General features: G+C 40.6%; 1 protein-coding gene and 2 long non-coding RNA genes across 17 annotated transcripts; 1 reads left to right on the top strand and 2 right to left on the bottom strand.

The window, feature by feature from the left end:
- Positions 1–9567: 9567 nt before the first annotated feature.
- On the bottom strand, positions 9568–38671 carry LOC111272308 (uncharacterized). Of its 12 annotated transcripts, none has more exons than XR_002687450.2 (5): positions 27003–27085; positions 26000–26035; positions 25252–25418; positions 17362–24809; positions 9568–10502 (listed from the first exon to the last, which is right to left on the bottom strand). It is a non-coding gene; the product is annotated as an uncharacterized LOC111272308 (long non-coding RNA). The 12 variants fall into 12 exon arrangements; XR_015315693.1 differs by lacking the exon at positions 27003–27085 and adding an exon at positions 26714–26985; XR_015315691.1 differs by lacking the exon at positions 27003–27085 and adding an exon at positions 26363–26701 and having other exon boundaries at positions 25252–25797.
- Positions 15874–47086, top strand: LOC111272309 (uncharacterized). 2 transcript variants are annotated; one of them, XR_015315697.1, is made up of 5 exons: positions 15874–16851; positions 17100–17265; positions 21015–24918; positions 25365–25822; positions 47072–47086. It is a non-coding gene; the product is annotated as an uncharacterized LOC111272309 (long non-coding RNA). The 2 variants fall into 2 exon arrangements; XR_002687454.2 differs by lacking the exon at positions 47072–47086 and adding an exon at positions 27035–28042.
- On the bottom strand, positions 42220–55633 carry LOC111272307 (type I phosphatidylinositol 4,5-bisphosphate 4-phosphatase-B). 3 transcript variants are annotated; one of them, XM_022853696.2, is made up of 8 exons: positions 53451–55633; positions 49461–49692; positions 48871–48992; positions 48283–48360; positions 47140–47397; positions 46530–46637; positions 46197–46295; positions 42220–45602 (listed from the first exon to the last, which is right to left on the bottom strand). In XM_022853696.2, exons 2-8 carry the CDS (start codon positions 49561–49563, stop codon positions 45519–45521), a joined length of 852 nt encoding a protein of 283 aa, XP_022709431.1. In that variant the 5' UTR covers positions 49564–49692; positions 53451–55633; the 3' UTR covers positions 42220–45518. The 3 variants fall into 3 exon arrangements, with proteins under 3 accessions (XP_022709431.1, XP_022709433.1, XP_022709432.1); XM_022853698.2 differs by having other exon boundaries at positions 53716–55633; XM_022853697.2 differs by having other exon boundaries at positions 54602–55632.
- Positions 55634–65815: the final 10182 nt, after the last annotated feature.

Here is a 65815-nt window from a genome sequence, read left to right as displayed (position 1 = left end):
GTGTATTTTAACGGGCGTTTAGTCTGGATGCAATAAAGGTCAGCTTGAATTCCAGACGGTACCGTGGTTCATTTCTGCACGAATGAGTGTCTGTGTATTGAAGCCGTCGAATTGGTCTAGGGTCTCTAGCAGCTGCCTACTGGCGATGGAATATATTCACATTACTTGATTCGATTGAACAGCTATTGTCTGATAGTTTTATAACATCTACAATATATATAGTCTTGATGACACTCGTTTCTGCGGCAGCCGATCCACGATGACCAGACAGGTCTCTGAATCTCGGCTAACGAAATTTGAATCCTCAGAGAGGCGGCAGTTCGTCGAAAAGCTGAGGATAATGACAGCGTCGATAGTCGTAGCGGCTCGATCTCAAAAGAAGCCCACCGGAGCCTCGAGTAATCTATCGCTTAGTGTTCATTGACACTTCATTGATGCGATGGGCCCATGGATACTCTTCTCGATGGTGGTGTTATAAACTAATAAATGTGCGCTGTTGAAGAATAGCGGCAGAAAACCCACTTTCGGGAAGCGTGTGCTCGACCAAGACACGCTAGAAAGCTTGACCTATCTATTGAACTGTCAGTGTTTCGATGGCGTTTCGTTCTGAAAGATATTAACACATGAGGTTCCCAACTGAAGTCAATAGACCTGTATATATTATAGATGTGAAAGAGTGCCGACTACGAAAGTGGCACAACAGGTTATCTCATTGAAGATAATAACGATGTTTAACTGGCAAGTTACAGAGACGTTCAGCATATAGGAAGGTCCTAAGCAGTTTTACTGTACAACCTGCAGTGGATTTCTTAAAGTAACCATATACTCACTTAGAAGAGCTATGTAAAAAGCATTTACGCTCGCGTAGTTCACAGTCCGCCAGTTCAAGCTTTAAAAAAGCCACGCTGATTGTTTATACTGCTGCACAGATCTGAGCTACTTAGAAGATAACTGTCAGCGTAATCGCACAGAAGAGTCTCCTGTCTAAAAAGCGGTCTGCCTAATGTGCACTGATGTTAGATAACCTTGCCGCTTCAATTAACGACGGTCAGCTGCAGTTCCCAATGCTTAAAATACCATGTTGCAATTAGGTTAGGTAGTTGCTGCAGAGAGGTTTCCGTCTGATGTAGGAAAACAGCTCAATGTTTATGAAGTGATTGTTCTATATAAATGTCTCTCCTTATCTAAGATTCAGCCGCAAATTTTCGAAAATGACCAATCTATTTACCTACTGCTCTACCCGCAGAGGAAGAAGCGGAAGTATCTTTTGGTTGGCTCCTTCGCTACAATTCTACTTGGTTCAACCCATGTACATGAGCGTAACTTGGTCTACGGCATTGTTAAGCTTTGTTACGCCGCTGTATCGCCTCTGTTGATCGAGTCTATAGCGACTCAAGCTTGAAAGGGTTGATCGGTAAATGAGCGACACATCCGATTGTACTAAATCATGACTGTATTGTTTATATGCAACATGACACACATAAGTTGGTCACCGTGTGCAGTTTCACTCTGTGCTCCTCCCAATGAGCTTGTTCTTTCTTTATGGTACTGCTAGTAACACTTGGCTATAACAGTAGCACATAAGGTGTCGGGACTATACATATCTATTGACCCCCTCAGATGTCTTATTCACCTTACTTCCTCATGAGGAATATAAATTTTGCTACGAATTATAGGGCGAATCGATTTCTCTGTATTCAAAGATCACAGAATAATACGTGTGCCATTGCTCCTGAAGCTTCATAGGCCGAATAAAAACGGTTTTATGTATTTCTTTCAACCAAAAACGCAATCCTCTATTTTGCTTGTAACAGCACAACCAGATGCTAAGAAATTGTGGTCAAAGTATTGACAACATATTTTATTCAGAGTGCCACAACCTCAAGTAATTATCCGCCTTTTTTTGTACACTAGCTCACAACAAAGAATTCAAAATATAGTTGAAGTCGGAAACAGCTAAAAGTCTGCGTCTGGCTCCGTAAACGCGATCTATGCATTGACTGCACATGTCATCTATCATGCGTGATCCTCTCCTATCTTATATATGGATAGGTCACCATGGAAGCAAACCGGTTCCGCATAGATAACTGGTAAAACTTAAGGTGTGACGGCACATATTACCCTTGTTCAATCGGCAAAAGTCAGCTCAGACAACAAAGATGTCACTTTCCTATCCTATATCTATATTTTATTCAAGCTGCCCAATAACGCATACTGTTCCATCGCTTCATTCAAATCCATCATATTTCACAATCTCATCTTGCTGGGTTAGGTTAGCGTTCTTTCTGTGCAAGATCAGCTCTGCTTTCTTTGAATTTCAACCCTTACATCGACTTGAAGGCGCGTACACCCTCAAGAGACAAATCTCATCCTAACCCTTCACGAATGAAGATCAATATCATGACTCTCCATTCGCTGCCAGCTTGAGTACGGTTATCATATCTTATCATAATCGTCATATGCATGGGGGAAACTAGAGTGCTCAGTATCGTTAAAGCTCTTAGCTGTATGAAGCATATGCAATCAATACTTCTGATTTATTGCTTAGATCATATCGTAAGATCGTTACGCGTATGCCAACATATGACAATGTCACCATGGAGCTTTGTACGCAGACAGGCGTGTAGACCCAAAATCTCTTGATAGTGTTTTGAAATCTAGACCTAAAAGATAAACGAACAAGGAAGACCACTTCTACTTCAAGAAACCTTAAGCGGGTATTGAAAAACACAAAGGTGTAATATTTGGATATTCCAAAGGAAAGTAACGGGTATGTATAGAAATTAAATATATACATTAACATTGTCTATGTCTCTGGAAGTCAGTTCCTTCCTTCATTTGAAGCGCAGTGCGCTTGCACTCATTGTCGTTTTGAGCAGTCACCCTTTCAATAATCAGGCTATATTATATAATAGAAAACTTTTTTGTGGTATGTTATTTCCTCAATTATTTTTCAATTCATTATTTAACTCATCATAACTATTTGTAATCCAATATCTAACCGAAAAATTATTTTTCCTAAACGTCAACGCCGCTTTTATTTGCATGTGTGTTCATTTGTATTGACGCTCCTTCTGTGCAGAAATCTGTGCAAATTCATACTGATCCATGTTAGTCAAAGGTGGAATGCTGACAATCACGAAAAGCCTGAAATTACCTATGTCCTACCAACAATCTATTGAGTGCACACGAAATCCTTTTTCACTTACAGTTGCTCCAACAAAGGGTAAAGGCCATAGGGAGGGAAGCTGGGGTGTCGAGCTACACTGAACAGACAGGCAAACGTGAGAGCATTGCGTGTTGTTCTAGGCCAAGCCGAATGTTTATACCCATTAGGTTTTCAAATAAAGTAACGTATTTAACCCTTTTGACGTTGTATTTGCCTTAGTGGAGTTAATACCACTAGTATTTGTCATGAGATATTTTTTCGGTCATTGTCCTTAATTCGATTCAGTATCTTTTGTCGTCTGGTGTGCAGACAGTCCCGCTGTTGCACCTTAGGCCCTTATCGAAACGAATTTAGCTGTCAGCGTCCAGTGGTTCAGCTCAGTGTGGCAGCTAGGTCGACGATGGTTGAATCTGCTGTGACTATAGCAATAGTAATAATAATAATAATAATAACAACAACAGGAATATTTATGGCTTCCGTCAGGCAACCTTGCGAAAACCGGCACACACCCTCAGCAGCAGCATCTGATTGCAAGACACTCTCTCTTCACCAGTTTTCGAACGGTGAAGCTGTTCGGAAGAATCGCGGCGTCACCATCGAGCTACAAATGGCCAGGGTGTTAGTTGGCCACCACAGTCCAGCCGTCACAAGCTTTGTACTGGAGAGGAAGACCAGCAGGACCGTTGATCGCGGCAGATGAAGAAAAAGGGGTAGCACCAACAGGACCGCCAAATATGCGGTCGCAGCCGCCGGACACGGAATTCAACCGAGCAATGGGAGAGTGCTCGCTGAACATTACGGACCCCGGATGCACGGAACCCCAAACGAAGTTCCGAATCTGTTGCTGACACTATTCGAAACTGCAGTGGTGCGATTTGCCGAGACTTGCACACTCTGTGAAGGTGCGATGTATACGTGTTCTGAAAACGTTGCTTAGGTTAACTAGATGGCGAGTAGAATCCTAAGCTAGAGCATATTTCTCGTCTTTTGCGCATCACCCATTTTCGGAGGGTTAACTTGGAGTTTGATACCCAATGATGGCATTGGGCGAGTGTATTGTAATGCCGTAACTCTCTGGCGAATCGAATCGCTATAGATGTCGAACCATTGGGTTAGAAGGTTCGTAGCTGCTCGTTGAGCAGTGTGTTGTATACAGCAGCAAAGGGGTGCGATGTTACGATTCGCAGCCACCCGTTGGAAAATGAATAAGTAACGCTACGTTGTCATGAAGACGAGAAGAGGTTTTCTCTATTTTCGACCTTCCCTCTGGTATTGAAAAGAAAGCCGACGAGTCATCTGGGAAGCGAATCTGAAGTGAAAGCTGAGAAGATGAGTTGGTTGCTTAGCGTCTGGAGGATGATCTTCAAGATGAAAGTTCATTTATGAGTTACTCCGCTGCGGACTCGCTGGGTGGGCGCGTACACCATATAGCAACAGTAGAATCAGTTTTTAATGTAAATTACTCGAAGTGAGACGCAAAATATACATTGCGATTGTTGTCAGCGGTGCCAGCTGACGAGCCTCGCAAAATCTATACTAACTATATCCTATACGATTATGAAAAAAGTAAGGGTAGGCGCTTCATCCATTTGTTTAAACCTTGGACTACTTATTCAGCACACTATTGCTGGGATTCTCAGAGTTGTTCATTTTCTATAGCGGCTTATTGAATTTAAAAGTCGCTCTTACGATAAAAGGAAAGGTTAAAAAGCTTTATAAAATATATATATATATATTAAAAAAAATTTATAATAAGAGGAAATGACGTCAAACGTCAATTGGGAATAAAACAATAAATACTTTTATAAGGTCAAACTATTATATGTGGACTCGAAATATTTTGATAAATTCCAGCTGGGGTATAGATTTTGGAACAATTAGAACAGAAACAATTGGTGTCAGAAAGGCTTGTATGCTCATTCCTACCATGTTTTCGTCTAATACGTTCTGTGATTTCTATAACCTAAACAATCTGAACTCTAAACATTCCCCAGCTTAAGCAGAGTGATTCTCATTTAAAATAACATAATCTCTATATAATATATAACTATTCAGTGAGCACCGCTAAATTTCCGGGTTATAAAGCCCAATTGAAATCCCTATATATATATATAACGGTATTAATGAGTGCTAGTTTTGATAAATCGTTTGTGCAGCTTAACCGTTCGTAACGTAGATTGCGCCGGTAACATTCTTCACTCATTTCAGCGCACTTTAATATATCTTTATAAAAAATTTGCTACGATAATACTAATGGTACTATTATTTAGAGTTAGCCAGTACTTTTACGTAACATTCGCGGTGACAAAAAAAGTTAGCAAATGGGAAGTCTTTCAACTAGTACCATCAGTACATAAAAGGACCCCCTGGCCTTGTAAATTCCTCTGAATAAAAACTATACACCACAAAACCCAAATGGAGCCTTTTGACTGCCCGGCTGATTTTCTCGATAGCGTCTTTCTACAGGAACTAGTTTCTCTCTGGTACTATAGCGGATCATTGACAGCAATACTCGTATTGACTTGCAGATTGCGCCGTCAATGTCAATCCGTACTTGGACAACGTATGTCTTATGCAGCGTTAAGCTAAGATATGCATTCGTCTCGTCTGTAGCGACAAGACCTAGTTAAATAGGAGTTACTATTGCTTTAGAGCCCCACATCGGTCTTCTTAGGATCAAAGGCCTATATTTGCTGTTTCTCGACAGAGAAAAAGGTCTAGACCATGTGATAGACACTGCCAATCCCGAGCCCAACGCCGTCACATCATCATCGACCAGCTTTTGCTCAATGAAGGGTTGTGCTGAGTTTGAAGACCTGCTGCCTTCGAAGACTGCCTCTTCGCGAGGCGTCAAGTTATCCGATGCGCGTGTGACATTAAATCAAAATCAAGCAAATAAAGCCATAAGCAAATAGGTTCCGATGTACAACAACACAAAACACAATGCTATTCGTACACAATGATTGGCCGGTCAACGATAGCTCGCACGCATTGTCAGAGAACCAAGCACCCGCAGTGTCTAGATCGGACAGCGTGACTGGCTACCTCAGCACGGCTAACGTGCTCATAGATCGTATAAATTTGACGAGCCAAGCTGATCAATCAAATTGCACAGATAAACACCTCTTGCAAAGTGATTGCTGCTGTCCTCCCTGTCGGGTCAAAAGACTTCTCAAAAAGTCTCGGATAAACATATACGTATACCTATGAAAAGAAAAGCCAACCTCCAACGATAACGGGGACGTTATTATGGCATGCACAGGCGCCCTGTAAGGACAATAATCATAGTACTAATAATCATTAAACTGTTGATTTCACTGCCTGTTTAGGTGAAGTTTTTCGACTTGTACTCGACACCCAAAGGTAATAATCGAAGGTCAATGTGTGTCGCGTATTACAAACGAGATAATGAGCGCTATTTTAATGCGGGTAATATGCAAAACGCGGGTTTATTTTATCATTGTGTCATTTTCAACGTAATGTTTTATTTTGTATGCCAAAAGCTTCATGATCCCTAAACATTAAGTTTTAATTTTTTGTCATTAATTCACGAGTTGCGCTTACTTGTTATTTAAATCTAGTTACGCGATTCTATTTCTCGTGTTTTATCAGTATATATTTACAGCTTTTACTTATTCACGCCAAAATAGTCCTAAAACGTCTCGTATTTACGGGTCAGTGGTTTACAGCGCGTGTCAAATTCCAGCCTTATTATATGAAACTGCAGTAAAACCCTAAATCTCGTAATAAATTCTGGCTGGCTTAAACGTGCGTTGATCGAACTGTTAAAATGTTGATATCACTTTGAGCTTACCAAACGCCCGTAACTAATTAAAAGCCACATGTCGTGACAGAACGACAACGGCTTTTCAAAGTCACAAGATATCCGATTGTCCTAGAGGCTGTGCGATAGTATTATGGCCTTCAGAACTAGTACTTCCCAAATGCCTGAGGTTCTTCCGACGCGCGGCCACTACAAAGACGCCTACATGACAACAGTTCACTGTTTTGTGCGGTGCTAGTACTCACAGTAGTCATACCGAGGTCGTTGTGAGCCTCGTAACGTCTACAACGGTATATCGCTGCACGACCTGACGACTAGCCTTGTGAATGAGGCTCGAAAGTGGCCGTGCCGGACCGTCACAAACAACTGAGCGTAGTTAGGACTCACTCGAATTCGTCACGCATCGCCAAGAACCTTCTTGTCATCGAACGTTTGATTCAAAGGGTAGAAGTCTAATATATACTCATCAGCGACTCGTCAGATCTGATTCACGTCAGATGCTCTAAAGGTGTTCGCCCTTTGATTTTTTGAGAAAAGACGAAACACCCTGCGGTCAAGCAAGTACCACACCGAATTTTACAATGGTTTCGAATCCGATGAAAATTGAAGACAATCGCATATGACTGTATGTCCATAAGGGAACGCGTGGCAATCATAGATCCTCGCTTCGAAGCATATGAGCGAGTCTAACAAACTGTAGCCTTTCTAGCAGACACTAGAGTGTCATCTATAAGCTGTTTTTTGATGTGGCTATTTAGAAATTTCGCCGGCGAAAACGGATAGTAATCTTCCAAGACCAAAAAAGCTCAAAAAGTAGAAGCAAAAAAGCTACGTGAATGGCTTCAACAGCATTACAGATAGCCATCATAGTTGCCTTAGCACCTAGCTTTACACTCTACATGTACATACATGCCTATGTACCTCTTTATATGTGCACAACATGCCCTCGGGTCAGGAAAATTGATTACACATAGCCTAGATACTGATAAGTTACTTTAGTGGTAAATCGCTTCTTGACAAAAAATTGAAGAGCTTTCCGAAATGCCCGAACGTTTGTCATAGAAGCCAGCTACCTTAGGTCCACTAATTTCTTGAATTAAAAAGATGTTATTATATACAGAAACATGTATAACACACGTACGCCACGCCAGCATTCACGGCGATTCACTCTAATGATTTCACCTTATTATTGGCAACTTAAATGGCACTATACTCCCGGCGAGAGAAATTATGTCAGATTTAACTCTTCAAGGGAAAAGAAGAAAGAATTAAAAGAACCTCGATATTCATAGAAAAAAAACAAAATGCATGGACGAAATAACAGTGAAATACTGAGACAGAAACAAATAACGAGATTATTACATGTAAATAAAAGAGGAGCAAGGGCAGTTAAACAGCACGAAGGAGCAGTGGCCTGCCGTTGAACACTGAGCATGACTTGATATTGTCCCCTTGCATTCGTACAATACAGTGTCCTCTGTTGCTGTATTTATACCTGGTCGGTGTCTGATAGTCACTTGCACATGTACTGTTGGCCTCAATGATCCTCTAATCTGAGATCGATGCGGATCGAGCATGTCGTCAACTAAGTACTCACTCAGTCACTAAGTGACCCAATGAACCGTTTCCTATAGAGATGTTGCGCAAAAAACCATATGCGGTACTGCAATAACGTTGGTGCTGTTGTTCGTGGTAATAGCGATGCCGAGAGCGGCAACGCTGATGATCGCATAAGTTCAAAGAGGAATTGGCGGTAGTATAAGTTTTGAGCGAAATCGGTCGTTGATGTAGTTCTTCCCATACGAGCGGAGCAAACTTCAAGCCGTCCGGTTGTAGCTCAGTGACCTTTAGAAAAAAAAACAGTGATCCAAGGGCGGCCGCCCACTCAATCATGTTAGATCACCAGGGCGCGCTCGAACGTTAACTACAACCTCTATGTACTTAAGGAGTACCGCGGCAGCGAAAACTATCACTACAAACTATTCAAAGTAAACTCGGCGGACAATGTGCACCAGTGCTGCATTATTTGATAGCTCCAAATGCAACAACAGTATGGTCGATAAGTAATATGTATCGATCTTTAACGACGATTTTCGTGACGGCTAAATACTGAATTTATTCTCACTCTCCCAGTAGTACGTTGTTATGTGCTCTAAGTCCTCAATCTTACATGACACGCAGGCATTGACTTATGCAACCACAACGTCAGTGTAGCGGCACAAATCAGTTTTGTCGGTGCTTTCCGAAGATCCGGCAACAATCTGGCTATAACACTGTGTGTTGGTCTGTGGCTATTCATACAGGAAATATTTAACCATATTTAACGAGGACAAAACAGTTTTACTGTAAAATCTGGCTGCTAACCTCATAGCTTTAGGCTTATGTCTGCGGACGCTGAAGACTTTGGCTCCTTTGGCACAGAGCAACTTGTCTTTAGTGCCTAAATAAAGCAATTATATTGTTAAAAATAAAAGAAATGAACAATAAACTACGAGATGCAGCGTTGCCAAAGCGATCAACACTAATAAAGAAATATTAAAGAATCACTTTAAAATCATGCCATATTGATCGATTTTTTTTATGAACTAACATGAATGTTTATATATGAGTGCGCTTTAACTTTATTTACGGGTATAGAAATGTTTAAATAAATATTTACAATGCACAAAACGATGACGTTTGATGACCTGGTGCTCACTGGCATATGTGCTGTCAAAGGAGTCGTTAATATTTTCCTCAGTATGTCTCGTGCTGCGAATGTTTTGAAGAAGCTGATTCTATGTCTATTTTACATTTTTATAGAAGTTGAGTGAATATAAGTTTCAATATTATGAGTGTTTTGTTTCGTTACGGTAACTAGAAGGGTTGAAGTAATCTAAATAATACTAATAACATAATTACGTTATTTACAAATTTGCAGATACTAGAGCAGATTAATTTACATATGCCTAACTGCATCTTGAACTTTTTCTTGGTACAAGTCTCTGGCGTTACGCCTAGTTTTTTTTCAGAGGTACAAACGTCAACTGAGCGCATAACTTTATCTAAGAAAATCGCATTTAAGTTTCCAATGTCATATACCTAATATGGCAGTATATTTTTTGTTTTCTTAACGATGTCTCTTAGATTTCGCTTCTGAAGCCTTTGGACAGTTAATACACAGCCTATACTGCTGTATCGTGTTTGGCCATGTAGAGGAAATAAAATAATTAGCTTGCTAAACGTAATATACGCGTTACCATATGTCATAATCTTTGTTGACCCAGTGGCAGTGCTCTGGGTCATTGTCGTGTCTGTGGTTAAGTCAACGGATGCGCATTTTTTGCATCAGTTAGTTGCCGAAGCTGAGGTGAGCGACCCCTTCTTTTTTCACTTCATTGTCGTTTTTGGCTTTTGTCATCTTCGGTTTGTTCGACGTTCCGACAGTTTCCCCCGTTCATCCAATGTCTTCGTCTGATTTTTGGTGTCCATCATCTAGTTAGTGGGACACTTATTTTAGCCGGCAGCTTTTTTCTTATCTTTTTCGGAACAGCCTTCTTTTGTTGTTTCCTGCAATAAACATCTGTCCCCGTGTTAACGAAACGTTTTCTGACAGTTAAATAAACTTTATAGATAAACTTTACATTTTTGTGATCCATTTTCGTCATTTTTATCTTGTACTTCGCCATCACCACAAACATCATCAGTTCTCAATATCATAATTGTTATGCGATAATAGTCGCCGTTATTAAAAGAAAGAAGTAATTCGTTGTTATAATAGACGTGTCCTGAAGTAGAATTTATTTAACACAATTTGAAATTAAGAGGTACGATACTACCCGGTTTTACTATACTGCTGCACACTTCGACCTGAACGGTGTAGTCAAAACATTTACCACTTCTACTTCTAGCAGCGCTCCGCCATTAGCTTCGATACCCGTCTGTTTTGATGTGTGCATCGATACTTTTCTGTCAATGAATGTGTTGTCGGGTGGAGTCAACGCCCTCGGGCCTCTGGTCTGAACTAGAGGCAGCGCGGTACTACTCGTCGCAGTGGCAAGCTTTCCACGACGACTTGGACACGCAGCACAGAAGTGACGGAGATGACTTCTGACGGAGACGAAGTCTGCGCCGCTCAGATCCTGCACGCAAAAGGTCGTCCCCCAGCAGTGCTTTACAATTGTAAGTGTTATTGAGTTAGCTACTATCGAGGCGGGTATTGTTACGTTAATCAAACTGACGTCATCGATAAAGGCTCGAACAGGCACGAGTAGGGACACTACGCAAATAGACCGATAAGTGTTGCATTACAAGCAGCCGTACTACCTGAGTATGAGTACCTTAAGAGAAGCTTCAAAATTGCCAGTTTCTTTCAGTTTTCACAACAGCTTCGTTTATGACATTCTTGAGTAAGATTTTTCCGGATTCATTACTACAATGGGATGCTGTTCATTGTTGTTTTCGCTTTGGCAGCTAAGCACCAGGCAACTATTGACGATGACGCCGACAAAAAGTCCGTAGACTGCTTCGCTTTCTCGAGCGTCTGGATTATTTCGTTTCATTGTCGCTACGATATTCTCGGTCGGTGCTTTCGTTTGGCGCTTTCCTTCGGTTCTGGTGTTCAACGAGGAGAAGGGGCCGCTGCACTCGAGGAAAGATGGCACTGCCTCAGCAGTTCGCCGCATTCATGAACGAATTGATACCATTCGGTCTTTAGTCGATGCGCAATAGTTTGGCGAGCCAGCGCCAGAAGACCATAAATGAAAGCCGACAACTTTCGTTTGGCGAGTCCGAGCTAAAGGTGCTTGGTGCCGTTTCAGCCATAGTATCATCTTGCCTTTATCTGCTGGTGTTCCTCATACTACCAGGTCTTTCTTTCTCTAACCGTCCGGTAGAAAAAAAATGAAGAATTTCAGCGGAAGCACCAGGAGCACATTTGCTTGTCGTAAAGGAAAGACAACAGCGATGATGACGGAAATACAAAGCGATACAAGAATGATGTAGGCGCAAAAAACTCATGGAAATATATCGTAGGTTAAACCACAGGGAAGCTAATGAATGCATATTTTTCATACTTTAAGCAAACTTAATTAATCGTTGAAAGATCATTTGCTACATACTGATTCGAATTGGAAGAGAGCTGCTTAGTATGGTTGTAATAGTGAAAAAAAATTCTATACATAAAATCAACGATATCATTTTCAGGAGAATATACAATGCGTTCAAGCAGATAGCTTTTATTCCTGCGTTCAATTTCTCAAACGTAACCTATATGTCTGTATTATCTGTATTTACGTATGTATCTAAAGCATTGGGCAATGTTTATATATTCTCGCTGAAATGCCTCTTAGAGATTTCGTAAGATGGAAACGATTACTTGTCAAAATTAATTTTCGAGTTGAAGCCCTTGCTTTTTCTCGTTTACGTGTCGATTCTCTAGATGCTATCACTTTTTAAATTTGGCTGTATTATGTGGTCTTCGTCGTCGGTGTGCAGATGTGTCATTGGCTACGGATCCAATATGTCTATAGCGTATCGCAGTTAACGTTCGCACTGAGTTATATTTATGACTGTTAGTTCCAATCAACTACAGCTGCATATAAACAGGAAACGCCAGGTTAACCTATATATAATGTTGGCATAGCTACAAAAAATCAAAATCGCCATGTGTGTACGTACATGTGCCTTTGGTACATCACAACATCGATTTGAACGAGGTTTGTCTTCGTGCCTTATCACTATCTGTATTTTGTTATTTTTACTATTATTACATAGCCCAGACATTTTTACAGCAGTTCTAGAACTGCTGCGGATGGCGCTTACTTCGCGGGTCCTGAATCCACGTCCTTTATCGCCACGGCGACGCACGTCCTCCTAGTCATCGTTGCATCAGTCACAGCAACAATCACTACAGAAGACGTAACGATCGTAGCACGCCGCCGCTTAGGGGGTGAACAACCTCTGCTTAGCGGCGGTACTGACCGTGGCAAAGGTGGAAAAGGCGCACCAACACGAGCAGCGTCTTCGTGTTCGTCGAGAAGTGCTGAGAAAGGGATGAAGGGAAAATAGGGAGCAAAGCGACGGGCGAGGTATGTTAGTAGCGGTAACAAAGCAAAGTGAAGCGCACTGCGCTCTCACTTCACTGCGCCGCGGCCGCCACCGCCGCCGCTTGTGATTCTGCTGTTGCTGCTGAAGGCATTCCAACGGGTGACTGCTGTTGCGTCCACCACAGCGACAAGCGTCACGCCGCTTGGTGACTATCCGCTCGCCACTACATGAACCCGCTGCCAGCAGACAAACAGCTAGATAAATAGATAGCTCCCAGATAGACGGAGCGACAGATGCTTGCAGAGGCGGCGCCAGCGGCTGGAGCAAGCATACGACAGCAACAACGACCGGCCACCCGCCCAAATCGCGAGTCCCGATGGCAACGGCACCACTGCGACAGTTCGCTGCTTGGGGCCGCCGCTGCACCATCACCACTAGCACAGCCGTCGTAAGCGGCAGTAGTTGTAATGCAACTAACGTGTTGCTAACGCAGCGCGAGAGAACGACAGCCTCTTCCTACCTACAAGCACAGCGGCGACCGAGACAGTAGCAACTGTGTTGATTTCTCCTCGTCTACTAGTCTAGCTGCTGTTGGTAGAAATGTAGTATTAGCAAAAAGAACATAGAAAGCCAGCAAAAAAGATGCACTGGACAAGGTTGCGGCTGAATTGAGTCTGCTTGAAGTCGCTGAGTCAAATGCAAAGATAAAAACGGGCAGGGAAGTTTTAGTAGAAGGAGGAGATGGTGATAGAACAAGTGAATGAGCGGCCAAGAGAATCAAGGGGTTCAGCAGTAATAAGGGAAATCTGGATTTAAAGGCCCCAGTCCGGTCATCGACACCGCGCATCGTTGACGTCCGTCGGCTGTCTCTCTTTCTATGCGTGTGTCTGCATGTGTGTGTGTGTGTGTCGATGCGTGGTTGTTTCTGAAGTCGTACACTGAAGGCAAAAAGGAGAACGAAGGTGAACGGCAAAGCCGAAAACATGCATTGGCACATTCCCATTGCTGCTGATGTTGCTCGCGCTGCCGACGGCGCGATCTGCTAAACTAATGTTGGTGTTCGTAACGTTCAGGGAAGAAATTTTTAAAAGGCGCAATATACTCCGACCAAAACTATTAAAAGAAATCTTTTTCTAAGAATTTTAGATCTAAAAACGCTAGAACCTTCCAGCATGGAAATTATATCCACCTACGTTGTGTGGTAAATTTGAAAATGTATATTTTATGTGGCAAGCAATGAGATTAAGTAAGAGTCTACTAATGTGTCTTACATTAATATAGAAGAACTGACGTAATAAGTTGTGCCGAAAATAAGTACGTTTGGGCGTTTGACACCAGGCGATTAAATAGATCAGCCATCTCTCGTGGATAACTTGTTTTTTTTTTGTAAATCTGATAATAATCTGGTAACGAAATGTATTAGGACATAGAAAGGTGGTTGTACGTAGGTATATACATCAAGTAATTAGTTTGCAATTTATTATGCTTTCATATATACAAGAAACGTCATTTGCAGAGGTGCAGACGCAAATAGGAGCCTTTGGATGAAATTTCCGTCGTGCAGTCGAGACAAAACTGCATCTAAAGTTTACCCATCATTTGTAAACCATGAAATTTTTAATTAAAGTGATCCCATTATTTTATTATTGAGGTTCACGCAGAGTCAAAACTGGTGTTCATTTGCAGCTCTATCGGTCATCTCAATTGCTATCTGAATTTAAAGCAATAAAGGCATATTGCATGATACAAGTGCATCATATTGGTAAGAATAGATCTGTCAGGACGAGTTTGGTGATATATCTATAAGGATTCAGGTTAAGTAGATATTCCGTATAGAATACGATATACTTCTACAAACAGTGGATGGTTGCTCTTAGATACTGCATTAATACTGGCTCTTTGTTTGGAGAATAATATTTTGTGCTGGAAACATCCGTTACTCAAACGAACTTCACGAACGACGTTGTGTAAGGCGGCGTATGGCGAGCTTTCATCTGAGTTTTGCGAAAAACACATTGAGCCGTGTGAAATTTGTCTCAGCTCACATTGCCATATCGTGTTCGATAAAGAGACAGTCGTATCGTAACGCTTGTCCGTTAAAACCTGGCTCATTTAACGCTGTGGAAAGCCATAAGCAAAACAGGTATAGTGACAAAAGAAAAGCGAGATCGCAGTTTCGCATTATTATAGTGCATGAGTGTGTGCCGTGTTTAGTCCGAGGCTCGGAGCGTTTCATTCTCATCCATCTTTAGCCGTTGCATCGATGTCTTCATCTTTTCATTGCTTCTGTACTTCGTAGGGCAGTGATCGTAGTTGCCGCTGCCTCTGTTAAGAGAACGAGTTTAAGGGGAGGCGACGAGTCTCATTAATTCTTTTTGTCAACCGTGGTCAACTGAAAACTGTGGACAGATTTGATGGTGTCTACGCTTTTTCTTCCAAAATTCTTACGTAACGTAACGAATTTGCGTGACGTCAGAGAGGCTGCGCACGGAGCAGCTAAGTATCAACGCTCTCAAGCATTCAACCGCATCTGTATATATATATGTGTATTTTTGCATCCGGCTTCAGAAACAGCATAGAAAAACTAATGCTACTAACAACAACAACAACCACTCGGTTGACCCAGAAACTCCTCCAAAAGAATGAGGCGTAATACAAACAAATGACCATTTGGATTATATAGACGAAAAACGATACGCTCACACACACAAGACTGAAACACAGAACAAAGGCAGACGATACAAACGTGATTCACAGGCTACGTGCGTGCATGGATACGTGAGTGCGAGGGAAAGATGTGCTACCCAAGAAGAAACAATGTGCACTAAGTGGTTTGCACCGGTATGTCCATCGGTGGCCAGAGGGTCGTAATAGAATACGGTCCATCGACCAGCGATAATGATGATGGTTGTATGCCAGGCATGCAATAACGTACCAAGTGCGCGGCCAATGGCAGTATGTGTATATCACTTCGTCGTCTACTATACATTGCGAAGCCATGTATATCAAGTGTACATAGAACTACAGAGTGACAACGATGCATAGAACTTCTATTGCTATTCCATGGAATGCAGTAGTTCTTCATTTTTCGTTTGTTTTTGTTGTTATTTCTATCGTAGTTGATGTTTGATGGAACGGCTACAGCACCCACGAGAAAGGGTTACGAAGACTTAGCAACGTGTAGTGATCAAGTGATACACAAAGGCGAGGCGAGTCGAAGACCTCAGTGGGTGGTGAAATGGTGTTATTGACGCTACCGCTGCTGGCGTCGCCGATGCCTGTAACGACAGCAGCAACAAGTGCTGGCTACTCTGATCTCACTAATGTGATAATAGCGTAAAAAAGAACAAATCGCGTCTTTCAAGAATTACCCGATTGCGGGAACATGTCACAGACCGGTACCATCTTACCAAGGTCTAGACGAAGCTGTTCATTGTACAATAGTGTACCCGGCCATAAGTGCGAACTGCTTGGCTTTGCGTCGTGCAGCATTCTCACAAACGAACGTCGTAGGGCCAATTTTGTCTATGTGCAGGGTTATAGGAGTTTCCGTAATCACTTCAATTGATAGTTTTAATGGTGTATTTATCTAATGCATCTTATATTTATATTATATTATCTACCTAATGAAGAATAATTTTTCGAAGATTCAATTAGGATATGTTATTATCATGGCCACGATCAAGCACGAACGAACGAACGAAGCGTATAATGATGATGATGAGACGAGAAGCGTTACATGCTTATTTTTATCTGAGTGTATCTGCAAAGTGTAATCAGCACGAGACGTGCATAAACATTGTCTCGATTACTGCAAAGCTAATATAAAGTTACTTTAGTAGTATGTTCCGGTGATAAATGTATGATTTCGGTGAGTAAGTTTTACAAGACGACACACCCTTGCCAAACACAATTTAATTGTTGTTGTTTATAGTAAGACTAAGTTTCCTTTTTCCAGTTCGCTAAACTTTTCAAAAAAAGCAGCACGGATCGTATGTATACATACTTTATAGAAATACAATCATAGCTGTTCCAATGAAACAGCTCTAATGGCTTTATGCTTAAAACGACATACAGCAAAGAGAACAGCTGTGCTCTCCGCGCTTCATTTGCTTTCAGATTTTGAGGACGAGAAGTGACGGGGATGGCACTTTGATACATTCTAAACGGCGCACACGAAGACAGTCATAGTTACGAGAATCCCCTAAGAGCACTGCACGAACAGACGCAGATGGTGAGGTTGCATTATAAGCGCAATCCGTGAGCCAAGTTGGTCTCCAAGGGAGTGAGTATCCCGGGAAGCAAACCAGCTGGCTTACCAACGACAAAAATATAAAATTATCATTCGTATTACTACTACAATGATTGTTGGTGGACATACCCAGTATTTTCCACTGGTGCTTCATCGTTTACCATACAGAAACACACAGATAAGTAAATCATTGTGTTCTCGCCGATGATTTTCTTGTTGCTGCTGCTTATGGTTCTGATCCCGGATACATGTGCACTTGAGTAATGTAGCATGGACAGGAACATACACTCGCTGACTTTAGGGGAAGTAAAGGGAGCGGGCAGTCACCGACCGTCACCCCATTCACGACGACGCCGGGTTGCGTGCTTCACATCATCATCACGCTGTTTTGCTGTTGAGAATCGCGCGTTAAGTTGACTGATTCTGTTGTCACACATTTTCCGCTTTCCTCAGTAGCGATTCGGCGCATCCTTTGACCCGTTGTGTTATAGCCGGTAATAGGGAATTTCTAAGAAATAGAAGAAAAGCCGCAGAGCAAACAAGTAGTAGACGGATTCAAGGTCCCAAGATACTTCTTCCAATACTCGTACCACATGAACGTGATTCGTAGTGTTAATGTTACACAGAAAAAAATTGTCTGACTAAGGTGCAAAATATTTTTTTACACGTTAATTCACCTCGGACTAATTTATAAGACGTATAATAGTGATGCTGACTAGATAATAATTTTATGGGTTCGAGTTTAGTTAAGAGCTAGACTTAAATATAGGTAGGTAAAGTTAATTTCAGCTAGATTTGCTGTTTGTGAATAGACCTACCGTTTGAAGACAACGCGTATGCTTTCGATTCAAACCTATCAACGATATTGGCCATCAAAATATGCAATGCTTATGACGTGAACGATATTTCAAAGACAAAAAACCAATAATTTAATTTAGGTTGCAATTGAGGTAAACCTAAAACGAGGTGGACAGACTAATGCACCTGTAAAGTGCGCGGTTACTAGCTTGAACATTAGAGAAAGCCATAATGAGCCCTTCAGTCATAATCGTTACCTGATTGATGGAACGAATATGTTTATTTCTGTTTTGTACCTAACATATAGTGCTTTGCTATCGAGTTGAGCTCACTCCGTTTTATTTTTGCAAATAATATTTATATACGGTAAGGTGGATAAGCAATCAAAAGGCGATAAACTCTTAATCCAAAATAATACGTTTTCTGCTTAGTAACAATTTAGTATCGCATCATCTTACCTCCACCTGCTTCTCAGCTTTCGATCGCAGCAAAGGTACTCACTTTAATAATTTACAGGTTTCCAGCAAATAGGTTCAGTGATGTCTCCAAGAGTCCAAACAACTTTCACTTGGAAATTTAGCTAACTTTTTTATGAAGTTGACTTGTGATCCTTACATGATTCCCACTGTCTCTGCCCCATTGCACGCTACATCAGCAGGCAAATTATTGTAGAAAGCAGCTCTAACCTATTAATCGTATTTTGATGCATTGTTTTACGGCATGCCTCCATTACAGCCATAAGCGAGATAGAAATTCAGCCCTCTCCCCCGTTACATATTCTCTGAATACTCAATTGGTCAAAGGCATTAGGATCCGACAAAAGACGATAGTTGGCTATTATAGCTGCACATCGCTTTCGTTACAGATGTACATGTTTTTTTTTATACTATGTTTTATTTCTGTGGTAAAGTTTTGCAAGTAGTCGCGACATCCCTTCATATCACTGTGCTTTAAAAATAAGCAATGAATATGCAACGCTGACCGTGACGTACGCATCTACTATAACTTCTCACATTGTTAAAATCTGAAACAAAAGGATTGAGTTGAGTGTTCAGGAGGCCGAACGATGAGTTAGAAAATCAGCCGTAGCATTTGGATTAAGACAGCTGACCAGGAGGATGACGAGGTGCCATCAGCTAATTATATAAAAACAAATCGTTGTTGAATTTGTTCATCAACTTTCTTCTAGGATCAGCTACGTAAGATTATACAATTAGGCGTGAGGTATAGTATCGTTAGCACAATTTTATACTTATGTGTTCGCATTCATTTTAGTTGTCTTTTTTGGACCAAGCTATCGACTTTTCCGAATTCCAGCTTCTACAGTCATGTCAATACGTATCCCTTAAATACTGGCGTGTGCCTGTGTGTGTATCGATGCTGTCAGAATAATAACAACTAAGTGATGTAATGGCGCAACGTCTCTCTATTCTAGTTCAGTTGTTATCGCAATCATTCCGCGTCCGGTGTTGATAGCACACAGGTGTTTACTGCCATAATCGTGCAGAACGCTTCGTTACAGAAGGCTCAAATAGATTGCGCCACCCGCCCTTTACAGGGGGCAGTGGCTTCTGACAGGGATCTGCATAGTGTTGAGTAGCAGCGATGTAGAAGGCTCGGCACGTCAATGGGTCTGTTCATCATTAAAGCAAATGCCCTCCCACAGAGGACGTTGGCTTCCGTGGTGACGGTAGCATCGTCAGGTTTACGTTATCTAAGCTAAGCTGTAAGAACTTTGCTTTTGAAGCCTGCTAGCTCAAGGTAACGCAGCCTTGATCCCCAATCCATGGCGTCTAGAACGGTTAACTGAGATACACTCTATGATGGATCACGGCATAATGCACTAATAATAGAAATCTGTTGAAACACGTTCTGCAGATTTATTTGTTTGCAGTTACCTAACGGCTACCGATACTTCTATTATACATTATCCGAAAGAAGCAAAAGAAAACTGTACGTTTTACGTAGAGACGCATACTGCTATGATATACACGTTGTTTTTTTATTATTTACTTCTCCTTATGTCAGCAAATGAAATATTCAGGTCTTAGTTGTGTGACACTATATGTTAATGATATAACTAGGCTATTAGTCCTTACAATCAAATAATTACATTTTATTATTTGTTGTTTTAGATATTTGATATACTTTCAAAGAAAAAAACAAGCTGCAATCGTCCCTTACAGACTGATGTGAGATACATGAAACAGCTGTGCCTACCCTCGGGATATATTATACAATGTCGCATGTAAAAGCAAAAAAAAGATCTGAAAAATATAGTCAGATTCTCGGTAATCACAGTAACCGTTTCTTCCTAACAGTAACATTTGCTTCTAACGTTTGCTAACGTTACTTCTTAATTTGTTGGCTTTGTTATTAGTTAGAGTATTAATAGGGGGTATCGCAAATAAAAAACAACTAACGTTTAGATAATAGATAACACAGTTAGATAATAGAGCAACATTATTTTTATTCGCAACAAAGCAAGAATTAAAATCTGCAAATGAACACCCACAATTCGGTAGCCACAGGAAGTCGGGAATCCACCGCTAGATCGCCTTTTAGAGCTTGGCCTCTTTTTATTTGGACCCCTTGGCTGTTTTAGATATCCGTCTATTTCTCTATAGTTGTGTAGGTGTATATATATATATATATATAGTACACACCAGTAATAGTGGCGGTATCTAGCTGCCGTTTCTACTACACACGGTGGGTAATTTTGGTCGCGGTCAATCTTGTACTGCTGCAACGCTGCTGATGCTGCTTGCTACCGCTGCCTACCCGTGTCTGACACTGGGGAACAGCACGCAGTATGCTCGAACTAACGCTTGAAGCGCCCTAGGTATCGCAGAGTGGCCGCGCCTCGACAGAGACGCCTTCACCGTTGAACGTAAGCAAGTGAACGTGGTTGTTCAACCGAAACAATATCACCGTCATTATCATCCGCAGCAGCCCACAGCTAACTAAACCAACTCCTGCTGCAGCATTGCAGATGAAGTGCTGTTGAAAGAGAGGAAGCCAGGGAGCGGACGGGATGGCTTTCACGAGCGGACGGACACCCAAGGAAAGGAGAAAGGACGGCATATCGGGCAGTTCCCTTCCTCCCTCCGTTCGTTCGTAAGTCCGTCCGACTGACAGGCAGATAGTGTTGGGCCAGAAGCCGGCGCAATGGCGAAGTATAGAGAAAAGCAATGCTTATGGTGGCAGTTGTAGTCGTAGTAGTAACAACAGTGGAGCAATAAGCAAAGTCTCCGACACCAAAAGACCAGGGAGGGTTCAATGACTCGTCGGTCATTGACTTCATGACGACGTCACTTCATCGCCGGTTGGTCCTTGTTGTTCTTGCCATCGTTGTGCCACCAGTGGCTGGAAGTCTGAGGCTTCAACTTCGATTTTGCGACGTTGCCCGAGAAGTCGGGGAAAATGCCGGCGTACCACTGTCGAAAGATGGAGTACCTTCAATGCTGGCATAGCCCAACTGCGTATCACAAAACTCGCACACAGTTGCTTCTGCCGCTGGCGCTGTTTCGACCCATAGCGGCATCGGAATCGGCAGAGGATAGAGGAGATGCCAGCCACTGACAGACCACTTCGTCGACAGCTTCCTGTAACTGATAACCGTCACCGTTTCCTAGTCGTAGCAAATTACCTTCGGCAACAGAATCTCAAATGGGGACATTTTCTCTAGTGAATTTATCCATTATATGACAAACCTTGACTTAAGCCCCACCATACGACGCATTTAGAACTTTCTTTTTAGTGGAATATTTTGAACGGCGCACTATATATATAGGCCTTGATATGCAGAGAATATCAATAATATCTTCTCTAATTATCTCGAAAGCCATGAGGACTATCTGAAGCATATAAATTCGTTTGGCTTTTGGAATGCTATAGAGATGGTGTGTACTTGATCTAGGTTTGTCTTCAAAATATTGGTGTTCCAAGTAGTTTGTTTTGTGAAGTAACATGTTCGTTATATTAGTCTGAGATGAGTAAAAAGCCAGCGTGGTGACCCGAACATTACGAACGGGTAGCTGCAATGAATCATTGGAACAAGATACTAGCACAATCGGGTTAATGCCAGCAGAATACTTGTAATAAGATAACCGAAATCGAATAGAGTCAGTGTAATAAATAGATTAAAAGCCGACACACAGATAAATTTAAACTGGGGTAGTATCAACGAAATCGGTAAATACAGCTGTAAACTACGCATGAAAATGCTCAAAAACAAAATCTAAACTAAATTTATCACGCTAGGCATTATCCATGTTAATGTCAAATGAGTTTTTATTGCGCAATTTTACGGTATTTGATGGATTTTTTTAAAATATTTAACTAATTTATTTTCTATGTGTAATGGGTCGCTCAAAAAAGCTCTGCGTATGCCCAGTCTAACATTATATAACTCATATTGTTATTATTATAGTTTCTATTATGTACGAGTTATATGGTCTCCAATGCCTATAGATACTTACTTCTTAAGCAATTTTGACGAAAACCATTTGACTAGGTGTGTACATTGGTTACGACACGCTGCTAATTGGGTCATTGAACAAAACGGACAATAATGTCTAGAATAAAGAGTCCTTAGTTAGGTAGATAGTGCTGGCTATTACATTTCTGCATTGTTTTGACCAGACCTTTCCTGGCGATAATCTCTTTTCGAAAGTACATATATTTTGATAGATACATGAATAATGTTGTTACCAGAAAAAAACTTGTACGCTGCTGATTGCGCCGTGCGCGAGGCATTCTGTTTTACGTCTTCCGGTTTCAGAGGATATTAAGGTTCCTACGACCTATCACTGAATCTCGAGATACACCATAAACGGCTTGCAAGTAACACCATACTGTGCATACTTATCATACGAGTAGAGTACTCAACTCCATTTGGAGAATTTTTAAAGATTACAAGTTTGCAATTTGATATATGCCGAAATTGTGCTATCCGTTACCTGGCGGTTTCCCGTTCAGCTCACCATTCAGCAATAGGACCTATACACTGCAATATCGATAGTTTGGGATTGCTTAACAAGGTATGTTCCATTAATGCTCGGGGTGTTTTCCGAGCGAAGCTGTACGCGTCTCTGATTTACCGATACCAGAGACAATTCGACAGGGTGTATTTGCCTATCGTGATTGCCAGAAGACCTCAGTATAAGTAAGCATCAAATGAAGATGTTGCTACGTAGAAAAGGGCTGCAAGAGCAGATCAGTTACGGTGATGAAGGCTCGCAAAGGAAACCAGTGTCAAGCTAAATCCCGCAGGTTGTGACATTGCAGCTACAATGTTTTAGATATTAAGTTTCACGTCTAAATGGCTTTGCATGAGGACTGTACTTTCGGGGCAACTGGCTCTTGCAAGGTTCTTTCTGAATCAGAAAAAACAGGGTTAACCTTTTAATGCACTGAAATCAAGCCATTAGGCATGGTTATTAAGCTTCGTCTTTAATCATCACTAACCAACTAAAATCTAGACGTTAGGTAATCATAAATTAGCGGAAAATGGCCTGTACTTTATTATTGTGCTTGAACGTATCTCGAATCGGTCATTCTTCTAGCATTTTGGATTGCAGTATAACGTATTTAGGAGATTACAAGCTAAGAACCCAGCGTAACTAGTTGAACAATAATAGTCAAAGGCGGCTTGTAGTGACTTTTACCTCGAGAACCCCACCGTACAAATGGTTTTCTAAGTCCGTGTGTAATAGTTGATTGAGATATATTGTAGTTCGTCGATATTATGTTATGTCACAATTCCTATATTTCCAACTCTTTCGTCTTCGTCTACAGCATTATGTTGTTAATATTCTTACTGATGCCGTAGCGCTGCTGCCCTTGCAGCAGCGGTTTTTAAACGTAATCAGCTGATGATAGCCTCCTCTACTTCTGTATTACCGTTGTCGTCGTCGTCGTCGTCGTCATCATTATCATTACCAACAACTCACCACTTCTATTGCAGCATTGCTCCAGCACATCTGCCACCGGTTGTTCCGTAGCTCTGGGGTCGGCCGTCGTCTGCTGGGTCGGGTCATTGCCCTTTTTGTTAGTCGTTTCTTCCGCATCTGATTTTCTGGCGTCGCTCCCGCATCAAGCGAACAGCCGAACCGTCGTCAGGGCCCAGGGTTACACATACCAGTACCAGTACGTGTGTTCATCGACCGCCATTTCGCCGCCCGACAGTCGGTGCTGCACCAGCAAAGGCAACAATGCACCGGCAGCTGTGGCAAAGACAACGTCCGACGCCACAGCGTTCGCGCACCTTCACGCGTTAAGGGAGAGAGATCACTGAACCGAGACAGAGAAAAAGAAGGAAGGAAACAAAGAGAAAAGGAAGAAAGAAATGAAGGGGCTTTGATGATGTTTTCGCGAATGGCTGACGACCGATGCTGTGTTGCCTCAACAATATCAAGCTACTACTGGTACAAACTGGTAGAAACCGACAAACCAACGACAACGACAATGACAACGACGACGACTGAAAGAGGTTCAGCACGAACTACGAGGAAGCAAGGTGGATGGAGGATAACGAAATGCCAAAGAGACGGAGGCAGCCATGGTAGAGAAAAACGGACGGGCGGCGGCAGCGGCCGCGCCAGCAGCAGCAACGAGAACAAAAACGAAGAAATGAAAAACGGTGAAAGTGCTTCTGCTCTTCATCGCGCCTCTGATGTCTTCAGCTTGCAGCGTCGTCTTGTAAAGATCGCGGCGATGTTGGCGATAATGATGATAGTGTGGCGCTGTGGTGACGGCGACGGTGGCGCTGGAAGCAACTAGAGTGATGATAAAAAAGGATGGTGATTAAATGATGGAAAATACAAGACTACTGGAACCACGAATGAGCGGCAAAGTCATGTACGAGGCCAAGAGACAATTCGATAGGTATGCTCTTTCATCTCTATACGAAATTACAGCATCGATAGTCTTAATCAAAAAAAAAAAACAATCGTAGAAGCGAAGAATCGTAGAAGAGGCAGCCTGAAATGGCGCACTTCCGTTCTGGGTAAACTGTAGTTCATTAGATCAGTTTCAACGTGCTGAGTTTACAGTTCTACTATTTCTTTATCTAGTGGAAGTAAAATGTTATTAAGCATTTAAAGTACATTGCAGGTATACTCGAAAGGGCACTTTACGTACGTTAGGCAGCTTTTTCGTAATTCAAAGTAACGCTTTACATAAAACCTGTCGGATTTTTTGACAATGTACGGTACTTACGGTATAGATGTATGCAGAGCATCAGCATTAATCGTTTGCTATCGTTGTCCCGACAATATATATGTATATATACATCAAGCGAACACCCATTGTCTCTTCTTCTCTTTATTTAGATCGGTTATTCCTGGATGGTTCTTTTGCCTGTGTTTCTGCTTTCCCTACCTCGACTGAAACAAGAATTCATTGGAAGTATTAATCTGATGCGTGAGAGTGGCGTCTAATAGACAAGGCCAAAATTAACCTGATGTTGACTCACGTGGCAAATACCACGCCCCAATGGTTAAAACCGATGGTAAAGAAACAATAGCAGAAGCACACAAGGCGACTAAATTGTAAAGCAAATGAAGGAAGGAAAGCGTATTCCGTCCGAAGTCCGACGCTGAAGAGCGAAGAGGATCCGATAAAAGAGGAGGGAAGAATTCTGCCCGAAAGTGAAAGAACCGGCGTCGCCAAGCAGGGGTCGATGACCCGACGTGAGCTAAAGAAGATGTTTTGGCTTAAAGCAAGCGAATGCCACACGTCTTTTGTTCTCTTGTCCATCTGCCACTAGGAGGAAAACGCCAAAAAAACGGTACATTGGTCTACATATTTGTTGACAGTGATGATTATTCAGGGCATCATTATTATAAAGTTAGCTTGGATGGTAATAACATAGATTTATTCGTCAGTTAGGAGTTGTCACTATAAGTTTGCACAATGGAGTCAAAACAAATAGGACTGAACATTAATTATTTTTTCTTATTTTTACTTGATATGGTCAACTCGAGTAGTCTCCTGCCGCCGCCTGGAAAACAATAAAGGTGCAAATGAAATATAGAGCCAATATAATATTACCAACCGCTTAGGCCTGTTTTGAGTTCATTCCGAAATCTGTTCAACTTTAAAAGGCCGCAAGCACTTACACACACACACGCAATAACTGCTGGTGTTAAAAAGGTTATTTTGATGTTTTGCATCCTATGATACATTTTCCTAAGTGGGCCAAACACGTTTATTACAAAAGCACATCTTCTGTATTTATGCTATCTCTTAGACTTCCTCTATCAATGCTGCGTTGGTGGACTGACATTCACAAAATCAGACGTACACTTCATTCTTTGGATCTACCGACCTGTAAGCAATAAGTAATTCAGCACAATGTCACAAATGAAATGTATTTGCGGATAGTTCCGCGCAGCTAATTGTAGCGTTACGAGCTCATAGGCTTCCACTTCAAGAAAAAAATTTTCGTTTTAACAGTCTTTCTAATCTTTGTCAGAGCAAACTTTTCGCAAAATGTAGACTGATCACCGAAGAGGCCTCCGTTATTGGTGACGCGTTGATAATTCTGTTTGTACAAGGACTGAAGAATATTACTATGATGTTATATCTATATATGTTTACGTTTTAGTCACAAGCTAGCACTCTCTAGCATCAGTACGTTGTCGTTAATGGTAAAAAATATGTTTTGTTGTCGTAATACCGATAGTGGGCAAGAGGCATCATATCGGCGAATCACATCAAGCATAAGCAGCTAACATGTATGAAAGCAGTCAGAAAGATACGTGTAATTTGGTGCCCTGATCATCCGGCTACCAGCGAAAGTGAACACGTTTAGAAAGCAAAAACAAACACAAAGACAATTAATAGATGAAGGTTTCCGGCTGGAGAACGGATCAGTAGACGTATCACAAAGTAATAACTTCACCTAAACAAGTAAGTCTGCGAGTGTCTAACATAGCATGAGAATTACATATATATAAGAAACTTACCACAAGTCCTCTTGTGCGATGGTAAATTGCAGCCGATGCTACTGCTTCGTTTGGCTGGCAACATGATCGTTATTCAGTTCATGTGACGCGCGCGTCGATCTTGCGTCTAGTGTGACACGTCGTCGTCGTCGTATACACATGTAACACCTCCCACCCGAGGGCACCAGCGGTCATATTCGTTACTGTAGATTTTGGCTGTTTATGCGCTTCAAGCGAAAAATTCGAATCGAAATCGAGGGCGCCAACCAAACCAAGTGTACGCATAAATACACCCAACAAGGTTTATGTGAACTTTAGAGCAATTGTGACAAGCCCAATGTAATCATGGTGGACACAGACAAACTTTGATACACGTGGCCGATTGGCCGGGCGCCAGCGGCCGCTGACGATATGCGACAACTAGCGGCTATAAAATGCCCATATGTACTACATCGTACTAGTATTAACAGTGGAAATGGACTACCGTACACGGGAAGTTCGTAGGCCGAGTCGTGTGGCTCGAAAAGATGCGAAGAGCTGACGGCCTCGTAAGGAATAGACACTGGCGCGTAGCCAGTCTGATATATACTATGTATTCTATCTATTCTATTTTGTTATTTATACATCTGTACTTATAATGGCCGAAGCTTGGTTGTTGTATCTCCGTCCTATTTTAGTGTGGGTTAGATTTTACATGGTGTAAATTTTTCACAGAGAACCAGAAGCAGAATGAAAGCATTTACAGCAGAACGGCGGCACTGCTCGATCGTATATTTATGCGCGTATATTTTTCAAATAATAATATTAGGTTATTCGCAGCAATCTAGCGGGTCGAAGAACATGAATGACTCGTAAACCATATAAGGCATTTCGTAAGATAATTTGCTATATATTAAATGCAGTCCACTTGATTGTTCAACTGGTAAGCCAGCGCTCTGGTAGTTGCCATTTGCATTACCACACCTAATTTCGTTATCGATGGCTTGACAGTAACGGATGACGCCATTTACCTCTTTTTTAACGTATTAAAGTGTACGTTTATATTTCTGAGGAGTATTGAAGCGTTTTTGTTTTCCTTGGCCTGAACTGTGGTAGGTGCGTAGCGATGAGATCGCGCATTGTCGTTGAGCAGCCACACCGTGCGTTCGGGAATTCGAGATGAGTAACGCCAACGGCTGTTTCTTTTTCAAGCAACACTTCGTATTAACAAATGCCTTTTTAGCACCACAGTGGACAGCATAGACTGACCCCTGTCTCGCCGATGGCGAATTTTTGTTTCATTTGTTCTATATTCAGATCGTGAGGAACTCATTTTTCACTTCAGTGTTTCTATTACGGTTTCATAAAACATGCTTGGAAGGAGCCTATGTTGAAGGATAGGTCGAACGAAGTTGTCTTGGTTTGCTCGGAGAGCTTCTTTAGGTTCCATTGAGTTTTTCAACCTCTCAGTTTCCATTTTTAATATGATTGTACCTGTAAAGAATCGTAAAAGCTCCTTTACTTCAGTGCTCTCTATTAGTAAGAAAATGATGTATCATTGAAAAAAGCACTATAGGCTTTACTATTATTAGCTTTTGTCAACGAAAGCAAAAGAATGCATCTAGAGTATCCGAAAGTGACAAGGATATGAAAATAACATCGTCTATGGAAACGTTTTTCTTTCGACAGTTGATGAATTGTTAAGCACAATCGTCTTTGATTGATTGCTTTTTAGCAACAAACTCTATTTCATGCTGAGTGAAGTGAAAGGATTCAGAAGACTGCGCTGCATGCAGTAGCGTATGAAGGCCCTACCTTCATGAGTCGAGTACTATTTTAACTACGTTAGCTATGGAGTGTCCGAATGATTAATCGGTGGCTCATCTCAGAAGGAAATATTATGTATTTATATGTTACATGCATCAGCTTTTAAATAAAAGCTGAGAACAGTTCAGAAAGCCTGATGATCGCTGGCAGGTCAGTAGTGAACGATGCGGTTCACGATATGGCTGGTGGCAACGGAAGCAGCATTCGTCACATTAGTATCTGTTATTCGTTCAATAATAACTGTAAGCGCAGAAGCGGCGGGTGTAGAAAATAGCGACAACGAACGCAGACAGGCAAGGCGATGGTTAGTTAATAAAGGATCGTTCGTAGGAAAACTAGCATAGGATAGAGAATAAAGCGGAAGTGCCAGTGCAAAAAAAAGTAACAAATATCTGAGCATTTACTAAGAAAAACTGAACCCAATTTATAACCAGTTCCTTGAACTACATAGGGTAGACGGACTGTTATGTGATGCCTCGAGAGATTTTGACGGAAGCGGAGTGTGGATATATGGATAGTGTGGACAAAGTATATGGAAGCAATATTAGGCTACTTCAGGTATTAGCTAAATCGTGACAATAAGTGTAGGGAAAACATCTCATTTGTCTAAAAATCCATAATGCAATGTATCTATTGTGTGATATGATTGATCAACAGCTACTTCAGTCTTCGTTGATTGGCTAAGAAGAAGTGCAACAGAAAATTTAAAGACAAATATACCGAAACTCAAGCACTACACAGCGAACATTCCATTCACGCTATGATGGCGAAGCGCCGTTGTGGTGACTGACATTTCTTTCACACAAGTGATGTTAGTTAACACCTCAGGGAAAGCTTAAACAGGTATGGCAGATAGAAATCTATACTATTGTCACCACACAGAGCGTCGATCGAAATACATAATGCTGCATCACATATGTATAATGGGTCAAAACTCACGCGTGAATGAAGATCCTTGCGAAGAATGCTATTCCGCAAGAGAAATCTGTTCTGCAAGCATTAACTATGCAATACTCCACCGTAAATCACCTGCTTAGCCAAAATTCGGTATTAGAGTAACTTCGGCTAACGAAAGTACATCATACATTTAGGAAATCAGTTAAATAAAATTTCGTAACAAGCCAACTATAGGAAAACGTGATGTTCCTAAACAGCAAATTTCAACGTAAAAACGTTACTTACCATCCCAATGTTGTACGATCCACGACACGAAAATAGCACTTCTAAAAGAAGTAGTAATCTAGATGGCCTGGTCAAATGCGGCATCTTTCTCAATTTTTCTATCTGTAATGGTCAGTCTGTATTAAGGGGCCCTACCACGAGGCCATTGCCCTTACTACATTGTCTTCGATTTCACTCACCACCGATGTATTTGCACTAAACAAATACGTGGAGCGAATTTAGATATAGTCACCATTATCCAGACAAATCAAGTTTAGATGCTGAACATTTAACTCCTTTTAGTAATAGTGACTGGAATATCGTTACGGAAAAATGTCATTTTGTCCAAATTAATTGAACTAGAATGTGGAACAAGCGAACATGTATCCTTCAGGTCAAATCTTTTTCAAACTTCAAAACTTACCAATATGTTAGTTAAGTAAACAGGTTATGGCCGTTTTTGGTGATTGTCTTTCTTTTTTAATTTTCACTTACTAACGGTAACTTTTTCTGCTGTTTGCTCTCAAAGCTTTTTGTAATAACGATCGATAAAGACAGCCCTACGGTTTTTTCGACGTTTCTAATTTGCCTTTCGTCAGGGTCAAAGACACATAAATAAGGTCTCAATCCGCATTTGGTATTTGATTATTTCGTGTACCTAATTGATAATCCGCCTACAAAGACCGCTCGCTAGAGTCGTCTAATAAGACGTATTCCTACAACGTGCTTAAGGCTCATTGAAAAACGGTAATCTTTAAAAAGTTAAAGCTTATGTCCGAAGAATCAATAGTCCTTCTTGGACACAATGTGGCAGATGCAAACATCTAGTTAGTTCGAGGCATGCTTTTTAATTTTACAATGGGTACTGACAGTTCGATGCCAAAGGCTCGTGGCCTCCAGATTGAACACAAAAAGCTTTACAAATAAACTTGAGTTAGAAAAGGCAAGAAGTTAATTAATGACTTCTTATTCTAGTCATCAATAAATAAAGCTTTTTCTTGATAGCAGTCGTTAAGAGCTCGCGGCAGTAACGTGTTAATGAGGTCCGTCCTTTGTATCCGCCGTTGTCGGCTGTACTCGGTTGTCACCAAATAAACCAATACGGCTTTACCAATTGGCCTTGTTGACGCTGTTTGCAGTCGAGGATAAAGAAAAAAAAGCCGGTTTGTCTCCTTGTGTTGTTGACGAATTGCGGAAGGTTTTTGAACCCCGAGTCAACGTCCGGTGGGGCAGCAGCAAACGTTGCGATACTAACTCAGAACTGAGCTATGTCTTCGTTAAAATGAAGCAAAGATTTAGTGAAGTAGAGGCAAAAAGATCATTATGGCTTTCTAACTCCCACCAATCAGGATTAAGGTGTCAATGACGTGTGATAAACGAAACTTCTTTGAATAATCGGTGAACATTCTGGTGCAGATTCGCAAATGTATTCAGGCTGTATAGATAGCGATCGAATATATCTATTGAACATTGCGGAAGTCATGCGGAAACTACGTATCGTGAGCGTAGTACCAGTATGCTCATCTGGTTAGATCTGAATACTGTTTGGTACTGCTTTTCTAATGAAAAATAATTTTCATAGGCCTTCTTCGGAGTAACCTTTTTCTCGATCAGTTTCTCAGTCAAAGCAAATATGGTACTTGAAAATGAATGCTAGTTAGAAATAATGTTAGCATACTGCTTGTTGACAATAAGTGTACCTTCATAGAAATTTAACAGACCGAAAATTGTTTCTTTATGAATTTGATTCGTCCATTTCGGCAACACAACGCCACCATCGGCTGTCAAATTGATATTTGCATTGGCTACCCGTATAAACTTCGCCCATCATCGCAAAGCTTTTTACGCTCATACAAAGATCAAGGGTTAAGGGTAGGTTTTCTTCATAGTAGCGGCCGCAGGACATTTTTTTCATTTCGCTTTCTTTCTTTATACCGATGCGCAGAATACTAGTAACGCCGCCGGCGGAGGCCAGCTAATGTGCTGTGTTGTTGAAGGGTTTTTGAGTTATAGCGGCCGTGGTGCCGGTAGCGACCTCACAGCAAGAAAAGTCCGCTAAACGTTCAGATTGAAAAAAGTGAATCTTCCCTCCCTCGAAGTTTCGAGGATCACCCAGAGTTCTCCAGATCTCTCGCAATATTGCCCGGAGTCACTGCCACAGCGAACACATTGTCGTAGCATATTGTCGACATTACTACAATCCTCTGATGTTGTGCATCATGTTGTATTTGCTATAACGAGCACAAAATAACAACAAGAGATGACGCGGAAGACATTGGCGGCCCGATTCATCCTTTTGTTGTCATAACCGTCTAGTGCAATATGTTCTGGCCGATTTTCGATTCTTTGTGATCTCTACAGTAGGGGTGCATTGGGGGCAACAAACAAAAAGGAAGTTTTCGTTCGTAAGGGCTCAAAACATCTGCGTCCGTTAGAACATTGCTGTTACACACATTACCCGAAAAACGAAACACAGATAGATACTACTATAGGAATCAAGAGGTTTAGGATGACTAAACGCCCTTATAGATATTTCGGAAATTAGGAATGATGTGTGTAGTTTTGTTGCCTTTTTTCTTTCTATATAGGAACACGTATAAATGGAGAGAGGATGCCTCGAACTTTTTAATTGGTTAAGATATGCCAAAATGCTTAGGGTACTTCGAATGCTCCACTTCTAGTATGTGGACATATTTGACTCAAGTAATCAGGTCTGATAATCATCACGGTGATAATTCTGGTATATGGAAGGCTGACTGATTGAAAATTCGTTGATTTGAATTCTACTATATGTTTCATTCAAATCAGAGCATACTGATAAAAAGTGAAGTAAATACAGGAACATTTTATAATAAAAATTTAGCGATAACAGCTGTCCTAAAAACGAAGATAGCGATTTTGCAGCAGAGGCACCTCGCAGTTCGGGAGAGGACTTGATTGCACAACTCAGTGGCTAGTTATTACCCTGCAAAGTTGCGTGACACACACATTAGTTAAATCAAATTAACAGACATTTTATTGCTCAGTCATAGAAAAAAATTGGTATAAGATTATTCTACAAGGCCTTAGTAATATAATGAATTTCCAAGGTTAGTAGTTCTACTCGCAGTGGAAGAAAATTTGTTTATTCATACAGAGCATGGGGACCTGTCCAGATAATGATGGTAAAGTTAAGCAGCGCTATACATAGGTGCAGGTATTTTTGGAAAAGCTATATATTCTTTAAGTGAAAGCTTCTTACGTGTTGGAACGTTAAGTCAAGTAACAATCTTGGTGCAGCTTTTGATGCCACTCGGCGAGTGGCGTACGTGGCGCCACCTGTGGCCAAAAATAGAACTAGAAACGCGTCATTTCTTGAGGAGCGGGTGGATATTAGCTGACCTAATTAACATTAAACACATTTTATCCCTAGCGGACCCAAGGCTTTACACAACACAACCTATATAATAAAAAAGACATCTCAAAAAAAATTATCAATGAAAAAATTTAATTCAATAGTACCAATGCTCAACATTTTTATATTGGAATACTTATTTTTATACACCTTAAATTAAACTACAGAAGGGAAGATTTTTTAGCATTTTTCAAGCTCGTTTTACATAATATATTTACCTGGTTACAAATAATGCACCCAGCGATGCTCTTAACATAGTTTAATACGTAATGTAGCACTAGGCTATATCTCTGTAGAGACACAATGTAGAAATTACGGGTTTTTAGGAGAGACATATAATTAACATTTGTGTTTTCATTGTACTCATGGGCTTGATGCACCCATAATAAATCGATCTCATGTTTCACATATGGTTGCTATTTTGTAAATATCTCCATTATAATGATTTTAGTTCATACGTTGTTTTAGGACGGTAGAATGTGGGATACGTTAGCTTTTGTGATCTATCATTACTATTAACTACAGAACATAGAGTTAGAAGCTACAATCAATACATGCTATAGTGGGAAAGTATGGCGCTGTTTACTTAGTCTTTCCTTGGGACGAGATGTGAGTCTACTGCTATTAAAGCTGGCATAGTCAGTAACTTGAAAGTCGAATTTTCCCTTCGGGAAGCACGAAAGATACACTTAGAACCACTTCAGGACTGCTGCTATTGTCCTTCAATTTTTCACTTCGATGGAAGTTTATGATGTCTGTTTACTGCCTTCAATAGGAAATACACCCTAAAATTACTTTTTTATTGCGTTTTTCGGGATAAGTAAAACGGCACTTCATAACAGACTGTTTTGTCACCAGGCGACCAAAGACAGAAATAAAAGGAGTCAGAGTCAATTGTTGTCATTCACGTGCATTGTCGTGATTCTAGCTGCATATCGTCGTCTAGAATAAGATGGATTGTCACGTGGTTTCGAGAAATAAACATTGTGCTTTCCGTTACCAGTAACAATCGCGGCTTACGAATATTATAAATTACTAACTAAACTAAATTCCATAGTGTGTTTTACATTAGTGCGAGTTGTTACCACAATAGAAAAGATATCGTAGAACAAAAAATTTTGTCAATTATAAGCTGCTAACGTCTAGAGAAAAAGCAGTTGTAAAAGGTAAGTACAACGTTCGAAAAAGGACCACAGGCGAAAACGACAGTCCTCCACAGTAAATAGGTGAATAGTGATTTGCTGCCCGATGGGTTATCAATGCGATGAAGCGCATATTAAGGAATCTCGGCTGGGAAGCTTCCCCTCACCCGACCGATTCTCTAGACGGGCTAAACATGTATCTGTGGAAATGCAGCTTATATCTAAAAACTGAATGCAAGCCTGAGCTTTCGCATGCAGTCTATTAGGTAAAAAAAAAAGCTAGAGCAAGGTGAAAGCACATAGTTGAAACCGATTCACGTGCTTTCCTTTCCTTCATTCCAACTGTCTGTGTATTTAATAAATTATGGAAAGTCGAACTTTTATTTATTAAAATTGCAACCAGTGAAAATCGATTGCGCTCATAGGAAATTACACGGCGTAACGCGCTGTTTTTAACTATGTGACGACTTTCTAGTGGTTTCTTAGGTCGGTTCACGTTGACCTGTTTTCGTTAGTTAGAAACAGACTATCGCTCTGCGGTCACTTCCGTGTTGAATCTCGGCTAGTCTTGGTCGCATGCCTGACTATATTTGACCCGCCCGTCGCTGTAGGGAAGCCCACAATGTACGTTAGTGACGGCCAACTAAACATGCGCATCATCGATACAACTCGGGTATCTATTCGTCGACCTTTGCGGCCGCCCAGATTCCAATAAGAAGCCGAATTTACTGTCTCCGTTCGCTGTTAAATCTTCAACTGCTGCTGCCGGACCTGCTGCCTGCGGCATGAAACACTAGGGCGCCGCCTTCAAAGCCGCGGGTAGGAAACGGCCCAGCCTGTATCTCGAATAACCTAGCATAAGTTGAAGTTCTGTGTGAGCTAAATATAAGTTTCCACCGTGAAGGCTTAGCGTACGTGAAAAAGGGGATTTCACCTCGAACGGCCGCGTCGTTACAGAGACTACGAACCATCTTGTTAAGGAGCTCATGCCGAAGCCAAAAACATAGCGTCTGCGATATCGATGCATTCATGACTGGTGTTCAAGCACCGTCAAATGTGATCTTTTAATTCAGATAAAAATAAAACATCTGATGAAAATTCAGACAGCCTAAATATGTGCGCATCTTCGAAGGGTGGATCAGAGATCTGAAGTGCTTTGACATACTCAAACGAGTACCTGCACCATTCGAGTCCAGCGGTTTCGTATTTTAGTATCCGCGTGGACATCGCGCAGAAGAGAAGAATTATTCGTTTGGTACTTGTACGTATTTGTATTTACTCAAAAACGTTACGACGTATGCTATATCAGGTGCACTCTACAATAGCTTCTGATAGATAAGTAGCAAGCATTACATTGGCGTGTGTCCTAGAATAACAATCATTTATTCATACAGGAACGCTTCGAGACGGAAGAAAATATTGTCTTCAACTTTCAAGAGGTAACACAACATCGAAGCGTTGTCTGTTTTCAATAGTGTCTCCGTTTCTTTTAACTTGAGGCAATAAAACGTTTTATTTGAGAAAGCTAGCCTTAGCGCATCTTCACACAGCCAGATGTACAACGTCGCGCCAGTAAATAGTTTCCATCGACTGACTGACAACCCATACGGCAAAGATTGAAGAATATACAACGTATCGCTTCCTCTACACTTTTACCGATTGGGTGCCTACCGCCAGCAACGTTCAACGATCATTTTGTAGTCAATGATTTACTATATATCTACCTACAGTAACCACCAATTCATCACTAGGGCTATCATAATGGTAACACAACAAAAAACAAGCACCCCCCAGTGTGAGCACCCGACCCAGAATTCGGTCATAAAGAATGCCGGTAGGGTGATAATGGTCTGGGTGATGCTGAGCGATCATTCGCTTCTACTCGTTTTCTGAAATCTTGAAGGGAGCGAATCAGATATTAGTACGTACGCTCACGGGTTGTGCAGTTGCCGGCCAATGTCTAGTAGCATTTTTATCAAGTTAGCATTTTAGGAAGCTTAGTTCTCAATAAAGTGGCTAAAATTTTATCATATTGCATCACTGTGCTCAATACACAGGTTCCTTGCTGATACTTGTAAAAGTAACTGGGTTAGAAGTATGATACGTTTAGATTATTGCGGTTTCTAATATTGCTAAGAGCTGTATTACTGTTTGATAGCACAACAATAAGAATCGTTGAATCAAAAAACGTTTATTCAACGTATGTTTAATAAACGTTTTTTGATTCAATTTGAAAAGCGAGAAAGATGCCGTCTGTTTACACAGTTACACAGTGTTCTTAAGGTAGACAAGCGGGACTTTACTGTTTAGAGTAACTTTCAAGATATTTAGATTTTACTTTAGAAATTTTACTTTAGGCTTAAAATAATACACTGTACGCAAATCCGTATTCTATCCGTATATTATCTATTTGTTAAAAAAACTATCTATTAAAAGATCATTTTTATCGTTTGGAGCATCAGGTGTTAGTTACTCTTCCATGGGGTCAAGTGGTCTTCTGAGCACCCGTTCTATGTTATTAGATTTATGGCGCTGAAATGGTCATGCATTGTCCACAAATGTGCAGACATTTGTAACAATCCATATCTGTTGTCCGGCTTCGTGGCTGTAAAAACAACACGAACGTGCTGGCTTACCTGCATATTATGTAAAAATGAAACTGAGTATAAGCACTTGAGCCTTTTTGGCTGACGCCTATAGAGTAATCGGCTCCACCGTATGAGTAAAGCAAAGCAAATCGCTTTGTTTTCCATCTATAGAAGACAGTTCGTAATGACGTAAGGCCACATCGGCCTAATTCAGGTAGAACAATACTAAACAAACAAGCCTGAATTCAAAGCACGTCGAACACACATTCTAATCAAATTTCAATAATTTGACCTTTTTAAAGAATAATGGCCTCAGCTAGTATCTGAAAGCAAATTTCTGTTCATTAGTATGTACCTATACACAAAACTACACGCGATAAACGCCGGAACCATATCAATTCATATTGTTGTTCTCTATGAAAAATCGTGCTGAGTTGTACACAAAAGTCGTAATCCAAAAAATTCTACGAATGGAAAAACGGCCCACGTAGACTTGACTTACTATACCTGCATGTATGTGAACGAATATGCAGCCCTAAGCTGTTCAAAAGCCTCGTCATGAACTCATGTAAATGTTTTCAATAAGGCTGTATGACTACAATTTACACGTAGGACACTCATGCGGTAGCTGAAGGCATGACATTTAGACTCTGTCTTTGAATCTACGCGTGAAGAGTCCCTATACTTATGAGTTCAAAAATTCGTAGTGATCCTTATTTCCACACGCCCACTTATGGGGCCTGCATTTAGACCAAAAAAGCCGACCAAAGCAGAGATACGAGCTCAAATGCAGCCGTCTATTACGGTCTTAGCGAAAGCGACCAACGGATGAGGCCGCCACACAGAATTCATATCATCACGTCGTCGATTGCCGCCTAATGGTGCATTAACAATGATTTAGTAGTTGGCACTACCTTATAGCCGTTGTGGCTCGAGCCATCGTCATTGGATCGTGGCCCGGTTGAAGAACATCGCGTTATTAGAAGACGAATTGCGTAACACCGATACATAACAACCACAATGGCAGCAATAATAGCAACAATAAAAGCAACATCGTAAACATCAACATCTGATCGAAAAAGGAGCCAAAAATTGCTCGACAGTTATTCAGCTACAATCTCGCCGGCAGCTGGCGAATCCCTAAGTAGGTAAGACTTCGACGTTCGATGAATCTGACGAGACGGTACTTAACGAAAGCAGAGTTATTGGCTGATTAGCAAACTAGCTGACCCACAGCGAAGTCAAATACACCTGCCTCGTGAAATAACCGTTCCCCAGTTGAGTTAGTATGTGGAACTTATGTTTTCTTTTTTTATCTAACGTTACAATTAGAGAGGCTCTACGGAAGAAACTACCTAGCATATCGGCCAACGTAAAGCCTCACAGTTCTACAAAAACAGGTGTACCTATTCACAAAAGCTCAGGTTATGCACATACGTATCGTACGGAGGACAGTCTTGTGTTTTTATGCTTCAACCTAGCAAAAACTTTAATTATGTTGATTACACAACAACGTCGCCTTTAGAATATTACCTAATAAAGAATTTAAGCTCTTTTTTTGATGATTTAACTAGTACTACCTTTCCATTGAGTCGTAGTTTTTGTTTGAAGTCACCGACAGAATGGACCATTTGTTGTGCTCTTCCAAACTGTGTTCATGAACGATATCCTCCTCCTTAAATAAAGGCTTTTTTGAATTAATATGCTACATATAATCGCCACCTATTACGCAGCTTTGTTATCATGTCTGTGTCCTAGATAACTGGCTGCCTCGGTGCTTATTAATAGCTCTTCCCAACCAACGGATTGGCTTAAACGTAATAGAAAAGCTTAATTTGGGTATGCAGAGGGGCCAATAAAAAAATCCCCTGTGACCGAGTCCTGGCTCTAAATACCTACGATTTGTCCTTGAAAGCGGTCGATAACCGTATAGTACGCATATACGTTTAACGAAATGAATATGCAGTTTTCGCGCCACTGAATTAATGCACGCTACGGTTAGTTTAATTAGTGTAGAATAAAATATAAACCTGACTTCGTCCATACCACTGAAATATAGTGTTTCAGAAAAGAACAGAATATAAGTAGAGTTTATGGACATTTGTTTAGCCAACAGATTGAAGTTTTGGAAAATAGTTTGAGATATTATTTTAAATATACCAGTGATTTTACCGAGCATAAAGGTCTTGCAGTTTGATAAGTTTGGGAAGGTTAACACCCGTCTCCATGATGGTGTAACACATAACGTGTTTTCCTGCTTCACTGACAGGACACGTGGCGTTCCACGCGTCGTTTCGTGGTAGGAACCAGCCGTGCAATCGAAGACCTAACGGATCGTGCGTAAAACATTTAGAACAGCTGTTTTCAACAACAACAATTATTTGGCTTTTAGTGCTAATTTCAGTTGCTTGTTCACTGCAAAGTTTGACAAATGCACAGCTGGCCACTAAGAATCGAGATGGCTTAGTAGGTAACGTATTTTTGTGCGAATCATAGGGACGCGTGATGGTCTCAGTTGGAACGCGGGAATAGACACATCTTATATCGTGCTGGAAGTCAGCCGTCTAACGGCGGTGCCTAACGTGAAATTCAAAACATTTAAATTAACGGAGGTGTATGATATCTTAAACAATAGATAACGATTGATTAAAGATATGGTATCTATATTCATACGAAGAATTATGGCTGCTTCTAATGTTTGCAACAATTAACGGGGCAAAACATATTTTGAAATGAGCACCGCTTATAAAGCGCAAATTCTGAGGACAAGCAACAACTTCGAAGTACCTTTGCATATAAAACTCTATGCCATTAGGTATGCTGTTGCCCGAGAAAAGTTTAGTCTTGTTGTGTATGCGAAGTACTTCCTGGAATCAAAACTGGGTCACTCAGCCACTGGTACTTGTCCGTGAGACGAGCGGTGATGATGCTTAGCCGGAGGAAGGAAGGATTATACCGAGTTAACCTAGACGTTAGAACTCAGATCTTGCAGTCTCTTTATTACCATTACTTCATTACAAACTAGTTTTTGTAAACCGGGACCTAGGCAAGGAATTGATCGGCTTTTTAGTTATCGAGTAGATTCCGGTTGAACCTATAATAACTTAAACATTATCCACAAATTTTGGAAGCCAGTGTTACACGAATGCAGTTAGCTAAGCAGATTTCGTGAGTTTTATAAGCTAAGGACTACGGACACGCGCTAGGGGTGCTTTCTGAAGTCCGCACTTTTCCTCAGTGTAAACAACTCGTGTTTTCTTCACTTTTTTTTTTATAACGGATATCAATATATTATACAGATGTATACTTGCAGCATAATATACGAAACCTTCATTAGAAATGAAAGATAAAAATCGCAAAATGTGGATCACTTTACATCGAATTGAGTTGCTTTGCGAGTAGTATGGGGCATTTCGTATCAGTCGTAACTGTTTTAGTGTTGTGCGATACGGGCACAATGACGAAAGGCATAAAAACCACGCTGCGCATTCGGACTTACATGCACACATCCTGTGTTCTCAAACAATCACTTCTATTTATTTAATTTTGAACAGTAACTTGGCAATAACTATATAGCTATTGCAGTGATTAATAATTTATTAAATTAACTCTTTTCAAGTCGATAATTGCGTCCAAAGGAACAAGACGATACCGAATGCAATGCCATATGAATCACCGAAACGTGATAGCTATTACAATATATATATATAACATAGATACTTTATTTGAAATATGTCTTATTACGTTTCTAAACTATTTAAACGATCTTGACGTATAAGGGCATAGTTGCGCTAGACTGAAATCGCAGTTTTTCAAAGAGTAGTTCCAAAGCCAGTTGCAATGGACGTGAGCAAGAGGACCGCACCGATGTCTTGCCAACCCAACAATGAACAAGATGACCAAATTTTTTGTGTGGGGGGCGGAAGGATGCGCTCCAGGTGTATTGGTTTTCGCAGAAAGACAAGTGAGAACATGGCAGCTATTCGTAGTACTCTTGCACAGTTGAAGTATGGATTTTTTGCCTGATGCTCAATTAGTCGACATCGCGGTATAGATAAGGAGCTGAAAGGCTAACTTTTATTAGCGTCATTTGGTTGACCGTGTTGCGCCTGGAAGAAAGACCTTGAGAATGCGCAAGAATCTTGTTAGTCCAATACTAAGCGGCCGCAGTGCCTTTTTTGTCCCTAACAAAATTCGAGATATCAAGAGTAAAGATATATAGGCACCATGACAGTTACTATGCTTCGTCGACGTCGCGGCCAATCCGGGTAACGTGGCCAGCTATTGACTACAGCCTCAGCAGCAGATGTAAACTGATCCACAAACGGCGGTTTCGAAGCGTTTTGTGGTGCCCATTATCAACGAAGCAGCCTCAAGGCTAAAACTACTCTGCTGGTCATGAGATTTGATAGCACGGTTGACGTTCCTGGCTATCTACTCTTGAAAGGTCTGTTGTACAGAATCGTAGGGAATAAAACAGAAGTATTTCAGGTTTGTAAATGGACTTTTATTATGGAAAACTTATTGTCATTAAAATAAGGTATAGCCTTGAGTGCTTCTAAAAATTCTAACGGGTAGTATATTCAATAGAACCAAGATTATCTATGTCGGTAGTCCATTGACACAATTGATTCAACTATTGACTGCGGTACTGTCGTTGCATCTGTAAACGAGTCCCATAATTTGCAATTCTATGTATGCTATGTACTAAATACACGTAAGTCGGCAATCGGTAATGTGGCTCGCTAGCTATTTTATATTCACGCTCAACGAAAGGTAACGGTCGAACTGTGCCCTATTCATCGCAACAGATAGTCTTCTCAAGGAGCCATCTACTGCTTTTTATCAGCTATTATGACTACGTTGAATCGCGTTCTCCTTTATTTCGGAGCTCTATTTTCATGTGATTAGCAACCCTGTCCACCCTTCTGCAATGATTGGGCGCTGGAATTTTGACTGATTTTAACTAGAGAGCAATGTATCATAAGTGCAGACCTTGTTTAAAAAAAAACAAACGCAGATATTGCGCTAATTCTACATATAATTGATAGCTGATACAGTATTGCTCATGATCAAATACAATAATTAACTAATATCTGCAGAGTTTTTGTCGTTGAATTAACCGCAAATAAATATAAACCAATTGGTCCATTTAAAAAAATCCTTTATTCAAGGTGAGTTGCTGACGAGACTGTTCGTATCCGTCGGTTCACGCTGCGTGTACATCTTTTTAAGCTGTTTTTAAGCTTTTCTGCCGTTGTTGACTTCCCTTATTGTTACCTACTTACATTATATACACACTATTTTTTATAAACTTGTCTTTTAATTCGCAGTTTCTGCTGAGCATAATCTATGATTACCCGGCTATTTTACTGCAGTTGTCGCTTGCTTGTATATGATATTGTCAAACATGTATAAGGATTTTGTGTTCGTAACGAAAAGCTTACATTGGCTCTCTCGTCGTTATCGGTTTGTATTTATTTATTTCTCTTTAACAGCTCATCTGATTTCAAGCTTTGACATTACTTAAAGAAATTTCCTGCTCTACATAGAAACGAAGTCGCTAGTGGGAAGGGATCTTGAGTGTTAATCTTCAGTTCGACCGTCGCTTTCCTTATCGTTATTCTATTTTTCAATTCGTTTGTGTATTTTTACCTTTGTTTCTAGTTAATATTGTTCCACCTATTATGATCATAAAAATGTTCATAATTATTATTCTGTTTACCGTAACTACATTCGTAATCGCTTCATATTCGGTTTATTCTTGCTTTAAATTGTACACAGGTTTAGTTTGGTTGGCAACAAACCCACAATAAAGCCTGAAGCTTAAATCTTCGTTACATATATGTGTTACATTAGCGATATTCACACACCACGATCAGTCGTTATCACAAGCACGTGGCGTGCCCGAAAAGATCAAAGGAGCCTTGCACTGAAGCTGAAGAGAAAACAAAATGCAATTTCTACTTATTGGTATTGATCTATAAGGTACTCATCCCGCCCGGTTTTGCCATCCACCACGTTGCTTGAGTTTACGTTTGTAACAGTAACAAACTGACTCTGATAACGACTTCGACTTTTTTTAATCAAATGATATAGACACTCCTCTTTCTTGCGATCAAAGTCTCACAAATATTACACGCATGCACTTTTTGACATACACACATCGTACATACATCACACACACGCACAGACCCACACACACACAGCGTTGTATTATCGTGTACATATATACTGTCCGAATGGTTGATACGGGGTTCCGAATATGGAAAATGCTATTCTATCATTTTTTCACAGGCATAACGCCTGCAGATGAAGAGAAGGCTAACAAACCATAAACCATGGTGCCATCCGCGCATATTACTATATGGTTTATTACTCGTATAAAGAGCATCTGGCGTCTTTTTGATCTCGTAAACTATTGGACAGCAATGGTGACAATAATAGCGAACCGATCATGATACAATTTTCTCTAATAACGTACTACTATTTCATTGCCTCCTGTAGTATCTGTACCCAGAAGCCGCCATTGTTAGCATAATATTTTGTCATTCCGACTTGAAGAAACCACTGTTGCTAATTTCTTCATTGACTAATTTTCTTCTCAGTTAGTCATTTCATTCTTTTAATAAATTATGTAAGGTAGCCGACTAAAATATGGTAATAATCTTATCAGCATTTTTGTTGTCGTAATTAGATTAATCATTTTTTATATTTTCAAAAAAATAAAGCTTCAACTCCACCTTTCTTTTTTCCTTCTCTAATCCATTCAACACATGTGTATATATGCTTTTTAAACTACATACTTTTTTCGGCCTTCTCGTTCCGTCTGCTCCGTTTTGCTGTTAAAATCGAGTCGGCTTCAAACCGACGTTAAGGAACTCACAACAGCACATTTCATGGTTTGCCTTTTCTTATATATAAGTTGTCTGTTTTTCTCAATATACAATCTCATATTCGTTCTTAATATTTTGTTCTTAATAATTCTAGCATAACTCGTTTGCTACTGAAGAGCAAGGCTTTTATAACGTATTGGTGCGTTTGATGCTACGATGAACGCTTAGCGCTTGGTTTAGTACGCCTATACATGATCGTAAGCATCTACGCTAAGGACAACTCTATAATCAGTGGTCTTTAACCCTAGAGTATAAACAGCCGGCCAGTTGTAGGCTGTTCTTTCCTCGAACTCCGCTCTCCATTGGCATCTTTTTGCATCAAATTATTAACTGAATGTTAACTGATGACAACGGCAATTTCTTCCTGTCATTTGAGTCGTCGAGCCATACAGTGTACAACTATTGTTTCGTAGACCATTAGACACATCGGCAATGCGAGAGGAAGAATTATCCACTTGTATCAAGTAATTAGGTCACTTTTCGTTGCTTGTCGCCGCTTTGTAAAGGCTCAAATGTACTGTCGTTTGTTCCTGATGCCGTATGCCATGATAGAGTAATTCACAGATAAATGGCGCACCTCACATTTTCCCTCGTCATGCTAGTCATTAGCGTGATATTATCCCTCTAGAGTTAGTTCGATCCTCCAGGTTGTTGTTATGCTACTTAGCTCGATTTCCTATTATTACGTTTGTGTTTCTGAAAGAATAACACCGGTGCATACTGACCGTTGCGCACTGCTTCGTGTCCTACTTCTCGAATTCCTATCGTTTTAGTTACATATTTTTCTTTCGTGGGTTGTTTCGGCTGTCTATTAGTCACCTCTTCCATATTTTTGATGACGTCTTCTGCCGTGCTTCTGCATTCTCATCTGCAAAACCTCCACTGCTAAATCTATGCAGAGACAAAGAGATCACGCGTATCGTGTCTACCTGACGCGCCCTTACTGCCAAGCAATCCGTTCCATTATTCCTTTCGTTTGTTACCGGCATTCTGTTGTTGCTCCATAACCCTTTTGTTATTCTCCATTGTAGTGTCTGATCACTTGCATGTCCCGATGCGTCATCCTTCTCGCCGACTCCTGGCACTTCCTTTTTTCTCACTTTGATTTATGCCACTTATGCTACACTGCTGTGTCTGATGTACAGATTCAATAAGGTACGGACTCCCTTCTCATTACGAGAGTCCACTGGACATTTGCAGGAGATGGCGGAAAGAAGTCTGCCGTTTGGGGACTGATTGGTTGTACCTAACTCCAATAAACAAGTGACGAAATTCCTTCTGATTTCTGCTTGGCCTGCAGCGACCTATTCTTGAAAAGCTAATTAGGGTCTGTCCGTCCGTTCCCTTTATCATGTGTAAACCCTATTTTAGGCTCACGTCTAGATTCCGGCATATCATTTAGATAATAACAGTATTAGTTGTTACTATATGACTTGTCAGGCGATACAGCATTTGCTGCCGTGAAAAAGGCAAGTGTGTTTCAGGGTTACCATATGTCAAGCTCTATCTGCCTCGCGCTTTCACCTTGCTCTCAAAATAGTCTGATGTTTTTATGCATTGACATGTCCTAATGTGTCAGGCTGTAGAGAGGCCACGGTCGAATTTGACCCTCCAGGTACGTTTACATGTGATACCTGCAAAACAAGACGAATAAAATTTAGTGTCCTCTTTCACTAACCTCATTTAAAACGTCCGCTACAAAATAATATTGAAAAAAAAACACGTAAACAGACCGTAAATGTTTTTTTAAGAATACTTAGCACTTGTATACAGATTACATGATATAATGGTTGTGCATTTCTGTGAATTAAAGGCCGACCCATAAAAGATCCGCTTTTTCTTATTGTACACTATTTACACATAGGCAACTTTAGCGCCATACATAAGTGTGGTCTCACGCATGAAGAAAACTTAATACTCATTTCAAACTTCATGAAAGTGATTAAGCAGAAGAAGAATACGCCATATTGTCGACACCCACGTATTACCTGCGGACGATCGTTTGGATTTAATTAAAACTATCTATACAACGACGATTAAACTATTGGTAGCTATTGATATGGTACTAGTAGTTTCTAACTATTAGCACCGTGCAGAAAAACTGATCTGAACTGTTCATTTGGTCAGTCCTTTAATCACAACGTCCATGAAAAATTAACTTTTACAACACAACAAGTAATATCACACTTGTATGTTTACATTGTATCTTTAATATTCCGTAGACATACCTTGAGTGTACAGTAGTAGATAGCTCGCAGGAATAGGACGACGAACAAGAGAAAGCATATAATGTAGGCGACAAGCCAAGCCTTCTGTCCACCCGCTACCTGAAAATTTTAGAGATAGAAATATCGGTCAATGCTAGTGAATTTGTATGCGGTTTACGAAATTATCTAGTATGGTCGTAACTATAGTAACGTTGGGGAGCAAATACAAAAGGTACACTGACGACAGACAATGAAGACGACCTGATACAATACTTGAATCAACATTGATTTCGGTTCAAAGAGTACAGGATGACTGCTTGTGATATTAATTTTGTTTCAATGCTCTGCTTATACCTTATATGTTGCTGCTGTGAGGGCAATCCCCACAACGGCCGATAAAAGCGAAAGAATGAAAAAGACGAGGCCACGACTTCGGGCAAATTCTGCTCCAACCGATGTCACCTAAACAATGTTATTATCCACAAACAAACCCAAAAAACGAACATTTAGGTATTGCCAGATAGTGGTCTGCGAATGGGTAACCCATTGCAGAAGGTCCAGGTCAATGTAGATAATTTACCCATCTCTTCGTTATGATGTTTAGTTTCAATACTCAATTCAAGAATAATGAACCATTAACCCATCATTATAAATCGCTATCTTAAATAAAGACATCGCCACATTATTCCTTAAATTAACAAGTCATATCATTTTTGGTATATGCGGCCGCTCTTTTAGACTTATATTTGAGCGTATATATATTTGAGCAATAATATTATTTTTAATAAGCAACCCAGTCAAGATAGGTAATGAACACCTCTCTGACCTGAAGAGCCTTTATAACATTTTATCGTACTGATGACTAATTAACGCTGATAAACCATATCATCATACAGGTAAATATTTAGAGAAGCTGAGATACGGCGTTCTGAAAACCAGTATTGTTGTTTGGCTTGACACGTACCTTGCGACAGCTGGGGCATCGTGCCAAGGCGTTGCTAAACGTATTGAACATAAAAGCTTGCCCACAATACCCGCACGATACAGAACACAGGCCGGGTAAAGAGTAGCCCGGGAACGAATTCGGTAACGGCGCCAGGTAGAGAACACGACCACAATCGCTTCTGGGACACGAAACCCTCTGCGCGGTGGCCTTACAGATGAGCAAACATCGACACGTGCAACGAATGTACTTCTTGCCTGGAGGAGCTGAACGTATAGGCTGAACGTGGAATCGTATGTTGCACACGACCGGACGAAGCAAACCCCACGCCATATCAATGGCAAAAAAGTACAAAGAGAAAGCGGTCACAAATTATTAACCATTTAAATAACGCAATAAATGTACGCAAAGGAAGAAGCTGGTTGGGCAAAATGCACGCAGCTCAATATATAAAGTTATCCATGAAGAAAAATTATTGATATGTATGCACCAGTATAAGACTTAAGTAATCTAAATAAATTCAAAACCAATAGAGACGGAATCATATGATTCATGTGAATTATGGTTGTGACGAAAATTATACTAATGGCTAGCTAATACGCTTGTTTTCAAGCTTATCACTTCATGAAGTGAAAACCGTACAAACCCGCTTACGGAAATTAATAATATTATTGAGCATGTTTTGTAACAGTTGGCGAAAATTATATTTAAAATTTTCATAACGATACATAAAATTTCCTATTATATCGTGTGCTATCCAGAGTATTTCATATAATTACCACAATCAGTGCGATACCATTCTAAAATGTTTATAATACATTGAAATATTGCTACACGCGTGTTATTTGAACATCACAAACTTCACTAAGATCGTTCCAAAGTACTTTAATAAATGAAGATCGAGCGAAACCCATCCGGATTGTTTTTTTATAGAAATACCGGTAATTCCAAACACTGCCTCATTATAAGAGAGTTAACGATTTAGTTAAAACACAAACTAATTATTAACGCTTGGCAGCCACGCTTCGCCTCATTCTCCAATACCCATCTATGGCAACAGCCAAAAAAAAAGTTGCAGTTGTGATTCATCACTACAACTCTGTTAGCTGCTGGAGAAATTATTTCCACTGGTTACTGCCGATAAGTGATCCATGGATACTCTACCGTGCTTTCGTTACATTTGGCGCATTTTACCACCGGTGAGTCCATACGATCTGTCAAATCGATTGTCTCCCCACAAACCTGCAACAAATTATTATATAATACAACATCACTATTCAGCCCAAAAGATGAAGCTAGTTAAAATCCATAGTTTTGAATGGCTTCCAAGTTATTGCTTAAGGTGACAAAAGAACAACGTAAGTTTTCTCAGACTGGAATGCCAAGAAAAGCCATCCAAAGTCTCTAGACTTATAAACGCTAAAATCTGTCCGCATTATTACTTCCGTTAAACACATACTATCCATGGCCCTGTATACGTTTATTCAAACACTGAACTGTGAGGTAAGCTTACGCTGAAACCCAAAAACATTCTTCAAGTAAGGAGCGGGACGCAACGGTTGCAAGGCCAGCAAACTACGGTAAGTTTCTAAAGCAGTATTTAAAAGGGCAGATCAAAAACGCTATTTAAATATTGAACCTCAAGTGTTCAGTATGCAAAACTCAACCCACTAACTTGAAAAATAAAAAAAAAATTCCATTTATTATATACGATAAAAATACCAGCTCTATAACATAAATATACCAATGTACCTTGCAGGGTATCTTCGACCCATATGGAGGCGATTGTGGCATTAACGCGGGCGGCAGCTCGACTTGAGCAATATTTTCTTCGTACCGACGATTACTAGCACTGGGCCCAGCACGATCACCACCTACAAAGGCATCATTAAAGTTTAAACGGATAACTGTCTTTGAGGATTTATCTATTAGCGAAGAGACAGGTAATGGGTCTAGTAACATCTGAGGATCCAACAACGAGATGCATAACAAACACGTGTTTGTTTTTAATGCACCTATATCAAACCTTATTAATGCAACCACTCAAGAATAAAAAAAACCGATCGTTGTTTTTACAACCACCGCTACTATAAACGAATACGATAATCGCCTATTCGAAATCTCATATCAGGTTTTGTCACCAGTCCAGCATCCACTTTTTTCGGAACCCAAATTACGGTATGAAGTACTGACGCCATCACAAGCTATTCTTTCTGTCGAATACGAAAAATATTGAGTAGGCCTATACTCTACGATACCCATTTTTAGTAGAAGGTTGGTCAAATTTCTTCAGACTATCCAAATGGCATCAGAAATAAGCTTATATTAAGGTCTTAACTTACCATTGCGAGTTTGTTCGGATATGTAGCTGGTGTTCTTGCTGGTGGGCCCACTAGTCGATTGATTGTTGGGCCCTAAAAGAGGTTGTCTTTCCTCCTGAGGCATGATGATGTTTTATAAATGCACAAGGATGCCGCTTCACAAGCGACTTCCAAGTCGACTACCTTTGACAAAGGCTACTGCTGTCTTATCACGTTTTTTTGATGATGGCTCAGTAAATCGAGACGGGTTAATCTGAAACATGCCACCCATAGAAAGCCAAAGATATTAATACATTACTTTTATCTTGCTTTACAATGTACTTGGCGGCATTCAAAGTGTACCAAATCTGCCCGGCTTGTATTTCACGATTTACATATTTAAGCCAGTGGCATCGATATATCAATTATAGCATTCTGAATAACGCGTAAAAAACGTTACGCAATTTTATAGTAGCTTAATCCCCTTAATGACTTTACCCTGTCAAAATATTTTTCCCCTTTTATTCTTACTTGACCCCCTTTATTCTATTCTGTGTGAAAACATAGACGACTCTGCAGTAGTAATAATCTAGCAAGTGTCGTCGCCATATTACGAGGTAAAAGTGTTGTAAACATAACGGCCAGTACAGTAAACAGAATACGAGATTTGCTTTTATATAAACAGAGACCCCGTTTACTGTTTGAGGAATTCTTATTAAACTCTAGGGTAGAACGCGCGCTGGGATCGGTTAACGGTTAAAAATGGTACGATTCCACTGGACTTCACTAAAGACTCCGTTACTTCATTGATTTTTCAAAATTTAAATGAAATAGTAAAATAAACTACGACAACTGTATGATCGTGCATTCATATCGATATCATCCAACCAAATAAGTACTGAACCTAAAAATCATATACACTACGTGTGGAACCTTTTCTATTGGCAACAATTAGGAGCTGACGATTTTCATCCTTTTTCAACTTTCTATAAATAAAAAGGTCACTTAACCTTTTTTTTTTTTTCTCTCTCTCTCTTTTGCATATAAACGAACAGTGGTACCAGTACTATTGGTACTCTTCACTTCGTAAATTTGCCTTGTAAAAGGAAAGATCGAAATTGATGTTTTATCATTGAGAATTGTGATGTTTTTTGAGCCAATGCCAGAGTTTAATGATAGTAAAAGTTAGCTGTGCCTTGCCTTAATATGTCCATCTTATTTGGTACCAGATCTACCGCGACGACCCTGCCGCAAGCTCTGAATCAATTACTGACTGATCTATGTATATATAGGTATTTAGCATAATTCTAGATAGCTTCCCAATCATTGTAAGGTTCGGGCTGAAGTGTGAAAAAAAAACGAACGATTCCTATGCCATAGGAGCACTAATATCTTTGAAGAAAACGCAAAGCTAAGTTCGAAATCCCAGTGCGTTTCTCCAAGCGCATGTCATCCTAAAGCAAGCTGCAGCAATACGTCATGAATTCTTTCTTGGACACAGGGATGACACATTGTTCATGTCATCATCCACAATCATGGCAGACCTATCTATATAAATATAGAAATCTATATAATTCAAGACGAAAAGAATTTGAGATGCGGTAAGTCTTAACTATTAAAAAATTAACTGGTCGAGAAAACTTTCCAATCTAGAGGTAAAATATTTGAGCTTCAGACCAAGCATACAGGTTACTCATTTTATGAGACGACCTATCGTAAAATATTCATAACCTTTATTTCAGGCTAGCCGATTTTCTGTTACGAACTATGTAAAGCCTAACAAGAACATCACTTTTTTTTCTGCAGCGTACTTCGAAACAATTAAATTTTACTATTTTCCCAAGAATAGGTTGAGTTTTGTGTCAGTTCGTAAGTATCAGCCGGATGAATTCTGTTGCTCCTTTGGAACGAAACAAATCGCAAGAGTACTTGGGAAAAACCATACAGGGAACAGAACAAAAGAAGTGATAAAAATAATCGCAATCTATAAATGCTGCAGTAAATTTGTACCGAGCAATAAATAAGTTGGCCCGCCTTTTCCCCGAACGACGCTTAATTTCAAACGTGTAACCAACTGTAGGTTCTGCCTCGTATTGAATTTACGCGTATATCGACTCGCGTACAAATACCAATATCGAGGGCACATTAAATCTACTTCTATGAACTGCCCAATACCTATTCCAATCTCAAGTGACAAAGTAGGTTATATTCCCCTTGACCCATGAAATCGTTTAGATTGAGCTACATTGCTTACTCAGTAGCCATCATAAATAATCGACAAGATCATAGTCTTAACAATATTTGGCCGACAAAGCGAGAAAATGGCTACGTTCTGTACACTTGGCGCACACCTATCTACTTCGGGGCAACCCTACTATCCTGTCACCATTTTGCAAGCACGTTTTAGCGATATTACACTTTTCGAAAGAAATATATTTCCTACATATTTAACATTGTCTATATCTGCTAGGATAATTAACTGCTTCTTCTAAGCACATACATTTCGACACTCGGGCTGAATTTGTTTACTAATCTAGCTAGCCAATTCGTTTACAAAAGCGTTCTTACTAGGCTTCAATAAGTCTACAAGAGAACAACGCACAACAGACAACAACATTGTAATTCTTTATGTTTGTTATTTATCTTTCGTGGCCACCAACACGAAAACGATTATAAATGCCAACAGCGAGCTCAGTAAAACACTACAGCGGCAGCAATCAATCATTTTTTGTTGCCATGTCGAATCGGTAAGACCTTTGATGAGCAGCATCGCTCTACCAACAACTAATTTTGCCCAACGCAGACAACAACCCCGGAGACGCACGCACACGCAAACGACAGTGCACCTAATTTAAAAACTATTCATAAGCACGTTTACGTTTCGTGCATGGGTTGTTGTTATTGTGATATGAGATAGCTCGAAACCCGCTGTTACCAGCCAAATGACTAATCCCAAACGGTCCACGAGTGGTTTGGAGAGCACATTGTTCGAAATTGACGTTTGCTTTTCGTAGCTTGTCGTTATAAAACCTAAGTACAGGTGGAAGCCGGCTATAATGTAGATAAGATAGTTATAACAACTGTACCATTACCATAGGTTTAATTAGTTAGATGAGAATTTCCAACTCGATATTAGGTTTGGGACTACTTGGCTGATTTCGTTTGCGATATTACAAGACCATACTTGTGCATGCCGCGATCTGCCGTTGGATAATTGTTACAACTTTTATTACTGGATTGTTGTTGCTTCTATGACCAGCGTGCAAATAGAAAATCCCAAAGGGAAGCTGTTGCGGCTTTATTTTGCGGCAAGAAGCACCAATACAAGCTAACAATAACAACCTAATAGAAACAAAGTGGGCGAAATTGGCGCTGATGAAAACTATGACGACACCATCAGACGAATGAAACGTGCAAACGTTTATGAACGCCTATGATTCTGTACGTTGTGTGTTTCTCGTTTTGGAAAGACTGAAGGTAGCTCCGGGATGTTAAGGAGCTGAGTCAATCGTATATTCGTCTACTAGCGGCTAGCGAGCGAGTCCGGGGACACCGACACGATGAAGCCACTACCGACGACGACGACGACGACGATGACGACGACGACGACGACGACGACGACGACACGATATTTGGCAAGTGCTCGGTGAACAGAACTCTCACAGCTCTAAAGGACGATCCACATTTCGTATAATCCTCCTCTACAAAGGACAAGCAAGATTCGTTCGCTAAAGTGTTTCAGTCGTGTTACGATGAAATAGCCGTGCCACAAACATTAGCCGAGCAGGAATGTCGTCACATTCATAAACAAATTTAAATACACCTGAAGCCAGATAACGCCGCAATCTATTGACTACATCTGCTGAAAGCGAATGAAGGGTGCTGTTTGAAATGAAGTGATTAAGTTTTCACGCACGCAAAACAAATGTCATCCATAGCTTCCAACTTCACTAGATACGATACGATACGATACGACACGACAGCAAATCATAGATGTACTGAACATGCTACAGCGAAAGGCCTGCTCCTAACCTTGACAATCCCTGATTTCTTCGGAGACCCTCTAGTCGGCAGACATTACCGACAACAGGAAACAGTACAGATTTCTGACCATAAACACTACTTGATCACTACTGCTAGCACATCATTCCTGTTCTCTTCATGCACTCTCGACATCTGTAGACCTGATCACTATCCTACCAAACTGGTTCGGCTGTCCTTTGCCAGTGGGTACCGTTTGACACTAAACTAGAAAAACCTAGCACTAATAACAAAAAAAACTCATCGGGCAACGCACAGTAACCAAAAACAACACTATCTCCATTGCGGTCTATGTTTATTATGGCCTACGTTTACACCGCTTCCTTAGTCACTCCGTAATTTCTGCCGAGCTCCCATCATCATCAGCGTCGTCGTCAGCGAAAAACAGCACCAGGCGGCCACAATCCAGTTAGCAGCGATCAAGCATTCAGCCAGCGTTAGCCAAGCATCCCCCCAACGACGACAACAGCGACTGGCTCACTAAATAAATGAACTGGACATTGCCACTACGACAACCATAACCGCTGTTGCCGATGGTAGTGGCGCTTTTAGCGGGCGTCGAATACGAGTTCGCCGCTGTGCTGTCAAGGCCATTGACAAGTTTCGTATCAGCAAACAGCACCAGTTACAACGAAGGAAACACAATGACTTGCCGACAACCTCAGCAAATTTTTGAACGGCAATAAATACCGGTTGCGACTAGCATACATTTTAGGTTTGGTTAAGTGGCCTCGATTATATGGAACTGGCGTAAAGGACAACCTCGGCAATAGCTGCTAAACTATCTGTCCCCAATTGATAAATCGTCAAACATGATAAAATGCAATGATAGACATAAGCGCCTGTACGCAAATGATACCGTGAGTTAATACACAATGTCAATCAGCTTTTGGCTGACAGTGGTCGCGGGCAGTCTGTCCTTGTCAAGCCACAACACACAAGATATCTTTAAATGCGGACTACTCGCACGTTAATTGGATAGTAAAGAAACGCTTTGGTCATAACTTGCGACTTTTCAAAACTTTCCGATCACAGCTGCATAGGTGACTGCTGACAGACGCCGCTATGTTCCTGCAGAAGTACTTCAATTAACTGATGACTCGCTCGTTTCTGCTAGAGCTGTTATACTACTGTACTCTTACCGGATAGGTACTAATAGGAGCTGATAGTTGTCGATGTTTTCGACACAGCCTGGATCCAGCAGCGGTGGGCTGGGAATTTATATGCTTAGGAGTGATGATAGAAATCGACGCTGCTATTATGTTGGATTGGACTCCTGCTGTTAATCGATTGGTTGTTGTCTGCAGCCTGTCGTCGGTAGGTCGGTTTGGTCGCGGTACTGGGCAGAGTAGACTGCTTTGATTGAGGGTGATGTCAACCGATCTACGGCAACTGCCACCTCTAACTCACAGCTGATGCGCTTTGACAATAGTGTGGACCCTACTTGCACATATACAACACGACTCTCTGATGCTGAGAAAATCAGTTTAAAGAATTTTCTTTCCCACACTTATTCACCGCACTGTGTCTATCTGTTTGCGAGCTAACAGCATTAGCAGCAGCTCTGTGTACAGCGGCAGACCAACACCAGCCGATATACAGCAGCAGCAGCAGCAGCAGCAACAGCAACAGCAGCAGCAGCAGCACAGCTCCTCTTCGCCTGCCTGTCTGCCCGTAGACCAGACCACACGCTGTAATCAGCGCTCCCCTTCGAGACAGCCAGCCACTGTTTACAGTTGCTGGTCGCCACCAGACGGCGCCACGTGGGCACGTAGTTTACCAGATGACTAAATAGCTATACTTGTCTGCTCCAAGATTCGCGCGCGGATAGTCCTCGCATGAAAGGAATAATCGTTTTAGATTTTACGTTCAGTAGTGCCATTATTATGCATTATCTCAGAAAGCCAGTGCCCGGTACGAAACGATGAGTGCCGACTATCTATTATGAGCCTAGAACGCTACGCTAGTGAACGATATGAATGACAACCTAAGCAAAACAAAATAATTAGAAACAACAAAACAGAACAAAATATGTCCAGATCTTATAAACAGAATTATTAAAAAATCGTTAGATCCAAACACGCTACGAGTACGCCCCTATCATTTGACCTCGTGGTCGGAGCTGCTATGATTGGAATACGCATGTAAACGTTTCGAGCTTCATGTTTGGTACTATTCTTATGCAGCACTGCGTCCAAACCATGGTTGTTCCAGGACAAAACGAAGCGTACTTATCTATCACTTCCAACTTTTTAAAAAAATGCAGGCCAGGCTTAGCGGCTAAGATATCTATCTTGCACTGTAAAACTCTCATCCACCTAGGCCTGGATTTGGCGTTCGTGGGCCTTGGTTCGGAACTCAGTTCAATATTACTTCGAAAACTTACAGGAACAGCAAACGCTGATAAGTTACTACTACTCCACTAGTCGCGTCCCAGTCCATCCTTCTGTCGTTATGCGGCGTGCTAAGTCCCAAGCCAGGTTTTCAATTGAACCCAATCGCATAGCAGCGTCTCGTTCTCGCAACGTCTCAGTCATTAGCAGCCTTTGTGACCTGACACAGCCGAGTCGTTCTTTCTTTTCCAATGCTCCTTCTGCTGCTGCGGTCCCAATTGTTCTATCGCTCGTCATGCTACATATGTACTCCACCAGGTCATTAATGCCTGTTCTGGGTCTAGGTAGCGGATCTCCAGCTCTCGAGCTAGCGTCCCTTCTCCACCGTGCCACTACCTTATTTACTGGTGAAGCTTTAGCATGCCTTAAACCCGGGCAGATATCAAGAGTGTAAGTCGCTTCGTCTCTTTCCCCTTACGAGCAGTAGACGCAGTTTCACGACTGCAAAACAATGTTAAAGTCGTCAAGATACGCTTCTAACTGTTCATGGCCCATTATGTTTCGAGTCATGTAGAAATTCATCTTGCCTTCAGGTGTGTTAAGCCATTTCCTTATGTCTGGGATCAGATTTCGTACCTTTGCGTCACGGTGTGTTTTGCGTAACACTGCACACTAAGCATCTAGCATTATTGCTGTTTTTGTCTCTTTTGAGCCTTCGGAGCCTTTCTCCAACAGTCCCGGCACGAGTACTCGCCATTAGTGCACCACCTGTACGGCCTGTCCGATACGCCTAGAGTAATCTAAGGGGTACAGTCCGCTGCGATGTTCTAAGCAAATCTTTGTTTTCCTCTGTGATTGTCGTCCGCCTTAGCCATACCGATGACCCAAATAGGTACATCGACTCTGCGACAAACATCACAGGTCTCTTGCGATCTGCTCGCTTGAGCCTATGTATGTTCGGAAATACTTTGGCGATCTCAATGGCTGCCTTACAGACCTTGATTGCAGTAAACTCTATATGTGAATTTCTCAGCTTTTTGTCGAGATGAGAACCCTTTTATACTTTGGACGATTTACTCTCTGTATGGTTTTGCCAGTTACTTGCAAATTCAAAGGTCAACCGTAACTTTTCCGGTTAGTCACACCACTTCCCTTTCTCGAACGCGTTAAACTCGAACTGGCTTCAGAAAAATCTGGAGCCAGTTCGAGTTTAACGCTGGTCACCCAGTGATAAATGGATTGAAAGGCTCTATTGGCATCTAGCATGAGTTCCATTTTTGTCTTAGCTTCAGTATGCGCTAGGACGGCCCTGTATACAGGGAATATGATTGTAGACAATGGAAATAGAGCCTAAAATGGAGCCCTGTGGAGCGTGTCATATTTTTTTCCATACTCGCGATCAGTCCATACGGCAAGTAGTATAATATAATGCTGAAAACATACGTTGAAGTTTGCTCCTTTCCGGAAGTTTCTTAGATGATCTTCCAAAAAAAGATTATTGAAGACATTGTGTACGGAAGATGACCGCCATCAGCCGACGTGTCCTACGTGCTAAGAAGTGCATAAAAGTTCAACTTTTGCAAGCACTCTACGCATTGCTATATGCCAGATCTGTGCCTGCGGCATCCGTATTGTAGTGCCGACAGTAAATCATGCTCTTCTGTAGCGGTTTTAGTGCCTTTCTTCTGTCACTATCCTAAATTCTTACGCCAACATACTGATTAAGCAAATTGGTCTGCACTGGCCGTTGTCCTTTGGGGTAAAGACTACTTCCGCTGCCCTATATGATAATTGAAGTTCCCATCATAGAGCATTCTGATTGCGACGCTGGCAGTAATCTCCAGAAGCATAGAGAGAAAGTATTGTGACGTCAACTGCGGGGACACCGCCTGCCTATGGGGCCTTGCGAACTTCAATTAGTTCCAGTAGTTCCTGTGCCATGATTGGTGGAGTGTCTTCCTTGTCGTTTGTTGCATGCAATTTTCAACCTAAATAATTTCACGTATCGCAAAGCTTAGCAGGTAAACACGTTACCACTAAACAATCATGAAGACAGCATGCATATGTGCATTGGTTTAGGTAATACATATATACGTATGTATATATTCTGAGTTAGTGATATAACGAAATTACATATACAAAATGGTATAAGAAGGTTGTACCAACTTACAGGATTATGAAATCAGTAGGGCGTATGTAAATTTTCATTTTTCCTTTTTACCTTTTTATTTTTTCATAAACAAATAATATTTATTTATGAAACCGCCTGTCATTTATTTTGCTATAGCATATTAAGGTTTTGTAGTTTTACAGAGGATTAGTTAACAACAAACGATTCTTTTATTGTTAACTGCAAAAAAAAAACTAGGATTTGCTGTATCTTGCATAAAATAAAAATAAACAAATCCGAAAAGGGCACTGAACTTTTTATGTGAACGAGACTTTATATGGTAAGGTGATCGATGTATTGTTAAAAGGCTAACAATATCGAGAAAAGATAATTTCTCCTTTCAAACTCTAGAATTATCCTGCAGCTTATAAACTTTTTGGCGCTTTTCCTTTCTTCTTGGCTATAAGAATTTTTTTTTGTCTAAAATTTTCCACCACTTTGGAAAAATGAATAAAATGAGTATGTAACTGAGTTTAAACTGTATAATTCAATGTATCAATATGCGACAAAAGTGTATATTAAATCAATGCTTCCAGTCAATATATAAATATGCTATACTGTGATAGGGTGGATCGGTAATGGTGAACACTGTGCTTCTGTGCGCCGGTTTTATATAATCAAAATAATAGTATAAACATAAAGCACTATGCTCCAAAGTACATACTTATTTTTGCAAAGTACTCGTGTTATTTTTACGTTTATTCTATTATTTTGATTATATAAAATCAGCGCATAGAAGCACAATGTCCACCATTACCGATCAGCGGTGCTACAGTATAATTGCTTCAAATCTTTGAGAATGTAGGAAGAATCGCAAGCAAATAGCTCTTCTTAGTTTAGTGCGCAAACTAATTAAGTATAATAATGTTTTATATAATATATATGTTTGTAATATATACTGTAATATATACTCTATTTATAATAAATATTTCGAGCGATGCAGAAAGTGAAAACTGCTTACCCAGGTAAATGTGAAGCAAAGTTTTTACTTGACTTATCGACTGACCAATTAGAGAACAGTATTGAAAGCGATTTAGCTTGTAGTTAGAAATATGCCTCTGAGTCAAGGAAGGTAGGATATGGTCAGAAAAAGTAGGACAATTTAGTCTGACCGTTGCGAGACAAGTAGGTTGGGTTCGTCACGTGGGCATACTGAACATCGTGCTCTATTGTTATTTAGTGTGTCCTTACCTGATGGTTGCTACGAACAGGCTACCAATGGCGTTCGTCGGTTTTGTATTTAAGGGATGCGAAGCACGTAGTTCATAATGTTTAACTGAAATTGTTTTCCTTCCGAACATGTAAATACAAATTTCGCTCGCCTCAATAGGGTTGAATATCCGTAACTAAGTTTAGAGTGGTTGCCCATTGGTTAAAAAAAAAGCTTTCATATACCCACATATGCATTTCGATGTTTCTCGACGTATCTTTTGAGCATCGGAGCAGACATGCATCCTTATTTCTTCTTTTCCGGTAGCGGGCTTAAATACCGATTCTATCCTACTACACGACAGTTGATTATGACAGTTTATCAATAAAAATGTAGCATACAAGAATGCTACCATACAAGATGCGGAATTCAACGGAAAACTGGACAAAGCTTGATCATCTCGGAAAAGTTATACGCAGTATGTTTTATGTATAAATATATATTTAAATAGTACCGGGTATTTAAATGTGGAAAAATTACCCATAAAAAAAGTAAATTCAAATTTGCGTTCAAAAACAACTGCGAAGTTTAACGCGCGACGGTTTTCCTCTTTCCTAATTTTAAAATTCAGAGTATGAACCAAATGTGTATCTAAGAGACAATGGTTCAACAAAAAACTACAATTCCTATAATTTACATTTATACGGAGTGCGTGGCTTTTAGAAAATCCTATGATTAGTTTTTTTTTGGCTATATCAAATAAATCTAACTATGGGCCCAAGTGCAAGCATTTGTCCCATTCAATTCTTGGGTTTTCAGTCGAGGTTGCGTAGAAGAAATAACTACGATAGCTTTATATATGAATTATATATGAATATATATGAATGAATATAAGGAAGTCATGTGTAACATGACGTCCTCATGTCCGCTGACGAGAAATCCCGTGTCTATCTTTTGCTTTACGAACAGGTTTACCAATAGAAAGTAGCATTATTAACTAGATAACTCATTAATAGCGTGTAACTAAATAGAGAAAACTTCAGTCTTTCGAAAGACTTCAGTTGCATAATTCGACTACATCTTTACTTTTAATATATTCTATGTTTTAAGTGTCGATTGGGAACATGTTATTTATATGAAGCTATGACGTAGCTACTATTTTCAAGTGTGCCAGCGTCCCCACTTCAGGGCAATCAGCGGATTACCTAGCGTTGGTATCGCGTCTCTATGTGGTGGCTCGTCACCGTTCGAACGGCGACTCAAACGCTCGTTATAAATCGCCTGTTTTTTTTTTTATTTTTTTCGAAACCGTTAATATGATATTCCACGGGCAACGATTGAACTGCTTGCAAATCAGTTGCAAACCTTAGGCAAACTGGATAAATCAGAAATATAGTGAATACTTTCTTTCATCTTTCCTTGCTGTCTCTTCTCGGACGATACTGGATGGTAGCGACGTTCTAGTTGTGAATTAGCCTCTCTGTGCGTTCTTACTTTGAGTCGACGCAGCCACTTCAGCTAAGCAGATTCGATCTGAACCATAACGCCCCCTAATTTACGATACTATGTTGACAACTCATTGTCGACAACTTAGCCGTTATTGATAACAACGACAAATAAATGTCACTTCGTCATAAGCTTCCACTTGCACTCTTCGAAAATTACGCAACAAACAGCCGCTGTATGCCATTGTGCGCATTATAACTACTACCAATATATGGGAATCAATTTCTCAAAATAACTCGTCATTTACATTTACTTCCGTCGCGAAGCCGCTCCTTGTGCGCTCTTCATTCCTTTTTGCTTAGGGACTCAGGTAACAATCAGATCAGTTTGAGCACGCTTTCCATGAATCGTATCGTCCTCCTTCCATATGTACACCCATTTATACTCATGGTACCCTATTAGGCATACGTAATTCCATGCTAGACTTATCAGTAATATTCCATTTGCCTCTCTGAATAGCCGATGCTATCTTCAGCGACATGCAGGTAGCTCTTGAATCCCGACGGCAATCGGTAAGCCACGTTACGCACAACTATTGATCGACGTGATCGTACTAATTTACGACATCCCGCCAAGCGAGCAGCCTTTAAACATTACTGGCTATCACAGCGACGAACGCTACGAATACACGTTGTACGCGCGTAATCCCGACTCCTTCACTGCCGCTTATGTAATCTGGCGTACGACCTAATCCATTTAGCAGCCTCGCACCCCATTGGGTCATCATCGCACTTAAATCACTCTTACCTGAGAACTCGCAGCGAAGCGCTTCGGTGGATTAGCTTCATAATCTGCTTCACTAGCGCTTGCGTGGCGATCTTCATACTTCGTTTCAGATGTATATGGCGTTTTGGGTGGACATCAAGCAATTAACCTGACGTGTTCATCTTAGCCTGATCATTCGCCCCTTATTGAACGTCGTTGCAGTATTGTGGATGGATGCCCGTACGTGTATACGCACGACAGATTTTTTTATTTAACCATGCGACCACGAGCTTGCTATTGAATTAGGTTCAGCCATTCATCTTTTTGACGCTTAGGTCAACCACTTCCTCCAAGCAGCCTGCCTGAACCCGACCCGACAGACGAACATGATTACGAACTCTATGGAGTCGTCGCTTTCGTGGAATAAGGCCTACCGCCAGTAATGACATACCAATACGTTCACTAAACGCTACTTTTAATACGCTCTGAGCGAACGACTTTCTATGATCCTGTGCATGACATTCTGGTCATAAAGCTACAGTAGCTTCGCGTAGTAGTACACCTTCGTTTCGGGAGGGTTCTTCCACAGGACTTCTGTTTCACCTATTGTGTCTTCGTCTGACGCGGCGTAATGGTTTTCTGCCTTAAACCCTACCGGTTCACTTCCGTCTTTTCACTTCCATTATGTTCGGGACATCCCTAGGCTGCGGCCACTACGTTGTTGCGATTAAGGCTCATGGTCCTGACCGCAGCCCAGGTAGAAAAACTACGGGACTCTGACGTATGGATAGTTTTACATTCTGTTCTTTGATAACCCTTCGTTCTCTTCTTCTGCATGTATCTACCTTTAGTGGATTGCATTAATAATATGCAACCATTTATACATAGGTTTGTCATAATACGTGTCCCATTGAACGACATTCATTTTTATCATCGAACAAAATGAGAATCGAAGAAAATTGGTGACATTGTCACAGCTCAGCTGTTTAATCAATTTGTGTGACGTACCCCCACGTCAGCATCTGTTCAGATGGTGGTGCTTGGTAAGCATAGTTCCTCGGACCCGCTTGCCTTGACAGGTCCTTTCAAAAATAAAGTCTTGAGCTAACTTGTAGGGTTTATTACGCGATCCGGCATGACGGGAAAATTGTTTCTTTTAATCTTTGTGTTCTGAGTCCGACGGGTTCTCATTTATCAACAAATCAGTGTTACCGGTGTTTCCTTTCCTAGCAACGTTTCGATCGATGAACTCCAACAACTGATCCACACAAAGCTGTTCTTTGTATCATGACCAATTTCTGCCATAAATATGTCTGCTTGTGTAATCGCTGTTACTTTAAAATAATTAATATGCTCGAGTGTTTCCCCATCTAGTTTTCCTTTTCATTATGACTAATTTTCACCACTTACCTAGCTCGATGATTGTGTTAACCACTTGCGGTTACATTGGTATATGATGATCAACTGGATATGTGTCGCACCCTCATAAAATTACGCCTCTGGTCGCCGTGAAAGGGTTGCATTTGATAGATTTTGGCGATCACTGACACCAGCGGCTACGGTTACGGGTTTGCTGATGCGATTGTTCAACTCATTAAGGGACGCGCCAGTTGTTGCCTTGACGTCATTCACCCCAGCATTGACCCTTAAACATGGCTTGACTTTGAACCTTTTATTCCGATGCTTTTGGACATTGTGGAGAACGGTGAAGTGTGAACGGTGAATTGAAGTGTGTGGAGAACGGAGCGCACTTATACGAATAACCCGTCGCCTGTTTAAGGGTTATTTAACGCTTCAATCAAGGACACACGACATTAAATATGTCTAAAAATCCTGGCCTCTTTTGATGTGTCCCATTGTTAGCTACATCACCTCCATTGCATGCATCTAGCAAAACTGTGTAACACTCGAACACATCAACAAATCGATATGCTTTCACGACAATATTCGGATCAACGCATGAGTTTATATTTTGCAGGCAACTGATTCTTAGGCCCGATTTAACCATACTCGAGACCGCTGTGCGCGCTGCTCTTTTGATGTAGATTGGTGACCCATTTTCCGATAAATCTGCCGAAGTGCCGCTATTTATCACTTTCACTGATTTTTCTTTTGCTATATTTCAGTTACTCATTTTTCTAAATAATTGCTTTAAAAAAAATTTACTCATTTTACACTTATCACTATAGCTACGCTACTAGTGACCTATTTTTTCTAACTTCTGCACGAGGCGACATATTGTATTCATCGTATTCAATAATAATAATAATAATATTTCAATTAGACACCCAGATACCAACTGCTACTTTGAGGCTACGACCGTCATTTTTGGCTAATCGGATCAGCTCTCTCTTCCATATTGGTAGGCATTTTGTAACTTGGACCTTTTGCGTTTCACTAATATTTTGAATGTGTGTATCACCCCCATATACCACCAGCACGGACAATCAGTTACTGAGTTTAAAACATTTAGATCAATAATTGTACTTCCTAAGTTTATCAATCTTTTTGTTTCACTTCGTCATTCTTGATGAGTGAATAATTTGTACTCTCCTCCACAAACTGCTAAGTTCTGAAAAGGTGTTCCAAGGGTTTGTGCTAAACAGAAATGTCGCCTTGCAGGTGTTTTAGTTCACCCTAACCAGTCACGAACCCTAATAACATGATGTAAAAGTATCATGTATATTCAGTTATTTATGTGTGTGATTGATAGTCATTATAGGTGATATTCATGGAACCTTGAAAGATGGTAACGTGTGGAGTAGCTATCTATGTTATGTAATTCGCAACCATAAACAGATGTAAACATATAGATATATGACTAAGAAATGCAATAAAATGCGTAAAGCTAGATGAATGAACAACCGTTGGTACATATACGCAATGTCCAACAACGTTTGTTTTAAATCCTAATAAAGAAAATAGGTATTTTTCATGGATCCATTATGGTGTTGCAGTACCAAGAACATTCACTAATATCCTTTCTAGGAACTAAGATAAATATCTCACGATTAGCTGTTTAAGTGAATATAGGTAGGCAGGCAGCTATTGAGTACCTTTGAATAAAAAGGAAGAAACGATTCAGAAGGTCTATATAATATTTCCGAAAGAAACGCTATGGCTAGGCCCACAAAATGAGATTAGGCCATTTGGAAAAGCCTTCCATATCGATTAATGGGTCTGTTCAACGTACGCTTATATTTTTAGGTATTATTAGGTTGTCGAAGGCTACTTGCCAAGTCGACAAACTTGAATAGTTTTAAAACCATGTTAAGACAAAACAATGGTATTTCGGCACACGGTAAATATACTCTCTTTTATAATTTATTTAGCGCTATGGTTTTCATTACCTTACCACGTTCCGTTGCGGAAAGTTTGTCTGAGACTATGGACGGTAGGATACACTTATCATTATCTTGCTTTTTCAAGGCATGAAAGTACTACAAATCACACGAACATAAACCTGGAAAATATGAGGGTTCTTTTGTTTGGTGTTATTTTTGTGTGCGTTGTTCTATGGCGAAGGCGTATATTGAACAATCTTATTTATTAGTAATAATGCTCGAACTGACATTGACACTGATCGCATGGGTCAGCATCTGTCCTCACTCGTAAAGGAATCGTTTTTTTTTTTTCTTCTTCTTCTTAATATTTTCGTTTCAGTCATGCAACGCGTGTTTCGAAAAATCTCATATTATGCTGAAAGGGGCGCATTGTTCACGCTCTGTTTTGCTCAAAAGCTGCCGTGATCACAACACCTCGTTTTTCTGTTTAAAACGCGAAAGTGAAAGGATTCACTCGGTAATTGACAATCCCGTCATTTTCGTTCTCCAAATATTATTATTGCACTAGTTGCACCAGTAACAAACTTCGTTGAAAGGCCTTTTATACTATGTCTTACCCGGTCTTTAATAAATTCCACTAGCGCTCTCACCTTTGAGAAATAAATTTAACCACTGAGCGTTGATTTGCGGTACTAAACAGCAATCTCGCCTGCTTACCGCACCAGTTATCAAAATGTTCAGATCTACTACCCAGCCCCAGACAACCTAGTAGGTTCTGAATATTACATATACAGAAAATAGTCGCGTATGCATATGCTTCCATGTTGTCTTGAGCCGCTGGCTACTAATTATTGAGGATCATACGGCATCCGATCAATCAGATACCAAATTTGTTTCAAGAGCGAAATTGAACGCCATGACGGCCATTTTGAGTAATCTCTCATGTAAATGTAATGTGCGTTCATGTAGAGTAATAACTTAAACTATAGATGATCATATATATATGAACGTGCTATTATCGTCACTACAATCATATTGAGACGAGGTCGGTTTTTCGATGTAGGTAATTCTGTTTTCACAAAGAGCAGATCTATCGACGAAGTAAACGTGAGGGAAATAAAATATCGATCGTTATTTAATCCAACCACGTTCTCATTGCGAGACGGTTCCAGCACTGATAGTGAGAGCTTTACTAAAACGCGTGTTTT

This window comes from Varroa jacobsoni, unplaced genomic scaffold (assembly GCF_002532875.2).
Source record: "Varroa jacobsoni isolate VJ856 unplaced genomic scaffold, vjacob_1.0 contig01959, whole genome shotgun sequence".
Lineage (NCBI taxonomy): Eukaryota > Metazoa > Arthropoda > Arachnida > Mesostigmata > Varroidae > Varroa > Varroa jacobsoni.
The sequence above is the reverse complement of the archived record's forward strand: the minus strand, read 5'-3'. Positions and strand labels throughout refer to the sequence as shown.

What these genes read in the sequence shown, in the direction of transcription:
- LOC111272307 (XM_022853696.2), bottom strand. Translation starts at nt 49,563, where the DNA reads ATGCCTCAGGAGGAAAGACAACCTCTTTTAGGGCCCAACAATCAATCG. An exon ending in ATCCGAACAAACTCGCAATG is followed by an intron (nt 48,993 to 49,460) that starts GTAAGTTAAGAC and finishes ATGCCTTTGTAG; the next exon opens with GTGGTGATCGTGCTGGGCCC. An exon ending in TCTACTACTGTACACTCAAG is followed by an intron (nt 45,603 to 46,196) that starts GTATGTCTACGG and finishes CTTGTTTTGCAG; the next exon opens with GTATCACATGTAAACGTACC.